The following is a 72,089-nucleotide window of genomic DNA, read 5'->3' as shown; positions in this document are numbered from 1 at the left end:
CAAAGGAAAGGTTGGAAGGTCAAGTTCCCATGCTATCGATAATGTATTTTTAGTCGAGAATTTGAAACATAACTTACTTAGCATTTCTCAATTTTGCGATAAAGGTAACTCTTGTGAACTTTACTTCTGAAAGATGTATTATTTCCAGGAATGACACAGGAGACACAGTTCTTGAAGGGTTCAGAAAAGGGAACACTTATGTAGTGGACCTGGACACTGTTCCCAAAACCAGTCTAACATGTCTAAGTGTTATAGAAGACGACCCACTTCTTTGGCATAAGCGTCTAGGTCATGCTAGTTATACATTGATTAATACATTAAGATCAAAAGACCTACTAAGAGGACTACTAGCTATAAAATTCCTTAAGGATAAAATTTGTGATCCTTGTGCCAAAAGAAAACAAGTAAGGTCATCTTTTAAATCAAAGAATGTTGTGACCACCTCTAAACCGCTTGAATTAATACATATGGATTTGTGTGGACCTATGAGAATACAAAGCCGAAGTGGCAAAAGATATGTGTTTGTTATTATTGATGATTATAGTAGATTTACATGGACTTTATTTTTAATTAGTAAAGATGAAGCTTTTAATGAATTTGTTTCTTTCGCTAACAAAATACAAAAATCTTCCAATAATCAAATTATTCACATAAGGTCAGATCATGGCAAAGAGTTCGAAAATTCAAGCTTTATGAATTATAGTAATGAGCATGGTATAAGTCATAATTTTTCTGCACCAAGAACACCACAACAAAATGGTGTGTTAGAAAGAAAAAATAGAACTTTAGAGGAAATGGCTAGAACCATGTTAATTGCTAGTGGTCTGCTTGAAAATTTTGGGCCGAGGCTGTTTATACTGCATGTTATATTTTGAATCGAGTATTAATTAGACCAATCACTTCAAAGACACCCTATGAATTGTTTAAAGGTGTAAAACCAAATATTTCCTATTTTCGTGTGTTTGGATGCAAATGTTTTGTTCATGTGAATGGAAAACGAAATATAGGAAAGTTTGATGAAAGAAGTGATGAAGCAGTATTTCTTGGCTATTCATCAAATAGTAAAGCCTACAAAATTTACAATAAAAAGACAATATGCGTAGAGGAAACCGTTCACATATTTTTTGATGAAACTAACTTTTTGACAAGTGAACAGGATATAAATAATTTTAAAATAGGTCTTGCAAATCTTGAGGACGATGATGAAGAAATAAAAGGGCAAGATCAAGGAACAGCAGGTGAACAACGAATTACAGAAGAAGTACAAAGGTCTAATCAGAATCAAGAACTGCCAGTACATCAGGACCAGCAGACTGTTCCCAATCCAACTGTTCCCACAGATGAGAAAGTTGATCCAGCAGGCTGAACAAAATGTCAATCAAGTTGATGAACCAGAACATGCTACTGTTCCCACAAGAGAATTTGTGCCCAAACCTTGAAAATATCAAATTTATCATCCTCTTGATTTGATTGTAAGTGATTTGAATAAAGGGATCACAAACTAGATCCCAAATGAGAAACTTTTATGCACATTTTGCGTTCCTATCATCACTTGAACCCAAAAATCACGAAGAAGCTCTAAAGGATTCCGAATGGATCGTAGCCATGCAAGATGAATTGAATGAATTTGAAAGAAAAAAAGTATGGCATTTAGAACCCAAACCAAAACACAAAAAGGTAATTGGTTTAAAATGGGTATTTCAGAACGATGAGCATGGAATAATTGTAAGAAACAAAGCAAGGCTCATGGTCAAAGGGTACAATCAACAAGAAGGTATTGATTATACCGAGACATTTGCTCCGGTAGCAAGGTTAGAGGCTATTAGAATTTTAATTTCTTTTGCTGCATTCATGAACTTTAAATTATATCAAATGGATGTGAAATGTGCATTCTTAAATGGTTTTCTTGATGAAGAAGTTTTTGTTGAACAACCCCTGGCTTTGAAAATGCCTCTTGTCTTGATCATGTTTACAAGCTTGATAAAGCTCTTTATGGCTTGAAGCAAGCTCCTAGGCAATGGTACGAAAGACTATCAAAGATCTTGATTCAAAATGACTTTGTTAGAGGTAAAATTGACAAAATATATGTTGATGATATTATTTTTGGAGCCACCAATGAATTGTTGTGTAAAGAATTTGCTAACTTGATGAGTGAAATGAGTATGATGGGAGAACTAAATTTCTTCCTTGGTTTGCAAATTAAACAGACAGCAAATGGTATCTTTATTCACCAACAAAAATACATAAAAGAACTTCTCAAGAAATATGGCTTGAATAATGCTAAAACCAACCATACACCTATGGTTACAAATGTTAGATTAGATAAAGACCCAAATGGAACAAATATTGATCAAACTATGTATAGAGGCATGATTGGCTCATTATTATATCTAATTGCTAGTAGACCCGATATTGCTTTCGGTGTTGGCTTATGTGCTAGATTTCAATCCAATCCTAAAGAATCACATCTCACTACTGTAAAACGAATTTTAAAATATTTGAAGGGAACAGATGACTTGTCCCTATTTTACCCTAAAAGTGATGTCTATGATTTGAAAGGTTTTAGTGATGCAGATTATGCAGTAGATCTTGTGAATAGAAAAAGTACATCAGGTATGGTACAATTTCTTGGCTCATGTTTAGTGTCATGGTGTTCCAAGAAACAAAACAATGTCGCATTATCCACTGCTGAAGCTGAATACGTAGCAGCAGCAGCTTGCTGTTCCCAAATGCTTTGGATAAAACAGCAGCTAAGAGATTTTGGTATTAAGTTTGAATGTGTTCCTATTTATTGTGATAATACCAGTGCCATCTGCATATCCAAAGATCTAGTGCATCATTCTAGGGTTAAACACATACATATAAGACATCATTTTCTTAAGGACAACGTTGAAAATAAAAATATAATAGTCAAGCATGCTAACACAAATGAGCAAGTTGCAGATATCATGACTAAACCACTTCCAATAGAAGGATATGAAAAGATGAGATTGGAACTTGGCATGATTAAGCTGCATTGAAGAAAGTGACAAGCATTATCCTTAAAGGCAAAATGAAGATTGAAAAGGCCAATCAACCACAAAAATCTTGATTAAAAAATCAATTATAGAAAGGATCAGGTACGCACTATTTAAAGTATATACTGTGAATGCTCTCATGTTTGCATGATTAATTTGATCAGACTATAGTAGCATAAAATTTCTATTTATTTCATTTTCATAAAATTATTTCATATTCTTCAATTTATATATTTTTTTCATATCCCAGCATTTTTTTGTTAATACAATTTAGGTAAAAAGTGGGAGTCGGATCATTTCTTCACTAAATCCGTCAATTTCCTTTTCATACACTGAAACAGCCCAAACCAGCGTAAACAATATAATAATATTGTCTACAAAGCACAGCGGAAGACTTATAGAAGTCTGCGCTGAATCCGACCTGTGGCTCGATAGCCACAGCAACCAATATCAGAGTATTTAAAAACTTTACAAAACTGTAATACAATTACTTACAACCCAGTTATAAACTAAATTAATACATTATAAAATATCTATTTTTTTATTTAAAAAGACATGATTTGTCAAAATGTCATTATAAGTTAACCTTCCGAAAACGATGTCCTCGCTATCGCAACACATGACACAATGAGCAGCACATCAGTCTGCACTAAAGATGGCAACCTGAAAGTGGATCTACCTCCTGTAAGAGATAGACCCTATAAAAAAAACTGTCAACAATTGCATTGTTGAGTAATCCAACAAACTACTACATTTATATACAAGTCATTAACAAACATTTCCAAATCAAATTCCTTGTTCACTTGGTAATCATTTATAAAAATTATTTTATCCAAATCAAAACTCTTTTAAAAGACCGTTTGGTATCGACATAAATACGGTTATGAACCTTTAGTTCATAACAAATCAGAACTCTTTTAAAAGATCGTTTGGTATCGACATAAATACAGCTATGAACCTTTAGTTCAAAACGAATCAAAACACGGCTATAACTTTACAAGTTAATAGCGTAAATCAAAATGCAGCTATTACTTTACCAGTCAATAGCGAAACAATACGGCAAATGACAAATATGATATCATTTGCAAAACAAACAAAACTTTATGTAACAAACGTATTTATTCAAAACTCTTATTAAATCAATAATTTAACAACACTTAAAACGTGGGAATATATGGACCGTCAGGAAGTAGGCTTGATCTAAATCCTGAGAACACGGGTGATCGTCATCACCGAAATACGGTTCTTGCAAGAACGAAACGGGATCGGGGGCTCGAGACCGATCCGAATAACCATTACCTATTATCAAGCTATAGGATTTCACAATAATCCGGATATAAATATCCGTTGCCAATTCCCAAAAACGGACATTTTTCAATGTCGAACATTTCAATATAAAACAAAACAATAATTCAATTGATTTTCTCTGAAATCAACAATCATACCTCATTTTCATAATACAATATTTCAAGACTCGTATTTTATAAGTTAGTAACATACAAAACATGCTTTTGTAATCTCTTTAAATGAATACAATATTTAAAAGCTCATATATAAAAACATATGCACATTCAAAACAATAATTTAATAAGGACCAGGAGCAAGGTCAAACAAGGTCAAAATCCACAGTTTCAAACACCAAACGATTTTGCTCAAATAACAATAGTAGTAATACCACACCTTATAAAACATAACTTGAACTTTGAAATACTTGAATTAAATTTAAAAGATAGGATAGTAGTTTGCTTGTAGATTACCTTTCTACGCCATGAATAACAATCAATAATTAAAATACCAATCAATTCAAATGTTCCCAAATTTATACTTGAACCAAACACTCATTATTCAATTAAGATCCATAACCCAACAATACCAATCCATAAAGGGAAAACAATAAACCTAAGTTAATCTCAATTACTCAATAAATAACCTTAAACCTCCAATTTATTTTATACTTCCTAATCCCACATAATAAATTCCATTTTAGTACCATAGCAGGACACTTGTTAGTAATTTGATCATAACTCTCTCATACTAACTCATATTGGGGCGATTCAAGTGCCTACGTAATCGCGACTTGAAGCTCTACAAATATCATGAAGACACCAGAACCCAAAAACAATCAAAACTATCCCAAAATAGCCAAAACAGAAGGTTCAGTATTGATTTTCATGACAGCCTGCGGGTATGCCATTGTTTTGAACATAACTCTCTCATACGAACTCATCTTGGGGCGATTCAAGTGCCAACGTGATCGCGACTCGAAGTTCTACAAATATCATGCAGACACCATAATCCAAAAACAATCAAAACTATCCTAAAATAGCCAAAACAGAAGGTTCAGTATTGATTTTCATGACAGCCTGCGGGTATGCCACTGTTTTGAACATAACTCTCTCATACGAACTCATCTTGGGGCGATTCAAGTGCCTACGTGATCGCGACTCGAAGCTCTACAAATATCATGCAGACACCAAAACCTAGAAACAATCACAACTAATCGAAAATGGGCAAAACAGAATGCTCAGTTTTTGAGCTAAAATCTCAATATCCAAATACCAAATTTCATACTAGAAACCAAATAACCCAAATAACTAATTCCAATCAACACTAAAAACAACTCAATCAATAATTGAATCCATATACTCCTCTTAAATTCAAGTTGATACCCAAATTGAATCCACGACCCAAATTGAATCCACAAATACCAAACTACTTTAAAACATTCAATTAATACTTAAAAGGAATAGTTTGTGGATTACCTCAATCACCATTAAAGGAAGAGGAAGGAGTTGGTATGGTGGTGTGGTGACACAGGAGCCCAAAATCGGTTGGAAGGAAGGCCAAAACCGGTTGTCCTTGTTGCTGTTTGCTGGCGGCTGCAAGGAGTCACCACCTGCTGTTGGTGGCTACTGTCGGCTGCGGGGGAGGAGGTATAGCTAGCAGTGCAGGCTGCTCGTGGAAGGGAAAAAACGTGGCCTGTGGTGGCACTGAGGCTGCTAAACCGTGAGGGAGAGGGGAGTGGGACGTGAGAGAAGAGGGTAGAGAGGGATTGGAAAAGTGGGTTTGTATGAAGGAGAAGAGGTTTGTCGGTTTATTTGGGGTAAAATGGGTTTTATTTTTATCTTTGACCCATTAAATTCTATTAAAGCCGTCTCATCGTAAAACAGTCTTATATAAGACGTGTTGTAAGGGTACAATAGCCGATTTATGAAATAAGTAATATTTCGTAATTGGTAGTATGAATAAGGATTGCATTTAGGAATTTATTTTTCAATACTTTATTTAAATTTATTTTTATAAAGATAAGATAGTAATCAATTAATAAAATATAATCAAAATACACTTTTATCGAAGTATTCTTTGTACGAATTTTATACATTAAATAAAATATACCTTTTTCTTGAAAATGTTAACAAATGAAATACTTTAGTCAATATTATCAAAATAATAATATTATTACTCGGATTAACTTACTTAATAATCCCAATCAGCTTAATAAACTTATGATTAAGCTTTGTTAAATGTAGTTTATTTCATACGCTGTGTCCACATGCATAAAATAAATGAAGCATAATGAAATACCTAAGTACACGTCCCCTCACATTCAATATAAACACTCTCTCACGTCAAACCCTAAATCACAAAATCAGAAAACCCAAATTGCAGTAACCAGAAAACCCTCTCATCTGCCACTGATTCTTCTTCATCAACTCACAAAATCACAATGACTACCACAAAATCATCATCTGGTAAAAGATCCAATCGGACACCCAAAATGAAATAGGCTAAACCACTAAAACTAGTTCATCCCTCACCTCAAATTACTGCATCAGAGTCATCTTCACGAGAACAGCAGAGAACCCCTGTTGCCTCTGGAATGCATGCAAGCAACAAGAGACAGAGAGACTTTACTTTGAACAAATCGTCTTCAACTTCCGCCAAAAAGGCAAACAATGCTGTTCCCATCAACGCTGAAGAATTATCCAAAGAAATGATAGTTGGATTTGGTCTAGACAAGCAATGGTATGAATCCACCTTTTTTCCTCAACTACATGCAATCTTTGATGGCAGAATACTGTTGCAATCCAATGTACCCAGAATTGATGCGCGAGTTCGTTTCAAACTTTTCTACTGAAAATGGTGTCTGTACGAGTATTGTTAAGGAGGTCAAAATTGAGTTTAATAGTTTGATGTTGGGAGAATGGCTAGGAGTGCCTGCCACTGGATTTGATGTATATTATGTTGGGTCAAAAATAGGTTTTTCTAGGATTGATGAGAAGAATGTCTGGAAGTTTTTGGGCATAAATGAAGAACGAGGAAAGGTTAGCCACAATGTACTGTCTCTTATGCACAAACTGTTATATAACATAGCACGCAGATTCATTTTACCGCGAAATTCCAAACGCAGTAAAGTTAATCTGCGAGATGCAACTCTAATTTACTGTATGGCTAATAACATCAAAATTAACTTTCCTTCATTAATGATTTCTCACTTGAGTGACTGTATTTCAAAAAGACGTGTGATAGGATATGGTGGTTTGTTGACTTGGGTCTTTAGGAAGCTAGTTGTTCCTCTTGAAGGTCAAAATTTTCCCATGGGTCCAAATAACAAAATAGGTGCTAAGTGTCCAAGTAACTTGCACCTTAAATTGAATGAAAATGGGACTCATGAGAATGTTTGTGAACAATCTGATGTGATTTCTGACAACAAGGAGGGCACCAATGAAGTAGAAAAGAAGAAAAAGTTGAGGAGGAGGTATTAAATAATAAGGAGGAACAAGAGCTTGTTCCCTCTGCCACTGAGAAGGCAGAAGAGCATTCTAATAGGAAACAGGAGGAAATTTCATGTAAGGGGGAAGCTGAGAAGGAAACAGTGAAGGAAGCTGTGGAGGAAGAAAAAGAGGAAAATGAGGAGGTTTTTGTGCCTAACAAGCAACAATCTGGTTCAACCCTTAGGAAGAGTCGCAGGCTAGCTTCCAAAGGCAAAAGGCCTGTTGTTATTCTTGACGATGACTCAACCTCATACACAACAGCTGAACCGAGCCATCCTTCCTCACCTAAGCCAACCACACCTTCATCCCATCACTTTCCTTCACCACCACAGTCACCTATACCACCTTCACCACCACCAGTACACACCTTCACCAAACCCGGACACTACAGTTCCTACAGCCCCTCTATTCTCCATTCTCTTGAAACTTAACGAATTGCAGTCCAACTTCCTTGATTTTAAAGATGAAATTCGTGTCTCTCTAGCGTTGCTCTCTGCTCAAATGGACCAGATGGAAGCACGTCTGGGGGCCAAACTTGACAGAGTAGAGGTGGAGACAAAATATGTGGATGATGAAGCTCCTGCATCTTAATTCCTCCTGTTGCTTTTTAATATCTTTTCATTTGTTGCAACCAACTCTTTTATCAAACAATCTTTATATGTTTTTCATTGTACTAGCTGGGGTACAGTTCTTGTAATTCATACTTTGTCGAACTACATTTCCTTTATGCTACTAACTGTTTGTGAAGTTTAATCCCTGCTCATCATGCTTGCATTTATTGGTACTTGCTTTTGATCATTGCAACTTAATTCAATCTCTGGTTATATGTTTAATGTTGTGGTTTGATTACCCTACTTCTTTTTGATTGATGTCAAAAGGGGAAATATTTGGCAAAAACTTAAATAATGCTTGAGTATGCTTGGTTTATATTTGGTCTATTCTGTTGTGCATTAGGATTGAGGTTATGATCTGAGGATCTGAGGCTAAGTGTTATGCTCTATCTGTGCTATGCTAAGTGCTATGCTCTATCTGTGCTATGCTCTACCTCTATTAATTTTATAAATTTTACATGCTCTAATGCTTGCTCTGATATAAAACAATTGAGTTGAATTGCTTTACACTCTGATCCATATGTTCTGATAAAATTGAGATAAGTTCAGCTTTGATTAATTATAATCAAACTGATTGTCTTTAACTGATTTTTTTTAAGCTCTGATCATCAAGACAGCAAATTAATTAACTAAATTATTTGTTATTTGCTCAGATATTACTGTTTGACATTATTCAGAATCTTGGTAAGTTTGTTATGATTAGTTTCTTATTATAAGAGTAATCTGCTTTAAAATATGCTTGGTAAATTATATTTACTAAGTTATGTAGAGTTGTTTTAATCTCTAACATGCTCTATAATATTGATTTTACTCTAATTTTATTCTAAGTTTGTTTAAAAGTTTGTCATCATCAAAAAGGGGGAATTTGTTGGACCTCTTGAGTTTTGATGATGACTACACTTTATTTAAGAAATATGTTTGTAGAGGTTGTGTGCAGGTCAATATCCGATCTTGACTATGATCGTTGATAGCACCTATGACTTAGTCTATGGAAATGTACATGTCAAAAAGATCTAAAAGATGTTAGGAGAGTATATCGCTTGGGATGTAAAATGGAGACAGGAGGTCTACTGTTCCCAAGTTTGATGTTCTAACAAAACTGGAGATTGGAGACAACACACTGTTCCTTTGTCGAAGTCAACTGAAAATACGTCTACTAAATTTCTGTTTTTAATTATATTTTTAGTTGATGTGTTAAATAAAGTTAATTTTTTGCAATTATAATTTATTAAAGTTAATTGGCAAAATATTTTCTAAAATATCTAACGTGTGATTTTCTAAATATAAGCCTTTATTTTAGGATCTATGTTTAGTAAATGACTAAATTTAGCTAAGAAGGAACAACAGCTGATTTTAGGGGATCCTTAGCTATTATTAGCTAAAGGTAACCGTCCCTAATATTAGTACTAGGTAACCGTCCCTATTATTAGCTAAAGGCAACCGTATCTAAATTTAGCTGAAGTAAACCGTGGTTATTATTGGAAAAAGGGAACTGCAGCTAATTTTAGTATATGGGAACTGCTGCTAAAGGGAACAATATCTATTATTAGTATCTGGGAACAGCGGTTATTATTAAATAACCGTGGGCTTGATTTTGTCAAGATTAATACCTAGTTTTTAGAGACTAACCGTAGGATGACTTGGATTTTAAGATCCAAATTACTCTCCTTATTATTTGGGATAAGGGAGTAGTGGTTGGTTTATTCCATTTTATTAGGAAATTTAATTCTATAAATAAGCAATCTTTTTAGCTGTTCCTAGATATCCCAACGTATGAGTTTAGTTATTTCATGCGATTATTTTTGGAATTTTACAAGAAAATTTTGTTTTAAAAACGCCAATTAATTTTATTATATTTTCTTGTACAACTTATTGATTTTATTTTTAGAGAATTTTTATCCTTTTGTAAGGGATTTTGAGTGATATTTGTAATTAGGCTTGGGTGAGTCTGAGGGGGAATTAGATAGCTTTTAGTGAAGCTAGTGTGGAGTTTAGTTTTTAGTGAAGCTAAGTTTGTTGCTTTGAGTGAAGCAATTTGAGAGAGAAGTTGGCCTAGTTGATGCGCTTCGAGTGAAGCAAGGTATTTAATGTAATTGTAATTAGTTGCCTTAAACATAATGGAGAATTTAGAAATCCCGTGGGGTCGTGGTTTTTCCTTCTATTTAGGCCTAGAAGGTTTCCACGTAAAAATCATGTTGTCTCTTTCATTATTTCGCTCTAAGTTTAAGCTTTATTCATTTTATTTAATTCCGCAAAAACAGGGGGAAAACGCTTAAACTTGTAACAACAACAATTCACCCCCCCTCTTGTTGCTGTTCCCGTTTCTGTCTAAGTTTACACTAATGAAAGCTAAGAATAATAAAAATTAAAAGAAATTGATTTACAAATTTAACAAAAAGAATCAGTACTATCCAGATAAATTACATAGTTATCAAAAAGAATCAGTACTACTAAGACAAATGAACATTAAAATTCAATAATTTGGTTAATTGCCTAACAAATTCTGTCAATTTGGGGTTTAACATGATCAACTAACCAATAAACTTCAAACTTTACATTCATCTCATAAACTATTGTATTTTTGTAAATACAATCCATATTGTAATCAGTACTACCAAGTTGAAACCATTATGTAATTCAATTACATTAAGTAAAGACCGCTTCTAAAAAAGTTAGGTCTAACATTTTAAGAAACAGTCTCAACTTATGTAAACGTGCTTAGACTAATACTCTCATTTTCCCAAAGATAAAAGCTGGAGCAGAACAGGTGAAAGTAAAGCATCTCTACCATAACCATAATAATCAACATGCAACAACTTGTGCAAATCAACAGTATGTTTATTTAACCAAATGCACACTCATCAATATTTCAGCCATATGTATGCACACTTTGAACATAAATTTTTGTTTTAAGATCAAAATAAATTATTGTTACACCGGCTTCTATCAAGTGAACCTGCCCACATGGCTAGGTTGTCGAAGGATAAAAAATCTACTCCCTTTGTCCCTCTCAATTTGCACAAGTTGTAAAATGAGTGAAATTAAGTGGAAAGAGGAATTAGGTTAAAAAATAAGACAAAAGAAATAGATGATAAAAATGAGTGGTTAAGAAAGCAAGTGCGACCATAATCAATAAATATACAAGTGCAAACTGAATGGGACAAACTAAAATAAAAAGTGGGGTAAATTAAGAGGACAAAGAGAGTATTATATTATTGTAGCTGAAAGATTTGTATGATATTTTTCCTTCAACGTCACCATTCTCATTGATGGACAATATATAATCAGAAGACCCTATAATTACGCCTAATACTAAGCAGAATATAAACAGTAGCCTATGACTAGCCTAAAGAATAGGAAACCAAGTTGACTATCCTAAAATAGTACAAGATACAAATAAAATCATTTACATATATTTAACACACCCTCGCAGTCGAAGCGGGAGGTTCTCGGACACTGAGACTATCTCGAAAATCTTGAAACAAAAGACGGGGTAAGCCTTTGGTGAAAATATCCGCGATTTGATATCGGGAAGGAACATGTAAAACACGAACTTGACCACGAGTAACCTTTTCACGTACAAAATGAATATCCATTTCAATATGCTTAGTACGTTGGTGTTGAACCGGATTACCTGATAAATATATGGCACTGATATTGTCACAATAAACAAGAGTTGCCTTTTTAATCGGACAATGCAATTCTAACAACAAATTCCGTAACCAACATGATTCGGATACTACATTTGCCACACCACGATACTCGGGTTCAGCACTTGATCGGGACAAAGTAGGTTGTCTCTTGGAAGACCATGACACCAAATTATCACCCAAAAATACACAATACCCCGAAGTAGAACGTCGTGTATCCGGACAACCACCCCAATCAGCATCAGTATAAGAAACTATTGAAGAAACAGAAGATGCATAAAGGTGGAGGCCATGATTAAGTGTACCTTGAATATACCGGATAATTCTCTTAAGAGCTTGCATATGATCTTGCCTTGGATCATGTATATGTAAACACACTTGTTGAACCGCATAAGAAATATCCGGACGGGTAAAAGTAAGATAAAGAAGAGCCCCGACAAGACTTCTATATAAAGTAGGATCCTTAAAAGGAGCACTAGAATTAGCACTAACCTTTTCTTTTGTGTCTACCGGGGTAGGAGATGACTTGCAAGAAGACATTCCGGCCCTCTCAATGATTTGCTCGGCATACTTACGTTGAGAAAGGAACATACCACCCTTATTCCGAGAAACAGCAATGCCTAGAAAATAGTTCAAAGGACCAAGGTCTTTCAGAGCAAATTCCGTGCTAAGAAGACGCATAATAGACAAACGGAGAGCATTAGAAGAAGCAGTGAGAATGATATCATCAACATACAATAAGATATAAGCAACATCCAAACCCTTGCGATGTATGAATAATGAGTTATCACAAGTACTATTGGTGAAACCAAGAGAAATGACATAATCTGCAAATCGCTTACACCAAGTACGTGGAGCCTGCTTAAGTCCATATAAAGACTTACGCAAAAGACATACATAATCCGGATGACTTTTATCTCGATACCCCAATGGTTGATGCATATAAACTGTTTCTTGTAGCTCACCATGAAGAAAAGCATTTTTCACATCTAATTGTCGAATTGGCCATGCTTTTGAGAGAGAAAGACTAAGAACAGTACGAATTGTAGCCGGTTTAACTACCGGGCTAAACGTTTCTCCACAATCAATGCCTACCTGTTGAGTTTTTCCATCACCTACAAGACGGGCTTCATGCCTCTCAAACACACCGTTAGATTTGACTTTATGAGTAAAAATCCACATAGACCTAATTACATTAATATTAGGTGGACGGGGGTACCAACTCCCACGTCTTATTTTTAATAAGAACATCATATTCATCGTCCATGGCCATTTTCCAATTTGGATCACGTAGAGCTGCAATCGGATTTCGAGGTAATGGTGACCTCTCAACCGCAGTATGCATGGAATATTTTTTATTGGGCTTAAAAATTCCATGTTGACTATGAGTCACAACTCTAGGCTATTGGATAGAAATATTAGGAGAAGGAGTTTGTGTTTGAGCTGTTGGAATTTGAACAGATTGTGTTTGGATTGTAGGAAGAGTAGGAGAGTGTGTTTGGGCTGAATTTCAAGTGTCTGGGCCCGTACAAGAGTGTGGCCCAGCAGCGGAGGAGTGAGGGAAAAAATTGTTAGACTCTTGTGGAGAACCAAGCTGCTGTAGAGGAGATTGAGAGTGGGTCTGCGGAGTTGAGACCTGTGTAGGGATGGGCACATTTTCATGATTGGGTTGAGCAGAAGAGTTAGATTGAAGATGATGAATGACGTATGATGAAATACCATCATCAAGGAAATCATATGTGTGGGGTTTTGGTGTATGTGTTTTTGCAAAAGGAAAACTATGCTCATCAAAAATAACATTACGACAAATAATTAGTTTACTAGATGACATATCATAACACTTATATCCACGATGGTTAGTTGGATATCTAAGGAAAACACAAGGGGTGGACCTAGGTTGCAACTTATTAATAGTAGTGGATGGAAAGAGAGGGTAACATAAACACCCAAAAACCCGAAGATGATTAAAAGAAGGAACCCTTCGATACAGAATCTCAAGAGGTGACTTATTGTCTAACAATTTACTTGGGAGAATATTAAGAAGATATGTTGCCATTTGTAGTGAGTGATGCCAAAAAGAAGGTGGAAGAGAAGCATGGGCAAGAAGAGCTTAAAACGGGCTTTAAAGGATTATTATCATATTCTCGACCATTATCACTTTGCACATTCTTTATATTACGCTCAAATTGTGTTAAAATATGGGCTTTAAAGGACAAGAAAATATCATACACATCGGATTTATGACCTATAGGAAAAGTCCATAAATAATTTGAGAAGTCATCAAGAAATAAAACATAATATTTATGACCTGAAGAGCTTAAAACGGGAGAACTCCAAAGATCACTATGCAAAATATCAAATGGCATTGTAGTATTTGAAGATGAAGAAACAAAAGGCAGTTTAATATGTTTATCAAGTACACATGAGCCACAAACACTTGAACTAGAAAATTTATTACAATCAATGCTATTATTTTTCCTAAGCACATCTAAGATAGAAGACCCTGGATGACCCAAACGATCATGCCAAAGTTGAGGAGAGATGACTGCAAAAACTAAAGGGGTAGCTTGATTGTAGAAAGTTGATGAAAAAAGATAAAGGTCACCACGACTATTACACCTCATTATTGGTCTCCCCGTCCGATAATCCTTCATAAAAAAACCAAAAGGGATCAAACTCAACAGACACAGAATTATCTTTAGTAAATTTTCTAACAAATATGAGATTTTTGATGAGTTTAGGGGCATGAAGAACATTATTAAGGGAGAGGGAATGGCATGGAGATGAAACATTTGTGTGACCGTAACCAAGAATTGGAATACGATGACCATTACCAACAATGATATTATTATTAGAATGATTGCTCAAATTAAAATAAGACGAGAGATTACCCGAAGAAGAGGTCATGTGGGATGTAGCACCGGTATCCATGTACCATGACGGGTCGGGTTGTTGAAGAGACATAGTGTGCATAGCCGCAGCGATATCCGTAGGAGCATACGAACTGGGTTGAGATGGAGCTACTGCTTGTTGCATATAAGCTTGTAGAGGTCTTGGGCCCAACAAACCAGGTTGGTTTTGAGGAGGAGCATTGGGCCTGGCCCAACCTTGAGTTGGAAATGGACAAGGAGGAATGGGCCACCCTTGACCATACCAACCCCAAGGAAAAACGTATTGTTGTTGTTGCTTTGTAGAGGAATGCTGCCCTCCATACCCACCAGAGTTCTGTCCTCCTTTGCCACCGCTAGAGTCACGGCCACCACCATGGCCGCCGTAATAGTTGTTTTTCCGGTCATTGTTGCGGCGTCCACCACCAGATTTTTGGGTACCTTGTTTGCCCTTATTACGACCCGATTTATCAGTCGAACCCGCCACCATAGCTGATTCGATGGCTGTTTCTTTTGACAAACCGGCCTCTTCAAGAACTAGCATAGACCTAGCCTTATAGAAGGGGGGAAAAGGATTGCTTTGTCGGATTACCGTACCCACACCACGGTACGGCTTTGTGAGACCACCCACCAATTGCAAAACCATTCGATTGTCAGACACGGGTGCTCCAACGTTTTTCAATTGATCCGCAAGGGACTTGAGACGTTGACAATATGCAGATGCATTAGGAAAATGCTCCATAGAAACACTGGTGAAATCCTGTTCAAGAGCTACGGCACGGGAATGTTGATTATCTTGAAATATATCAGACAATCTATCCCAAGCCTCAATAGCTGTGGAATCAGGCTCGATGATGGTTTGCAATAAGTCATTAGAGATGGTGAAATATATCCACGATAGAACCGTGGCATCCAAGGTTAACCATAGTTCCTTTTCATCATCCGTAGAGGGAGGAGGGACCGTGTCCTTATCGGTTGTCGGAGGAGGAATAATATGATGAAGAACCTTGTGAGACCTTGAGTGAATCTTAAAGAGTTCCGCCCATGTAGAGTATTGGACGTTCTCCATTTCAAGCATAATGGGAACGTGATTTTTGATGTTTGAAACGGCAAGAGCCGGATGAAAAGAAGACTTGTTAGCGGCCATGGAGAATGGACAGAAGTTGAAGAAAGAAAGACAAGAAGAAGATGGGCAAGGAACAAAACTAGAGCAAGCGGAAGTCAGTGAAGGAACGCTCTAGGCCTGATACCATGTCAAGGAACCAACTCAACCAAAAGCTTAAGCTGATGGTTGAGGCCCCAGGATATGTTATATACTCTAACACGCCCCTTCACACGAGACCCCATTGGGGTAGAAGTGTGGATGCGCATAGGCGCTGAATATTCCACTTTAAATGAGGGGTGGTTGAGATTCGAACCCGTGACCTCTCACGTTGGCTTCTGATACCATGAAAGATTTGTATGATATTTTTCCTTCAACGTCACCATTCTCATTGATGGACAATATATAATCAGAAGACCCTATAATTACGCCTAATACTAAGCAGAATATAAACAGTAGCCTATGACTAGCCTAAAGAATAGGAAACCAAGTTGACTATCCTAAAATAGTACAAGATACAAATAAAATCATTTACATATATTTAACAGTAGCCTTACTCATGGGTAAGTAATTGAACAAAAATAAAGCTAGGCCAATAATCAATAATCAACAATATATTAAAAGCAGAACTTGTTGAATCACAATAACAATTAGTGAAACAAAGTTAATGAAGAGTACACTCCCAAATGTTGAATCCTAAATATACAAATGTTGAATTTTATAATCAAAAAGATATACATAAGGAATATAAAATATAAAGCAAAGGGAATGTGGCATTTGATAAACTTATTACTTATTGTAATGGAGCAAAACATAGTGTCAGGAAGCAGTTCCCATTTCCTAGTGTAAACGCACAACAAACGAATCTGAAAACCAGCAACAATGAAAAATGTAATGCCACAAATTCCCAAAGCTAAATGTATATTTTCCACTACACAGCGGAACAACAAATCGTTTCCGAACACAAAAGATCACTTCTGGATGCTTATGAGTTCTTCAATATAATCATAGAAAACTGAAGCACAACACATTTCTTTAATTGCCTAAATTTAAAGCAAAAAAAGCACTTAGCAACTAGTAACATAAAGATAATCATGATGCGAGTAAGCAAAGTGAATTACACATTTTTCCAAAGCTCATCAATCATAATCGAAATGTTGGTGAATCTTGACCCAAATTGTGGGTATAATTCCAATAAATCAAATCGATAAAGATTATATAAAAAGCAATAAAATGAAACAAACTTTTGTTGGTTCAGATTTCCCCCTCTAGACCCTACACCACTATGGATTGACCTTCCATATCTACTTATTCTTGTTGATTGAGATCCTCTTTCTTGTACATTCTCCGAGATTGTTTTTGTAGATGTTGATGCCTTTCTTGGTCTACCCCGCTTGCGTGGAGGTTGTGGTGGTTCATCCTTAGTTGACATCCTACCCTTGTTTGGACATCATCTGAACTGTCCTCAGAATCAGAGTTTACATTTCCTTCCCTAACATCATTTTCCAGATCTGTTTGTTGAGCTCCATGCGTACTCTGAGCAGCCTCTCTTCGCACTCTTTATAAAGAATTGACAAGTTTGAAAATTTCCCCTCTAAACTTGTGTCTAGCAGCTACAAACTCTTCATCATTGGATCCTTCAACATCTACTAACTCGTCCACTAAATCAACATCCTCTAACTCATCCTCACTACTCACACTATCATCAAGGCCTACATCATAATCCACATCTTCTAAACTACTATTACCAGATGCATTCCCATCTATGGATTTATCTACAAAATCAGAATGAATTTCAGGTTCAAAAGGGTGGTCAACATTAGTGTCTAGCAATAATGCCCTTTTGGTAGTAGTGGCTACTGGTAAATTGCACCTATGACTTCTCCTCAATGGTATATTAGTACTCCTTCTAGGGGTTAACTTTTTAGGCTGGACCTTTGGTTGATCAAGTGGTCCTTTATCAAGATCAGTTGCAGGGAGTGCAGAAGTTGGATATTTAAGAAGCACATATACATTTACTGTCCTCGTCTGAATTACTCCATTATGTTACTCAACAACAACATTTTCCCCATCTATCTTCATTAAGTCATCCTTTAAAGTGTAACCTGGAAGCAAATAAAAAAGATCTTGTATACCTCTATCTCCATTGCACTTATTAGCTAAACTCATCAAGTAATCCATTGACAAATCATCTGGATCCATCTCCATTATTCTACCAAAACCTTCAACATAACTAATACTACCTTCAGCTTCCTTGAATTTACCCCATACCAAATTCTAATAAACACCTTTTCATTCATTATGTTCACAATTACACAAAAATCCTAATTTCTAATGTGTTTAACCAAATTCCACCTAAGAGAGTAAATTCCAACAATTACTAAGCAAATCAACAATTATCAATAATGAGACATCAATTGCAGAAATTTAGAGTTAGAAACTTACTTAGGTTGTGATATTTTAGTGGAAATCAACTTTGCCCTAAAATTGCATTTATGTCGTCATTGGAGAAGGATTAAAGGGACCGATTTTTTGGGTTGAAGAAGCAGCGTCTGGTTTGGCCGAGGGTTGAAGATGCAGCAATTGATTTTTTCTTGGGTTGAAGATGCGAAATTAAGGAGGAAGATGTAGCACTGTTTTCGTGTGTTTGCAAGGGAATTGGAAGATATTTTTGAATTTTGAAATAAAGTGGTGATGCTAGAGAAAGATATGTATGGGTAGGTATGCGAAATAAATGCTAATCGGTTACCAGTAAACTATCTCTTTAATTGCAAAAATGAGACAAAGGTTGTCTTTTTATTGAATAAATGAAACGTTGACCCTTTATTTGCAGATGGCCAAAAGGTTGGCTTTTTAGAAATAATTTTTCCTATTTTTTATAAGTAATAGATAATAGATAGATAAGCAATTTTAACAAAAAAATAAGCTTCAGGTAAACTTAATTTTAAAAATAAGCTTCAGGTAAACTTAATTTTAAAAATAAGCTTCTTTATGTTAGATCCTAAGGTCATGTATATTCGTAGTTATTAACTGCGAACATAAAGAAGACAATGTCATAACCTTAGAAGTACAAAAAAAAACAAAAAAGTTGTTTGTTTACAGTTAACTACGAACAAACAGAATTTTTATTTTTTGTCCCTTTTAACGTTATGACATTGTCTCCTTAATAATTTTGACTTTTTTTGACCAGATTATTTTTTTCGCTGTTAGTAATACCGAACGTATCTAGCCTTAGCCTCGGACTTAGAGACACTTATTTTTAGAATTAAATTTACCCAAAACTCTTTTTTTTTGTTATAATTGCTGATTTGTTTGAAAGATTTCCCATAATATCGCTAAAAAAAATAATTCCCACTTTGCATTATGTGGGAAAGTATTTCCCACAATACTGTCCACGTGGAATTTTTATTTTTTTTAAAATTTTTCAGATAAAACCGCCACTTGAGATGGCGGTTTGCCTTAAGCACTAAACCGCCACATGAAGTGGCGGTTTGGTCAAGGCAAACCGCCATCTCAAGTGGCGGTTTGGTCCCTGGTAAACCGCCACTTCATGTGGCGGTTTGCTTGTGGCCTGCAACTTTTTTTTTCCTTTCATTTCCCTTAAATAGTGAACGCAACCTGCATTAAACTAGTTTAATACCATCTATTCCATAATAATCAATTACGAACCAGCTTGATTTGAAAAAATTAATTATGAAAATAATGCGAAAATATATTAAAATCATGCAAAGTCATACAAGAAGTTCAAATCATATAAGAATATACAAAGTTCGTTAAACCACAACTCCCGACCCCTTTTGTTTTGCGCACCAGTGGATGATGATGGTGTGAAATCGTCAACCTCCGCAATGACATTAAGAGCAGGAGCTCGTCGTTGACTAGCACGCTGATATGTGATGATCCTTTGCGGAGGAGTGGTGATAGAAGCTGGAGGAACGAATGGTGACATAGTACCGAATATCGATGGCGATCTGGAAGACCGACCTCGAGTAGATGAACGCTGGCGAGCTCTTGTGGACCGAGAATTGGATCCTCCGGAAGAGCTACCTCGGTGGGCTGAACTCCGTGGAGAAGAAGTGTGGAATGTGTCATCTACCTCGCCAATGACGGGTGGATTCGGTATAAGGTACTCATAACCCGCCTGACTCAATGCATCGGTCAACGACGCGTTAATGGAGCCTATGGTCTGAGAACATAGCCGATACCCCACATCAACTGGCGTTGTAGCGGCCCCTTGAATCGTGTCATTGCATTGTATGAGCACCGATCGGATGCGCTCAGCCTGTTTGTTATCATTATATTGTTAAAAGAGTCACATAAAACTATTACTATGTCTTATGAGTGTTGAAAGAAGACGTAATAGTAACGTAGATGTCGGATGGTAATGTGATCCTGGCTGCGCAAATGTGGTGTTCCTTAGGCGTAATATGGAGATACGCCTGTACCAACTCATGTACATATCAGAGCTATAACCTGTGAAGTTATCTCCTCGAACCAATCTAGATGCTCGGTCATTCCACGCATCTACATGCGATCTATGTCGTACGAGGTAGTTCTTGTCCCCAGTCCTCCGATCGATCGCATGTAGTTGAGGTTGGGTGTCACAGGCTTGCAGAATAACCTGCTCCAAACCGAATTGACGCATGACATGATCCGGCAGATGTAGCTCGACGATGTCAAAGCAAATAAGTGGACAATGTGATCTCTAAATCTCGTGGCCCGATGTACATATGTGCGGCAGAGCATCCATCTTAGCCGCTGTGTAAGGTTGCTATGTCATTTGTAATAGAAATCAATATGCTCGGTAATATATACAATTTATTCATAACTAATACAAATACTAAATGTTAATAACCTGCTCGTCCCGTTGTCGATCAAGTGCGTCTCTGTAGTAGATGAAAGTATGGGGGGAGTGGGATCTCGAAAGATATACGCGAAGCCAGCTGCAAACAAACAAACATTGTTTAACATTTCATGTATCATAAAATAGTGAAATTATGAATTTGAATAGTGAATTGAGTGTTGCTACCTTACTGCTAAAGGATCCATCTCGCGACGATGTTGTGAACCTAACATCGGTTCAAAATCATCCGTGTCATCTTCCTGATCATGTTGCCCATCGGGTCAAATCGTCCGAATTATGAGCCTCCCTTTATGAATATGCTCCCATGACCATATCTGTAACAACATCAAGCAACCACCAATGTTCTTGGCACCCTTACGAGATACTCGACATAAGTTACGATTACAGATACGCTAGGGTAGCACTTCCCCAACTGTACTCATCTACGCGCTCCAAGTCTCCCAGTAGAGGGAGATAGATCAACTGCACCGAGTCACTGCTCTTGTCTGGAAACAAGATGCATCCAAACAGGTACAAGATGTATGCTCGCGCATGTCTATCAACCGTAACATCATCCGCGTCATCCTCTAGCACGCTAAAATGCTCTCGGAGCCAAGTCAGCTTCATTGACGATCCAACGATGATCTTCGGCTGTGTGGGGTCTTGAGGGTTTTCAGGCCAAACCCCTAGTAGCTCATAAACTAATGTTGGCCAGTTTCCCTCTCCATGACCTATCACTGCTTGTCCCTCAATAGGCAGTCCCATTATAATTGCCACATCTTGCAACGTGATCGTTGCCTCGCCAACTGTGAGGTGGAAGGTATGAGTCTCCGGCCTCCACCTCTCCACCAATGCAGTGATAAGAGCTCGATCAAGCTCTAAGTCCCCCCCCCAACAACCTGTGAATGTATCTGAAACCAGCTAGTTCGACTACCTCTAATACCCTGTCATCTACCTCCCAATGTAATGTACTCGCCTGGTAGTGCTGACGAGTAACCAATTAGGCAGTGGAGCCCTCCCACGCAGCTATGCTCCTGTGTGTCACCTGAAGCGTAAGCACTGATGGATCAACTGGGCCCGGCATCGCCGTGATCGCTATTACATACATAAGTGTTATGAAAATCATATAAATATTATCAGACTCAACATGATATTACAAAATATTTAAAAAAACATACTTTGTTGACCTTCGAGGGCATGTTTTCTTATTATGACCACTAAATTCACAAAAGCTACACGTGTTACGAGGACGCGTCAAGGGTGCATCCATTTCGTTCCATATACGAGTTGATCGCGGACAACCCTTTCCACGCTTCGTTGAGGGATCTGGAACAACTGTAGGACCGTTCCAAGGATCGCTGGTGAACATATCTGGAACAGGCATGAAAGTCTTTTTATATGTGGATACGTATTTTGTAGTGCGAAACGAAGGGTCAACAAAAGCATCGAGCTCGACATACTGCAAGAACATGTGAGCACGGTAACTTGAAGATGGTTTGTTTCTGACAGGAGCATGATGTTGCTGTGAGGTCAACCATGTAGGATTTTCCACCTTTTCCTGCTATCTTGTTGCCACAACCAGTGGTGACCTCAAATATCCCACGTGACGATTAGATATAACACATAAGTCGTCCCTCTTAGTGACATAATGCCTTATACAATCCAAGAACCAACTCTATGTGTCGTTGCTCTCTCCCTCCACAACGGCAAAGGCAAGTGGAAACAATTGAGAATTTGCATCTATTGCCATAGCAACCATAAGTGTGCCTCTGTACTTTCCGTACAAATGTGTACCATCTATAGAAATAAGGGGGCGACAGTGGGGAAAACCCTTAACGGATGGTTTGAAAGCCCAAAAAATTCGCTTAAACATCACTCTGGTAGGATCCATTGTCGGTTGGACTTCCCATTGCACCACTGTTTCTGGATTAGATTGCATTAACGCCTGCAGGTACCTTGGAAGCTCCTCAAAGGACTTATCCCAATCCCCAAATACTTTTGTTATAGCCTTATTTTTGGCCAACCTAGCTCTCTTATATGTTATAACAAATCTGTATTTATTTTTTACAAAATTAACGATTGACTTCACCTTAAACGCTGGATCAACTGTGATCATATCCATGATAAGATCAGCAACAAATTTAGAAGTAAGGAGGGGATGGTCGTCACTGTAATGTACTGAGCAATCTTAATTATGACTCTTATATCGCACAATCTTAAACGATCCCATTGCGGTCATAACAGCTCGCATCCTCCATTCACAACATATATCCTCCGCATTAGTGCATTGGATAACGTACTTTGAAGGCTCCGACTCAATTACACGAAAATTTCTATTGTTAGAAATCGCCCATGCTTTAACATTCTTCTTAAGGTGGTCTAAGGAGCTAAACTCTTGCCCTATCCTAAAGTCTCCATTTTCATTCATGGAGTTGTCATCGTTCCAGGTCATCCATGCATCAATCAATCTTTGATCAACATCATCAATTCTAAGCCAGTCTTGAGATGGAGCACCATCTCTAATCGCTGCATCTAGAGCTTCTCTTCTTTCATCATCCTCCTCTGAATCAGAATCAATATGCTCATCCTCCTGATCTAAAGAATCAACCTCATTCGCATTACGCCTACCCAAGTGACTCGTGGAGAAGGTGTTCATTACACCACCACCAATGCCACGTGAATGAGTTGGAGAGGTAAGCTCATCCAAGTGCTCATTAGCGTAATTTAGGTTACTTAACATTTCTGTGAATGTATCATGGCGTGCACTAGGACCTGATTCTGGAAGTTCCATGCTAGTCATGACTTCCCTCGCATTATCCAAATTTGCAACCAATTCAACATAAACCTCCATTGCCGTTCCAGGGGCTTGTGATGCCGCATAAGCAAGAGCACTTATGCTTTCATCATTCTTAATCAGGACTAACACATTTTTCCCAGTCACCGAATATTTCATCTCCATTTTTAACATAAAAGAGTTGCGATCACAACCAATTACATCACAGATTTTGCTATGAAACACCTCAAAATTAGTATTCTGACGATGGATAAACATCACTGTATTTAATCCTCCATTATACCCAACATCGGATCTAGTATAACTTACTTCCCCACCCCAATACACTATAACGGGAAAATGATCCATATTCTGCAAACACAAACATGTTTTTCATGTGATTTCACATACACTTAATTGTTGATTGTGAGTAAAGGAAGTGTAAATTTGAATACAAGAATTTGTGATATTAAGGTATAAGAACACTTATTACAAGGTACATTTCAAATATAAAGCTAAAAATACAATGAATATATACTAAAACCATTAAACTAACCCTACAAAGTAATAAACTTTCATTCAAGCATTTCATCAAACACTTTATATGCATACAAACCAAATCAATAAATTCAACTACAAATGTGTAAAATGTAAGCTTAAATCATGAAATCAAGAGAAAGTAACAAACAATCAATGTATTTACAACTTCAAATGACAACAATAATGAACAAAAAAACAATTTGCAAATTGAAATAATATTAGAGTTATATTCATACCTTAAATGAGGATGAAAATAAATAAGTAGACAAGGAGAAGATGGAAATGTAGTTGATTAGTTTAGTTGAATGAGAGGAATTGTAAATATGAAGAAAATGGGAGTGAAGAATTTTTTTTTTAGAGAGCACCGGCAACATTCGAAAAATGAGAAGAAGTGAACAACATATGAAGGTGCTGCTGTTTTGTACTGCTACAAAACCGCCACTTGATGTGGCGGTTTGCTTAGTAGTATTTTATTTTTTTAAAAAAAAAAAAATTAAAATTCACAAAACCGCCATTTCATTCAGGGGTTTACTTCAGATTCCTAAACAAAACCACCATTTCATGTAGCGGTTATATTAAAAATAAAAAATAAAAAAAATTTTCTCACACCTATCCTACGTGGACGGTAATGTGGGAAATAATTTCCCATTTCAAACAAAGTGAGAATTAATTTTTTTATTTGCAATATTATGGGAAAACTTTCTATTTGTTTCAATCTTTCATTAAGATACAGCCGGTTGTCATTCCTAGCTTGAACCACCGTGGAACGCACACGACCATTTTCCGACGCTTGAATATTATGATTAATTTAAATTTATATGATATAATTAAGCAAGCAGCCAAATTTAAAAAGGTCAAACCCTTACCTCAGTTTGTTCGATCATCATTATGAACAATGAAGACTATTCAACCCACATTCTTCTCTTCCCATTAGTCTGATTCACACATACAGCTACACTTTTTATTTCTTATATACTTGTACTCTTTTTGCCTTTTTTCAACCAAATTCCTTCATTTTCCCTTCTTTTTCTACAAAGAAGAAGAAATTCTTGAATTGAGATCTCCTGCTGTTGGGTCCAACTCCAATTTGTGCAATTGAAGCAAAACATCCAGTTTTGTTCTTGCAAATCTAGTTGTTGCTGAATCTAGTAGCCTTCTTCTTTGTAAGTCTAATTGGATTCATTCATTTTCAATTGACTTCCTAATTTTACTGTTGTTTGAATTGACACTATTTTATTCAAGTTGAATGCTTCTTTGCTAAATTTTTCATTGTGGATGTTTTTGTTCTCTATTTTTTGGTACGTATTGAAGCAAAGTTCTTGTCTTGAGTGTTCTGCCCTATCATCTCTCTTAACTGCTGATGTTATGTAAAGTTTAACATGATGATATAATGATAGGCCTTGCTCAAGGCTTAATAGGCAAGATTACCATAAATTGAGACATGTGTCTGGGAGAAACAATATTTTGTTTGATGGATATCACTCTGGTTCTTTTTCTTTAACATGATACTTAGATACACTCTTCAATTGCTTGAGATACATTCAATATTACTTTGTTCTCGCATATCTTCACCCTAGTTGACTACATCACTAATAAATGCAATTTACTTAAGTTCAATATAGGTTAGCACTAACGGCTTGTTTGGTTGATGGTAATAAACGGTGGTAATGGAAATGAAAACTAGTATAATTTTGGTTGAAAAATCTCTTAGCTACCTTGGCCATGCTTGTCCAACTTCAACCATCTCATTTTCTTTATAAAATTCATTCCAATGTATTACCATTGAGAGAGGTGATATTAGTTGGCAATAAAAATTTGTAAACAAAAAATTTTTTTTTGTTCAAAGTTTCATCACCATGGGAATGACATGGAACTTTTGATGAAAGTTTAAATTTTTAAGTTCGTTTAAGTTTAGCTCTTATTCATCTCAAAAAATTAAAGTTTAAATTGTTCACTTAAGTTGGAGAGACCACATGTTGTTTTACCCTTTCAACATTTTTGTTGAAATTCCATGTTGAGTCTTTAAAAGAATCATTTATTTATTATGGACTTATGAATGAATTAGTATTATAAAAAATCGATAAGATCTCATTAATGTGAGAGTTAAGCGGCCTCAAAATGAACTTTTGAGACCTCTAGTCTCTCAAAGGGAAAATTGTTCTTACTTCGTTTTGGTTGAGTAAAGTAAAATAATAAATTCAAAGAATGGCTTAAAATGAATGCTACATGATGGAACTTTCATAATCCTTCCTTTATTTTGAGAATTGCTACGTTGCTATTTTCTATGAGTCTTTTTGGAAGAAAGTTGTTCTTTAACAACATAGATAAGTGTACAGATATTAGAGAAGATCAATTGAAAATAAATGACTTATATTTTATTGATTTCCCTTTTTAAAACAACGATTTTATTATCTTGCATTATATAGACGAAATACACTTACATCTAAGACCCACCATGGGAAGGGTCTATTCAGTATGGTTGTTTGTTGCCTCTTTGTCTATGATATGCATAATTTTCTCAATTTTCTTTCTGCATTTTCAAGTTGTTCTCTCTTATTTCCATTAGCTTGCTAGAGTAATTGAACAATGTGTTTACGATTAGGGTATCTTAACATAACTAATAATTTTCAATTAAGATTTAGAACTAATAACATAACTGTTATGGAATCTATATCAATTTAGGTAAAAGATCGTTCTTTGCAATGATGTTGTAAGCTGAAGTACTCTAAATCCAATGTCATTTTCTTCGATAGTAATTTACTCTTGAAGAATTGACAATTGTTGATATTGAATAAGCTATTAGCAATTTTAGCCTATAGAGTAAAATGGATGCTAAAAAAAATAATCAACTATAATGACGCTTTTAGGGAGTAATCTATGTCACTCAGACTCTTTGTTATCCCCGATTCACTGGTGTTCGGTGCGGCCGGTACGGATACCAGTATTGGATATATATCTGGTATGCCAATCTGCAATGGGTTTGGCAAAGTCGATGAAATCAACAATCCAAATGGATTAAAGACAGACAACGGAGAAATAAAGGAGAAAAGAAGAGAATATGAAAGAGAAAATAAGAGAACATATAAGGAAAAAGGAGAAGAAGATGGAAATTTACCTTGTGGTATTTCAAATCGCCGTTGTAGGAGCAAGTGTGAAGTTTAACAAGAGACAAAAGGTAAGCAAGACATAGATAAACAAAACGTTAGGACTAGTGTTTGAAAATAAAGAGCACAAGGTTTGGTTTAGGAACGTGAAGAAAGCGAAGGAAAAAGGAGAGGGATGGAGATCAGCCGCTGCTTTGCCCTCTTTGAAACTAAAATGCATTATTAGGTTTAGGCTTTGGGTTATTCATGTCTTCTGATACCTATTAGGTTTAGGCTTTGGGCTATTCATGTTTTAAGCCCAAAGTATTTTACTGTTTTTTTCTTTTGACATAATTACATAGCCGATTTCCAAAGTGAGTTTTTTGTATTTCGTGTTATTTTTTTCCGTTTCTTTTTTTGTTATTAGTACTATTTTTATTATCATTATTATTTAAATTTTAGGCATTTTAAATATATTTATTTCATATGAAAAATTTTAAAATTATTTTTCCATATTCCCGTATCGGTATCCGATGATAGAACGATGTTTGCATATCCTAGAATTCTAAAATTATCGTACCGGACAATAGCATCTACTCCCGCATCTGATACCCATACCCAAGCTCAAGTAACGTAGGTAGTAATATATGATGGTTTCGGCAAAGGATGTTGTGCTTTAGACTTTGCAAAGAAATTCTCATTAAACTTTTGCGAAATCCGCCAATTTAAATGTCAACAGTGTGATACAGATACATGAGATGATAGTTGATACCAAGAGTCGAAGTGATGTAACTTATTTTTTAGTACTATTTGCAGACGGTAATGATTGGCAAGTTTATGGGGGTTGAATTACTATGTGAATTGCTACGTTGCTCTTCTTTATGTGAGTCTTTTTGAAAGAAAGTTGTTCTAAAACAACAAGGATAAAGATTAAGTTGCTAGCGAAGATCAATTGTAAAGAAATGCCTTACATTTTTTATTGAATGCCCTTTTTTAAACAATGCTATTATTTTCTTTCATTATATAGGCGAAATACACTTACATCTTAGATCCCACCATTGGAACGGTCCATTCAGTATGGTTGTTTTTGCCTCTATGATATGCATTATTTCTCAATTGTCTTTATGCATTTTCAAGTTATTCTCTTTTATTTATTTTAGCTTGCAAGACTAATTGAAGAATGTGTTTACAATTAGGATTTCATAACACAAATAAATAATTTCTATTAAGGTTATGAACTTGTTGAAATTGGAGCCACAAGCTTTTGCAATTATAGAATATGTACCAATTTTGGCAAAACTCGATCTTGCAAAGATGTTGTAGGTTGAAGTACTCTAAATCCTATGTTATTTTCTTGAATAGTAATGCAGAATTGACAAATTATTGATATAGAATAAGCGACTAGCAATTTTAGCCTATAAAGTAAAAGGGATGCACAAAAATAATCGACGTTAATGACCCATTTAGGTAGTAATATATGATGGTTTTAGCAAGGATTTTGTGCTTTAAACTTTGTAAAGAAATTCTTATTAAATTTTTGCGAAAATCGCCTATTTAAGTGTCAACGAGTTGATATAGGTTGATGAGGTGATAGCCAATACCAAGAGTCCAAGTGATGTTTATTTTTCAATACTAATTTTTAAACAGTAATGATTGGCAAGTTTATGGGGGTTGGATTACTATGTGAATTGGCATGCGACTTTTCATATAAAGTACACAACTTAATTGATATTACTGTGGTAGCACCATTTATTACGGTCGAAATGTCTATTAAAAGATGCATTAATATTGTCAATTTGATGATACTAATGAGGCTTCTACTAAATTACTAACATGTTTCAAGTTTGTTTCTAAATTTACTACCAATCAACAAATTTTGTAGAAATTTTTGCTTTACTTTGGTGGAATCACCTTAGTATAAATTCAAGAGCTTTTCATTTTGAAGGCCTTTTGAATACATTAATAGTTCTATTTCATTTTCAACACTACTACTACTACTACTATTTGCTTCTCTCTATTTGTACTCTCAATTATTCTAGTCTAAAGGGTGTTAGAAAATGATAATATATTTGTTAATATTTGCCTAAATCTATTTTAAAATAATTAGATTTCTTATCCTAAGCAATCAATGAGCTGCGACTTTCTTTGTAACCGTATACACTGAACATTGTGCAATACTATGTTAACGAACTTACATTTCTTCATGGTATCAGATATATTTGGGATGCTAACTTAGTCATACCTCTCTTCATCTCCAACCTTCTCTTCAATGTGTTCTCTATGTCATACTCACTCAAGTTTCACTCCGTTCTCATCTTAACTAATGTGATATCTCATGACCGTATCATATTAGATAGTGAGCTCATTTTATATCACTCTTAGGCTACCTTTTTCATCAATCTTGCTAAGGTACATGCAAGATAATCATTTGGCTCCACCAACACAAGAAAAGGTTACAAATGCCTATGAGATGGCCAAGTCGGCCGACCCGACCCTTTGGGGGCGTTTAGATGCAATAGTTTTTCACGCTATTCTCAAGCGTAATGAAAATTATTGTTTATGAAGATTGTAACTCCATTGACAATTATTGTAAGCATCTCCAATCTTTGGCGGACAAGTTGATTGATGTTGATGCTCCTGTAATCAATAAACGTCTAATTTTATGTTTTTTATCGGAGGCATACTATGGCACAATGGACATTATTCAAAACCATAACCTCTTACCCTCTTTTGAAAGCTTTCTTTCGAGGTTGAAAATTGTAGAGCTTACTATTAAGGATCATCTTGCTCGTGAAAATGGAGGTACCGAATGTGCTAGTTATTGGTTTGGGGCTACGGCCATGGTTATCGCTCTTTCTCCCAGATCTTTTATTTTCCCCCCACATATTCTAACTACTGTATAAACAATGAAAGAAACAAAACTTATAAAGGGAGGGGAATTCAATTTTTAATGGGAAGAAGGCCCACTCTCATAGGGCCTAATCTAGTCAACAAACAATCCAGTCAGCTACAAGTGGAGTCACTTTATCAAAGTCCCTCGCCACAATGTTAGCACACGTGGCAACTTGATTGGGATGGATGGACAATTTCGTCTTGCTCATTTTTAGCATACCCTTGGTAGCCCATGGTAACTCAAGCGACTCAACGTTCTTCATTACTTTGGCCCTGACATCTAGCCTTTAACGCTGTCGCTCCTCATGTTCTTGGCTATATGTTACTGCATTGAGGCCTTTATGTATGCATTGTTCTTCTCCAAAAACTGGCATGTTTACTGGTGCTACATCTCACATACAAACGAATGCAAGTATTCACCCTTTCTATTTCAATTCAAGCAATACACATCATAATGTTGTTGTTGGTAGTGGTCATTTAATTCCTATTGTTGGTCAAGGTTACACTACATTGCTTCCTCTTTATCCACCTTTTACTTTAAACAATGTCCTTAATGCTCTCTAACTCATTATAAATCTAGTATCTCTGTTTGTAAATCTATCATCAATAATAAGGTGTCTATCTCTTTTGACCCTTTGGTTTCTCTGTTAATGACTTGTTCTCTTGGAAAGCATTGAAACTTTCTTTTTATGATTTGATTACATATACTTATCTAGCATTTGATGTTATTCATAGTGATCTTTGGACATCACTAATTAGTATTTTTGGCCATCATTATTATGTTTTGTTACTTGATGACTATAAAATTTTTTATGGACATTTCCTATTACTAAGCAATCTCAAGTCAAACAAGTGCTCTTATCTGTTCATGCTAGTCTAAACTCAATTTAAATGAAATATGAAAACTTTTTGATGTAACATTGGAAATGAATACATAAATAGAGCTTTTTAGAATTTCTTTGAGCAAAAGGCATGCTTTTCTGTTGTTATTTCAAATAGATGTTGGATCCAAAATTTACTTTTGGAGTTGAACTGTCCTATCAATGCATTAAACACATTGAGATGAATATTCATTTTGTTCGTGAGAAAGTGGCTCATGGCGACGTTCGTGTGCTTCATGCATTGCTAACATTTTATACAAAAAGGCTTTCACGCGTTTTATCTAATGATTTCAAAGACATTTTGTGCATACGAGCACTTCTATGTTCGGCTGAGGGGGTGAGTTAGAGTATGAAACATATTTTGTTAATATTTCTTTTTTTCTATTTTAGTAATTAAATAATTAGGTTCTTATTTTAGCTAGTAAATAATTGGATTCTTTGTTCTAAGAAATCAATGAGCTTTCTTTGTAACCATATATACCGAACATTGGGCAATACTATGCTCACTTAATTACATTCCTTCGAAGCGCCAAGGTGGTTTCATTGGTGTTCAACTAGAACTGATTAACCTTTGTTTGATATTTACTTGTCTTAATTGGTGGGGTATCAAGTAATGGTTATTTGTTTACTGCTCTTAGTAGTACATCGTGAATGTTTTCAAACCATTGAAGCACTTCATGCCTTTTTGTTTATGGAAAATATAAGTTTACCTTGTGATGTTTTATAAATCATGGGGTTACCTTGTGAAAGATCCTTTTGGTTTTGTAAATTCGATCTGGTTTTAATCCTTTGAGAGATAGGGTAAATTTTCATGTTTAGTTTTTCAAATTTTTGAGGCCTCCATAAGAGAAAAAGTAGTACAGATAAACAACATGCAGATGGAAGCTAACAATTAGTGAATTACATGTTAGATTTTATAATATTATACAATTGTTTTAGATATGAGTGTTGAACGTACTAATTGTTAAAGAATAGTTTTATCTTTAGCCTTAAAAATATAAGGACATAAGAGGAGAGCACCACCACAAACAACAAACTTGCTTGCCTTGTGTACAAAGGTGAGGTCCAAGTGTGACTCCAGGATTAGGAATAAAAGAAATGGAGCATTTTTCTTTATGTCTCATTCTATTTGTTGGAGTAAGGTTCTTATATTGACCTATGTAAAATAGGATATATTTGTTTTTTGAGTATTGGGGTAATTGTGTTTATGATAATGTGCAAACTAGTATGCTTGGGGTCTTGTACCCTTGTACATATTGAATGATACTTAAGCTTCCTTTTTCTTCTAAATTTGTTTATAATTGTGGATCATTTAAGATATAAATTTCAGTTAATCTGTGAAGAATCAAGTCGTATGTACTAATCAATTTATGTGCAATTTTGTTTTATATTTACAGAGAAGTATTACATATGAGTGGGGGCTCAGGTGGAAGTACTGACCTTGATAGTCAGTCAGATGACAGCTCTCTAGTCGAGAAGCTGCATGTAGAGCCTATATTCAGCCCATTTGTTTGCCCTTTAACAAACCAGCTGATGCGAGACCCAGTAACCATAGAAAACGGGAATACTTTTGAACGGGAGGCAATTGAGAAATGGTTTAGAGAGTGTAAAGAAAGTGGAAAGAAGCCTACTTGTCCATTAACTTCAAAAGACCTAAAAAGTACATATTTGAATCCTAGTATAGCGCTGAGGAACACAATTGAAGAATGGATTGCCAGGAATGAAGCCGCACAGCTTGATATGGCACGGAGGTCATTGTCGGCGGACGCTTCTCCTAAGGACATTCTTAAAGCTTTGAGACATGTTGAATGTATTTCTAAAGAAAGCAGATCAAAATCAAACAAGAATGCCGTTCATAATTCACAGGTAGTGAATTCAATTGTGGAAATGCTTAGAAACAGTAGTAGGAAAGTTCGATGTAAAGCCTTGGAAACTCTTCGGGTCATAGCAGAACAGGACTCGGATATGAAGGTTTATCTCTTGTCTTGATTAATACTTTTGAGTACAGATAATATGAACTATTCGTTGTATCTGAATCTTAAATTTTTATTATGCTAATGTTCCTTTCAATAAGTAATAGAAGTTTCAGTTACAAGTTTTATGTTGTGTTTTGCAGGAAGCAATGGGTGAGGGAGGCACTGTACGTACCATTGTCAAACTTTTGTCCCCTCGGTCATCAGAGAAAGAAAAAGAAGAAGCTATTTCTTTGCTTTATGAGCTTTCCAAATCTCAGAATCTTTCTGAGAAAATAGGCTCAATAAATGGCGCAGTTATTTTCTTAGTGGGGATGACCGGCAGTAATTCTGAAAATGTTTTAACTGTTGAGAAAGTTAATAAAACACTAGATAATCTAGCTCAGAGTGAAAGCAATGTGCGACTGATGGCTGAAAATGGTAGACTTCAGCCCCTTCTAACACTCCTTCTTGAAGGTATATTCCCTTTCACCTTCGTATTTGATTTTTGTTTCTTTGATTTGTGTGGTTGAAACAGAGATTTAAGAAACAGAGTACTCTCTCCAGACTCCGCTCCTAGGAAAATCTCAGTAGAGCTATAGGCTACTGATGCATGTTGCTTAACTTCTACGGTTCTACCATAGTTACTTGGACTCAGGGATGGGTATTGGATACGGGTGCAGATCCTAGTGTTCGTGATATAGGTTGGCTATGTATTAAACAAGAACCAAACTATAAACACCCGTTTATATTTTGAAGTTTCGAATTCAATAAATAAGGCTGAAAAGTTCCTATTGTAATAGAATTGTTTTGTGATTTTTGAGGTTTTGAAACAAGGAAAATTAAGAATAGATATGTTGGCTGAACAACTTAAAAATGGCTGAACCAAAGGTTTAAGTTCGATACAGAATTCACCACGAAATTAAAGCTATAGGATCCTAAAAACACATTCAATCTTTAGCCAAAAGAATGAAAAGCAAAGAAACTTCAACTTACTTTCAACTAATCCAAGTTAAAATTAAATTGCAAAGAAGGAACAAGAAATGCTCAAAGGTTGTTTGTATTAAAATGTAATGGAGGTGAGTGAATTACAAGAGAGCAAGTAGCCTATTTATGCTAAAGAATTCAGCTACTAAAGATTACAACTTGCAAGAAAAAAATCTGAATATTACACAAAAGCAAGCTCCCAATAGCTATATTTTGAAATCTAGAGGATAAAAGCAAGTTTCCAACAGCTAAATTTTGAAATCTAGAGGATATTTAGAAATAAAGTGATTGGCTTGATTTGACTTGATTTGCAAATGTCCTTCAATAATCTTCATATATCCTTGATGATTTTCAGCCATTTTGCTGATTTTATGACTGAATGTTTTTCTTCGATTCTTGCTTCACACACTTTGTAAATTTCGAACCCATTTGAGCCAAAAAATAAATACTAGACTTAAAAGAAAATTACAACTCAACTAACTAAACATGAGACATGATTAAGCTTGATCCTAAACCTGGCTTAATCATTTCTAAAGGACTCAAATATTTGAAATGAAATAAAAGACTCAAATTAATGAAGACTTAGTTCATGACTACGAAATTAAAGGGCTTAACATTTGGACTTTGAATTTGGGCGTCTTCCGTTTGATGTATTATTGTATTGATCTTAGCTAACTTATGAGAATTAGATGTAGGTGATCTTACATCATCCTCCCCTTCTTTAGAAAAGCTTGACCTCAAGCTTGGTAACATGTCCTCATGAAAAGGAATCAAATTTGCAACATTGAAAGTAGAAGACACAACATACCTACTAGGTAGCTCTAGTTTGTAAGCATTGTCATTTACTTTTTTCAAAATTTCGAATGGTCCATCAATTCTAGCACTTAACTTTGATTTCCTTTGTGTGGGAAACCTATCCTTTCTCAAGTAAATTCATACCAAGTTGCCTTCTTTAAAAATCATTTCTTTTCTCTTTTGATCCACTCTTTCCTTAACCTTCTCATTCATTTTCTCAATCTTTTCCACAACTTGCTTATGCTCCTTTTGAATCTCATTGGCTCTAGACTCGGCATCATGACTAAACTTCAAAGGTGTAGGAAAAGGCGTAAGATCGATAGGGGTTAATGGGTTAAGGCCATAAACCACAAAGAAAGTAGAAAACCCAGTGGTCTTGCTAGGAACGCGATTACAAGCAAATTCAACATGTGGTAGCAATTGTTCCTATTGTTTAGGATTCTTAGTAATGAGGGCACGCAACAAGGTTCCTAAGGTCCTATTGGTTACTTCGGTTTGACCATCAGTTTGGGGGTGGCTAGAACTACTAAAGTTAAGCTTGGTTCCCATCTTTTTCCACAAAGTAAGCCAAAAATGACTAAGAAACTTTGAATCTCTATCACTCACCATACTTCTTGTTATCCCATGTAGTCTTACTATCTCCTTAAAGTAAAGATTAGCAATATGAATGGCATCATGAGTAGTATGACAAGCAACGAAATGGGACATCTTAAAAAACCTATCAACAACAACCATGATAGAATCCTTATGGTTTGAGGTTCTAGGAAGTCCGGTGATGAAATCTAAGCTCACATCCTCCCATGGGTTTTGTGGTGTAGGAAGAGGTTGGTAAAGGCCTTGAGATGTTTTGTGGGCTTTGGCTTTTAGATATTGGACACACCTCTTGATAACATGAATGACATCCTTAGCAAGTTTGGGCCAATAGAAGGTCTCACTCACTAAAACTATGGTCTTTTCTTCCCCAAAATGTCCTCCAACTCCACCTTCATGAAACTCCTTAATCAAAGTTCTCAAAAGCAAGTATTCAAAGTATTCAAAGTACTCAAAAGCAATATCATCAATATAGCAATCGAAAACTTCTCCAAAATCAACATCATCAATATAGCAATCCTTTAATAATTCCATTCCTACAACCTTAGTATTCAAAGTACTCAAAAGCAAGTATCTCCTAGATAAAGCATCAGCTTCGGTGTTTAGTTTACCCGCTTTGTGTTTAATGGTGAAATGAAAGCTTTGTAGGAACTCGACCCACTTAGCATGTCTAGATTGAAGTTTGTGTTGGCTTTGAAAACTTTAGGGCTTCATGGTCTGAATGTAACACAAATTCTTTGGCAATCAAATAATGTCTTCAATGTTCCAAACATCTAATGATAGCATAAAACTCCCTATCATATGTAGAGTATTTCCTTTTGGCATCATTGAGTTTCTCACTAAAGTAAGCAAGGGGCTTGTTGTTTTGAGTAAGGACATCTCCAAAACCTACCCTAGATGCATCACACTCAAACATCATCAAAATTAGGCAAAGCTAGAACATGTGCTTTTGTAAGTTTGTTTTTGATGGTTTCAAAGGCTACTCGTGCGTTGGAGTTCCATCCAAAAGTCTTAAGTTTTGTGAGTTCGGTGATAGGGGCCATGATAGAACTAAAGTTAGGGACAAATATCCTACAAAAAGAAGCTAAACCATGGAATGATCTAACTTGGTGAATTGTGGTAGGAATAGGCCAATCCTTTATTGCCTCAACTTTCTTCTCATCAGCTTTTATCCCCTCAATCGACACAATAAACCCAAGAAACTTAACTGACTATGAAAAGAATTGATATTTCTCCAAATTACCATACAACTTTTCCTTAGCTAGCACACTAAATACTTGACGAAAATGATCAACATGTTCATCTTCACTTTGACTATACACCAAAATATCATCAAAATAAACCACTACAAAATGACCCAAGAAAGGCTTTAAGGTTTAGTTCATAAGTCTCATAAAGGTAGAAGGAGCATTAGACAAACCAAAGGGCATAACTAACATTCATAAAGTCCTTCGTTAGTCTTAAATGCGGTTTTCCACTCATCCCCCTCATGGATCCGAACTTGGTGATATCCACTCCTAAGGTCAATCTTAGAGAAAACTTTTGAACCATATAAATCATCTAACAAATCATTAAGTCTAAGTATGGGAAATTTATATTTGATAGTGATTCTATTAATGGCACTACTATCCACACATATCCTCATTTCTCCATTCTTCTTAGGCACAAGTAAGGTAGGAACGACACAAGGACTTATGGATTCTCTAATCAATCCTTTAGCCAGCAATTCATCAACTTGTCTCCTAATCTCTTCGGTTTCCTTAGGATTAGTTCTATAGGCTGGTTTGTTAGGCAATGTGGAACCAGGAATGAAATCAATCTTATGTTGTATGTCCGTTTTTGGTGGAAGTCCATTAGGTATCTCAATAGGAAAAACATGAGCAAATTCATCAAGCAAAGGTTCAATCAAAGGGTGATCATGCAAAACAGTTTCGGCCTCTTCAAATAACAATTTCAATTCTTTTCTTTCCATAAATTCATGTTGTTCACCTTTTAGTATAGGAATTAAAGAATGAAAATTAGTTAGAGTGGCTTGCAATTTAGAATCAGCGGTAGGTGCATATGGTGCTAAAGTTATCTTTTTGTTATTTAAAACAAAAGTATGTGTGTTTTTAAAACCATTATGCATAACTTTTCTATCATATTGTCATGGTCTACCTAATAAAACATGACAAGCATCCATAGGTATAACATCACATAAAAGACTCTCCTTATAACTATTGCCAATTGAAAACGATAGTAAAACTTGAGAGTTTACAGGAATACCTTTGTTTTAATTCAACCATTGAATCATGTATGGTTCGAGGTGTGGAGTAGTGGTGAGATTAAGCTTGTCCACCATAGTCTTTGAAGCGACATTAGTGCAACTTCCTCCATCAATGATAAGCGAACAAATCTTACGTTTAACCGTGCATTTTGTGTGGAATATTGCTTCCCTTTGTTGGTTGGGATCTTTGGCTTTGACCCCACTAAGAGCTCTTCGCATGACCAGTAGTTCTCCTTCATACGGATATACCATTTCCTCATTAAGTACGTCATTTTCAACGAATTCCTCCTCGTTTTCTTCTTGATAATCTTCAAACTCAACCAAGTTCACCATTTTTTGGTTCGGGCATTCGGAAGAAATATGTCCTAGGCCTTGACACTTAAAACATCTTCTAGGTGTGAATGAGTTAGTGATTGGTTTGGCTGTATTCGGCACGCTAAGGGGCTGCTTTGAAGGATTGTTTTGCAAAGCTTTTGAATCTTGCGAATGGGCTTAAGAATAGGTGGTGTTCTTTTGGTTGGAATTGAAGTTGTTAGTTCTTGATGAAGTGAAACGTGAGATTTCCTTCATTTTAGTTTTTTGTTGTTCATCCACTTTATGTGGCAAGGTTAATTAAATCATCAAGGCAAGTATAAGGTTGTAATTCAACAATGTTTCTGATTTTTGAATCTAAACCATTTAAAAATCTTTCCAAGGTTTGATGATCATCCTCCTTAAGGTCGCATCTCATGATCATGGTTTCAAATTCTCGACCATATTCTTCTACACTCCTGCCATCTTGTTGTAGATGTTGAAGTTTGGTGAAATTCTCTTGCATGTAGTATGAAGGCGGAAATTTTTCCTTCATTTGCTTCTTCATCTTTTCCCATAATTTAATCTTATCTTTCCCTTCTCTTTCTCGTTTTGCACATTTGCTAGCCCACCAAGTAGAAGCATATTTGCGCAATTTTAATGCTACTATCTTTACCTTCTTTTCTTCATCTGTATTCTTGTAATCAAATACTCTTTTAATGGTTCTTACCCATTCAAGGAACTCATCTCCATCTAATCTTCCTTCAACTTCTGGAATGTCGACTTTATGATCACTTCCACGGCTTGTTTTTCTATTAGTTTTAGAACTTTCGGACTCTTCATCCCCACTTCCCTCATTGTGCGTTTGAGGTGTAGGAATTCTTTGAGTTGGGCTTGAAGATACTTGATTGTCGCGTTTTGTTCTTCAATAATTTTGCTTAAATCTCTCGGTTCATCTTCACCACTTTGAGACATAGCGTTTTCTGAATGAAAATTAAGGCTCGGAGCATAGCCTTGGATCTGATACCAAGATGATATAGGATGGCTATGTATTAAATAAGAACCAAACTATAAACACACGTTTGTATTTTGAAGTTTCGAATTCAATAAATAAGGCTAATAAGTTTCTATTGTAATGGAATTGTTTTGTGATTTTTGAGGTTTTGAAACAAGGAAAATTAAGAATAGATATGTTGACTGAACAACTTAAAAATGGCTGAACCAAATGTTTAATTTCGATACAGAATTCACCACGAAATTAAAGCTATAGGCTCCTAAGAACACATTCAATCTTTAGCCAAAAGAATGAAAAGCAAAGGAACTTCAACTTACTTTCAACTAATCCAAGTTAAAATTAAATTGCAAAGAAGGAATAAGAAATGCTCAAAGGTTATTTGTATTAAAATGTAATGGAAGTGAGTGAATTGCAAGAGAGCAAGCAGCCTATTTATGCTAAAGAATTCAGCTACCAAAGATTACAACTTGCAAGAAAAAAATCTGAATATTACACAAAAGCAAGCTCCCAATAGCTATATTTTGAAATCTAGAGGATAAAAGCAAGTTTCCAACTGCTATATTTTGAAATCTAGAGGATATTTGGAAATAAAGTGATTGGCTTGATTTGAAAATGTTTTTCAATAATCTTCATATATCCTTGATGATTTTCAGCCATTTTGCTGATTTTATGGCTGAATGTTTTGCTTTGATTCTTGCTTCACACACTTTGTACATTTCAAACCCATTTGAGTCAAAAAATAAATACTAGACTTAAAAGAAAATTACAACTCAACTAACTGAACATGAGACATGATTAAGCTTGATCCTAAACCTGGCTTAATCATTTCTAAAGGACTCAAATATTTGAAATAAAATAAAAGACTCAAATTAATGAAGACTTAGTTCATGACTACGAAATTAAAGGGCTTGACATTTGGACTTTGAATTTGAGCGTCTTCCATTTGATGTACCATTGTATTGATCTTAGCTAGCTCATGAGAGTTAGATGTAGGTGATGCTACATCAGTTCGGTACGGTATTTGTAGAATTTTAGGATATAGGGACATCGTCCTACTGTTGAACACGAGTACAAGAATTCAAATTTAAAAAAAATCATATATATAATATAAAGAATTTAAAATTTAAGGATTAAAAGAAAAAAATAAATGAGAGGAGTTTAATGAATTAAGAAGAGAATAAAAGAAAAAGAAAATAAAAAAAATGAAATATTGTCTTGAATAATCCCACCTATTGTCCATTAGTTGTGAATAATCCCTACTATTGATCATTTCTAAATAATCCAATCTTTTATATTTTTTTGCTAACAACACTCCTTTCTATATTTTAATTGGCTACTATGGATACCTATCACCAAAGAGGAGTAAGAGTAGACCAACAAAATGCATAAGGAGAAAGAAAAAGTGAGTGTAATGGCTAGTAGCTACCTGTAGTAGCAGGTTAAAATGCGGGAAAGGTGCTGCAGATGCGCAATAGGTGAAATTATCCAGGACTATTTTTCCAAAAAAGGGGAAAACAAAAACAAATAGGAAAAGTAAAACAAAAAAGAAAAAGTAGGAAGTACTACTTCAGCGGGACGTGCATACTAAGACAATAAAAGTTTAGAAAAGACAGTTTTTATATGGGTTAAGGTGTCTAGTTCCAACGAAAACCCTAGCATATACAGAGAAAAATTTAAAAAGTAAAAAGGTTAAAGATGAGAGAGAAGGCAGAGAACAATGAGTGATAAGTTCAGTCTGAGCATTTATCTTCTTTCATCTTAATTTTCGCTTTTTTTCTTCTTATAGTGGTAGTAGTGGTGGTAGTAGTAGTAGTTCAATTTCAAAAAAATGTTTGGGTTTGATGTTTGAAATGTGTTCAATTTGAGTTGTATGGATTAATTCTATCAGATAATTTTTTTTGTGTGAGGGGTGTGGAGGGAAACTAAAATTTGGCCTAGGTAATGATCTGGAATTAGAAGGTGCTTTTCTGGGTAAGCAAGAGGGAGGAGGGCTGAAAGATGTCATTGTGGTGACGCATAACTGTGGGGATATTCATGGTTTTTTGGCTCCTTATTGGATGATGGTGAGGATTCAGGGTAATTTAGCGGGCAGAAAGATGTTTGTCTAGATGTTGATGTTTACCAGATAACCAAGAGCAAAATGGGGTATGAATTTCTCTACTCAAGCCTAATTGCAAAGTTGAAAAGATTGTATTTTTGGTCGAAATAAATGGTATATCCTCCGCCAACTATAACACTACTATGTTTTTGTAGGAATATTTTCACCTAACACTCAAATGTCAAAATCAATCCAAGTCACTTTAAAAGATTTCTGTTTAGCACTTGATCACACACACGCAATCACAAGTATACTTGAACAACAGCAAAGACCACATGACATCCAAACTCCTTCTATGCGTGAACTGCATGACTAGCATGCCCATGTAAATGGTGTTGGAGGTGCTCAGTTCGATGACCTCGCGTATGGCTGCTGCATCTTGAAGACTCCCATGCATGTGGATACACCTTTCAATTCCCCTTGCAAACTCTCGTCATCCTTGCACTTGCACAAGCTAACCATCAAGCACAAGAAGATAGTGATAAAAGACGTCTAAAAATAATCATATTTGAACTCCCATAGCTGTGCTGTCGAATTTGATCAGCTTTTCATATTGTAAGGTTACCTGAGGAAGAGGTGAATATACAAAACCATTAATAAACAGGGTTACTTTTATCGGGATAATTTACTTTTGGATTTGAAGATTTAGTTTGCTGCTCAATATTTTTTTTCTACTCTTATAAACTTGAGATTTTGTTATCTAATTTTTTCCTTACGTAGTATTTCTTTTACTTGGAGCCCTAGATGTTGTACACTTGTACACCTATCTCATTTTCTTCTGTTTTTTCATAAGTTTTAATTACTATCTTTCAATAACCATGGACATTGGCATGGGGTGTCTTTGCTAAATACAATGACTTTATCTCATCAATGTCAGGAAACTCGATCACTCAAACTTGCTTGCTGCTGATATTAGTCACTTTGTTTAGAGCATTTGAACAAACTTGTCGCTTGTCTGCCACTTTTTCTGAACTAATACATGTTATCCATTCTCTTAGAGTGAAGAATATGATGAATTTTCACTAGGTTCCCTGAACCTTATACAAATTCACTTCGTACCTATCAGATAAATTAATACATCAAGCAGAAAGGAAAGATAGCCTAGATTTAAATTAATAGTTTAAAGGAAAGCTCAGGGATACCTTAAGGAATACCATGTCAAACCTTAAAGTAAGATATTTGGAATTTTATGATCATTAAGAATGTCTACATGAAAATTCCTGATGCATACATATCTTCACAGGAAATCCTGATACTAAATTATCGATGGCTTCATTTCTTGGTGAGCTGAGTCTTAACAATGACGTCAAAGTGCAGGTAGCTAAAACAGTGGGTTCATCACTTGTAAATCTCATGAAACGTGATGACATACAGTCTAGAGAAACCTCCTTGAAAGCATTAAATCAGATTTCATCGTATGATGCAAGTGCTAAGGTATTGATTGAAGCCGGGATTCTTCCTCCTTTAGTGAAGGACCTATTCGGTTTTGGTGTGAAACAACTCCCCATGCGATTGAAAGAGATTTCAGCTACTATTCTCTCAAATGTTGTGAATTCAGGTTATGAAATTGATTCAGTTATAATAGGGCCTGAAAACCAGACCTTAGTTTCTGAAGAGACGATACACAGTTTCCTTCACCTTATCAGCAATACAGGTCCTTCAATTGAGCGCAAACTCCTCCAGATTCTTGTTGGACTAACCAGTCCCAAGACTGTTGAAAAAGTGGTTGCTGCCATCAAAAGTTCTGGTGCCACGATCAGTTTGATCCAGTTCATCGAGGAGCGAGATTTGCAGTTAGCTGCTGTGAAACTTCTGCATAATCTCTCACCTTTAATGGGCCAAGAATTATCTGATGCTTTACTTACTGCCGGCCAGCTTGGGGCCCTTATTAGAATTATATCAGAGAACAATGGAATCACTGAGGAGAAGGCTGTGGCAGTTGGCCTATTGGCTAAACTTCCTGAGATCAATACTTCACTTACTCGGAGAATGTTTGAAGAAGATACTTTCAGACTTATCATATCTAGAATCAAGAGAATCTGGCATGGAGAGGCAAGGGGTGGCCGTTTTATGACTCCTTACCTAGAAGGGCTAGTTCGTTCTCTTGCTAGGGTTACATATGTGCTAGCTGTAGATCCTGAATCAATGGCTTTCTGCCGTGATCAAAATCTTGGAGGGATATTTACTGAGTTGCTTCAGGCAAATGGGATTGAAGATGTTCAAAAAGCTTCTGCTTCGGCATTAAGGAACATTTCTTCACAATCAAAAAACTTGACAAAAAGGCCGGAGTTCCCTCCACCCACTATGTGTGCTTCAATCTTCTCCTGTCTTAGAAAACCTCCCCAAATATCGGGATTATGTCCCGTTCATGGAGGCCTCTGTTCTTTGAAGGAGACGTTTTGCCTTGTTGAAGGTCATGCCGTTGAAAAGTTGGTAGCTCTTCTAGATCACACAAATGAGGGTGTTATTGAGGCATCCCTTGATGCTTTATCCACTTTGCTGGATGATGGACTTAATATTGAAGAAGGTGCTATGATATTGCATAAAGCCGACGGAACCAAACCCATCCTCGATGTTTTGGTGGAGAAACGAACAGAAAACCTAAGGAAGACGGCAGTTTGGGTGGTGGAGAGGCTTTTACGGATTGATAAAATAGCTTTAGATATATCGAATGATCAGAATGTTGGAACTGCACTTGTCGATGCTTTTCAACATGGAGATTATCGCACACGACAAATTGCTGAGCGTGCATTGAGGCATGTTGACAGGATCCCAAACTTCTCTGGGATATTCCCCAGCGATGGCTAGTATCAAGTATGTGCCACCTTTTGCCATTGTTTTGATTCCAGGGAATTTTTCATCTTGAGCATTGTAAGGGATTGGAAACGGTTGCATAAATAATTGTATTTGTTGTGATTGATGTAACCACACAATGAATGCATTGTCATGTGGATTTATCTATCCCTTGCAATAGTACTATATTTGTTCATTTTTCCTTTTCTTGTGCTATATATATGTGTAAGGTAGTGTAGTATTGAGTCACAACAGATAATGAAATACAAGAGAAAAAGATATAAGTTTATCTCTTATACTACTTTTCTCCTTATATTCTCTCTATCTTTTAACACGTTATCAGCACCATTTTTCGCTCTCAAAACCCAAGAAGGTAACTTTTTTTTAGTCAAAATATTATAACATTTTTAGCAACAATATGGACCAACAATCAAATTGTATCAATATTATTATCCAAGGTGTTACTAACACCGTTCTATACTTTATACTTGAAGAAAATTGTATATCTGTTACTACCAATCCAGCTAATAGTGATCCAAACCAATTGTGAAGACATAATCCAAATAATACCCATATAAATGAAAACTCAATGCCAAGTCCCAATAATACAGCTAATCCACCAGCACAACCACCTATTAATCAACCACCCCAATCTACTGATAACCCACCAGTCCAACCTACTAATGATCCTACAGTCCCACAAGAAAATAAAAAAAAGAAAAAATGACGACATCGAAGAAACTAGTAACAAACGTTTACAGACTATTAACCCATAAAATAATTTATTTTAATAATGTCATTTATTCTTTATGTTCGTTTTTACTTTTTCAGCCGCCTATATAGACTGGCTAATATTATTTTGTAATGACCGCCTTTATGGACTGGTTAATTTAGCATTGTTATCGCCTTTATGGACGATTTTATCTCTATTTATCTGATCATGTCATCATATTATGTGCATATGCATTTGGTTATTTTAGTCTATAAATTATATAATCACTTAATAAACTCATAAAATTTAATTTCACCTTCAAATAATAATAAATAACGATTTTATTTGATCCTATTTTATTTAACATTATAATAATAAATTGTCTTAATTTACCTATAACAAATATTATTAGCAGACATGACCACATTATTTCTACACAACATAAAATCATTTTCTAATTGTAAAAATATCACCCTGGGATGAATGCCAGAGTGGTCCGAAAATTATAATTTAAGTGAATCGTCAAGAGTTCGATTATGAAAAAAAATATATATATATATATATATATATATATATATATATATATATATATATATATATATATATATATATATATATATATATATATATATATATATATATATATATATATATATATATATACTTTGATATCTCTGATGATACACAAAATCAGGGGGAGATAAGACTAATATGCTTTGATATCTCTGATGATACACAAAATCATTAAATAACCTTGCCATTTTCTCAATTGTAGAAAATAATGGCTGATCTCGAAAAGAGAGAATTCAATGCCCTGGAATTAACAGGAAACAATTTTATACAATGGGCTTCAGAAATCAAATTATATCTAAAAGGAAAAAGTTTATTATGCACAATAATTGAACTTAATCCCACCGACAAAGGAAATGATATTGAAAGAGATCCCATAAAAATTGAGGAAGTTAAGGCAAAAGCTGCATCAATTTTGAGACATCATTTAACCGACAGTCTCAAACATGAATACACCAATTATGAGGACCCAAAATTACTTTGGGAAGAGCTAAATGAAAGATTTGGCCATAATAAAAGTGTACTTCTCCCAAAGGCCATCGATGAATGGTGAGAGTTAAGATTTCAAGATTTCAAATCAATCAGTGATTATAATTCAGCCCTTCATCTGATGAAATCAAAATTAGTCTATTGTGGACAAATAATAACAGAGGAAGAAATGATAGAAAAAATATTATCAACCTTTCACGTAAATAGCATTTTGTTACAACAACAATATCGTGAAAGGCATTTCAAGAAATATCATGAATTGCTGAAAGCACTTCTTGTTGCGGAGCAAAATAATGAACTATTATTGAAAAATCACAACAGGAGACCGGTTGGGACTATGTCCTTTAATGAAACAAATATGATTGAGAGGAATGTGCGTCATCGAGGTCGTGGGAACTATTTCATAAGAGGCAGAGGTCATGGAAAATATCACGAAAAGAGCGGCATGAATACTTTTGAACAAGGAAATTTCTATGGACGTGGTCGTGGTCGTGGTCGTGGTCATAGACTTAGTCGTGGGCGTAGCCACGTTTATGAAAGAAATATATTTCCCCCCCGAAATGATAATTTTAAACAAGTCCAGAAACACAAAAGCACATGTAATAGATGTGGCATGACTGGACATTGGGGGCGAACTTGTCGTACCGCCAAACATTTAGTGGATTTATATTAAGCTTCCCAGAAAAACAAAGGAAAAGGGGCAGAAGAAATTTTGTAAATGAAGCAAGTACATCTGGGCCCACCTTAGATGTCTCCGATTTCTTTACTGAGGATGTGAACCTCCACAAACTTGATCCCCAAGAAGAAGATAATTACATCTTTTGAGATGACTAGATGCATTTTCTGTTTATCTAACTTGTTTCTCATTTGATAAGTTGTAATTCTCTACTTATGTTTTTTTTGTATTGAGTATTCTAGCTTTATATTAATAATATAATTTTTTTTCTCTTCTTCTCTTGTCTTAGAAAAGGAAATGTCAGTAAATTGGATCAACATTTCATTGCCTCCTGGACAGTGGAGCAACGCATACGATATTGAAAAATCGAGAATATTTTTCAAACCTAACATTGCTTGAGGCAAATGTCAATACCATATCAGGAACAACAAAATTAATCGAAGGCACTGGAAAAGCATGCATCATACTCCCTATGGGGACAAAATTAAAAATAAATGATGCACTATACTCGAGTAAATCTCGAAGAAATCTTATCAGTTTCAAAGCAATACGACAAAATGGTTACCATATGGAAACCAAAACCATAAACGAAAAAGAATTCTTATGCCTTACAGCAGAAAGAAATGGAACAAAAATTATCCTTGAAAGGATGCCAGCATATTCATCGGGGTTGTATCTCACTCATATACGCCCAATTGAAGTAAATATGATAAGACTAGACAATAAAGAGCTATTCACTTTATGGCATGACCGCTTAGGTCATCCAGGCACTGGGATGATGTATAAAATAATAGAAAATTCAGTCGGGCACCCACTAAAAAATATTAAGATTCCCCAGTCAAATGAGCTCTTATGCACCTCTTGTTCTCTTGGAAAATTTATTACTAGACCATCAGTGAATAAGATTGTTACTGAATCTCCTATATTTCTTGAAAGAATTCAAGGAGATATATGTGGGCCAATTAATCCACCATGTGGACCTTTTAGGTACTTCATGGTCTTAATAGATGCTTCCACAAGATGGTCACATGTAAGCCTTCTATCAAGTAGAAACAATGCATTTGCAAAACTACTTGCACAAATCATCAAATTAAAAAATCATTTTCCTGATTATACAATAAAAAGTATTAGATTGGACAATGCCGGCGAATTCACATCTCAAACTTTTAATGATTATTGCATGTCAATTGGAATTAAAGTGGAACACCCTGTGCCACATGTTCACACACAAAATGGTCTTGCTGAATCTTTAATTAAGAGATTGCAATTAATTGCAAGACCACTGCTAATGAAATCAAAATTACCATCATCGGCCTGGGGCTATGCAATATTACATGCAGCATCACTGATTAGGCTAAGACCTACAGCTTATCATAAATATTCGCCAATGCAATTAGTAGCTGATCATGAACCAAATATTTTACATTTGAAAATCTTTGGATGCGCTGTATATGTGCCCATTGCTCCCACTCAACGTACAAAAATGGGTCCACAAAGAAGAATGGGATTATATGTCGGTTTTGAATCTCCATCAATCATTCGATATCTTGAACCATTAACTGATGATCAATTTCAAGCTAGATTTGCTGATTGCCACTTTAATGAGACAATATTCCCATCCTTAGGGGGAGAGAATGTGGACTTATTACAGAAAAGAAATATGGAACTTATTTGGAAAGCAACACATTTAGAATATTTAGACCTAAAAACAAAATCATGTGAACAAGAAGTACAACGAATTGTTCACCTTCAAAGTGTTGCTAACCAATTACCTGATGCATTCACAGATACTAAGAGAGTTACCAGCAGCAAATATTCCAGCTCGAATAGAAATTCCTGATGAAAAAGAAAAAAGTGATGAAATTGTTGTGCAAAGAAAGTGTGGAAGGTCACTTGGTTCAAAAGATTCAAAACCAAGAAAATTGAGAAAACTAGAAGGTGCACAAAATAATATTCAAAATGAAAATGAAAATAAAGGAGAAAATCAAGACAAATCTGATAATGAAAAGGATGAAAATTATGAAATCTCAATGAATTATATTTTCTACAAGAAAAAATGGAATCGAAAAGGGATCATTCTAAATGAATCATCTGCTTATTCCGTAGCTATTGAAATAATAAATGATGAAAATGATCTTGAGCCAATATCGATAAATGAATGCAGAAAAAGACATGATTGGCCAAGATGGAAAGAAGCAATTGAGACAGAATTAAAATCATTAGAAAAAAGGGAAGTTTTTGGGCAAATTTTACAAACTTCAAAAGGCATAAAACCTGTAGGCTTCAAATGGGTATTCGTAAGAAAAAGAAATGAGAAAAATGAAATTGTTAGATACAAGGCAAGACTTCTAGCTCAAGGTTTTTTTCAAATGCCAGGAGTTGATTATGAAGAAACATATTCCCCAGTAGTTGATGCAACCACACTCAAATTTTTGGTAAGTTTAACGGTTTCTCAATCCCTACACATGAGATTGATGGATGTCGTAACTGCGTATTTATATGGGTCACTCGACACAGACATCTATATGAAGGTCCCTGAAGGGCTAAACTTACCAATAAAAAATGTACCCAGAGAAATGTTTTCTATAAAATTAAAGAAATCACTGTATGGATTAAAGCAATCTGGGCGAATGTGGTATAATCGTTTGAGTGAATATCTTATGAAAGCAGGATTCAAAAACAACCAAATTAGCCCATGTGTATTCATCAAACGATCTCAAGTCGGTTTCGTAATAATTGTTGTGTATGTAGATGACTTAAATCTGATTGGAACCCCAAGAGAAATTGAGGTAACAACTAAATATTTGATGAGAGAATTTGAAATGAAGGATTTAGGAAAAACTAAATTCTGTCTTGGTCTACAAATTGAACATTTGAAAAGTGGAATATTTGTCCACCAGAGCAATTATACTGAGAAACTTTTGAAACGATTTAACATGGACAAGGCTCATCCACTAAGTTCCCCAATGGTAGTACGATCACTAAATATAAAAGATGACCCATTCCGCCCACAAGAAGAAGACGAAGAAATTTTAGGCCCAGAAGTGCCATACTTTAGTGTCATTGGTGCTTTAATGTACTTAGCAAATAATACAAGACCTGGTATAACATTTTCTGTAAATTTATTAGCTAGGTATAGCAATGCACCAACAGAAAGACATTGGAATGGGATAAAATATCTATTTCGATACCTAAAGGGAACTATAGACCTTGGATTATTTTTCCAATCAGGAAATAATGCCATACTCACTGGATATGTTGATGCAGGGTATCTATCTGATCCACATACGGCCAAGTCACAAACTGGATATGTATTTACATATGCAGGAACCGTAATATCTTGGAAATCAACAAAACAAACTCTAACGGCTACATCCTCAAATCATACAGAACTGATAGCTTTATATGAAGCCAGCCGAGAGTGTGTATGGTTGAGATCCATGATCGGCCAACTCCAAAAGGATTGTGGCTTAAACGATACAACTAGGGAACCAACTACAATTTATGAAGATAATGATGCATGTATCAACCAAGTCAGAGAAGGATACATCAGGGGAGACAGAACAAAACACTTGTCACCTAAATTATTCTTCGCACATGATCTACAGAGAGATAAAAAGGTGAAAGTCCAAGAAATTAAATCCTGTGAAAACCCCGCTGATTTATTCACAAAGTCACTTTCGTCAAAGCAATTCGAGTATTTGGTACGCAAGATTGGGATGTGCCGATTTCGAGACATATGTTAACTTCAGGGGGAGAAATATGCTCACTGTACTCTTTTTTCCTTTGATCAGTTTTTTTTATCCCACTGGGTTTTTCCTGATAAAGGTTTTTAATGAGACAGTTTTAGGATTATGAATGTCATAATAAAATTTCCACATATATGTAATGCATTCAAGGGGGAGTGTTGTGATTGATGTAACCACACAATGAATGCATTGTCATGTGGATTTATCTATCCCTTGCAATAGTACTACTTTTGTTCCTTTTTCCTTTCCTTGTGCTATATATATGTGTAAGGTAGTGTAGTATTGATCACAACAGATAATGAAATACAAGAGAAACTGATATAAGTTTATCTCTTATACTACTTTTCTCCTTATATTCTCCCTAAATTTTAACAGTATTAATTTATTTTTAATTTTTTTTTGTTGTAAAGTCCATTGATTTTTCTTTTTGAGAGATAGAGGGGTGTTGGGTTGTCAAGTCTATTGAATTTTGGTTTTCTACTTCTTCCTGTTTGGTTTTTCATGACAATAAATTAAGAACTTAGTCCCCCGATTTATGATTAATCAACAGTTAAATGCTTGTGGAAGCCTATCTTTGCTATCTTGCCAAGCTATGCAGTAAGATCACCTGAGAAAATAGTTGTCTGTAAAATGCAACAAGGGGTTAGCAGGGCTCGGAATGTTTTTCCAAGGACCCACTCCGACGCCAAGTCAGTATCAGTCTGAGACAATTTGACTAATAGGTCCTTCTAGGAGCACTGTGGCTGCCAGGTGAATTACTACTTAGGACTTATTTAGACGTGTGGTCTTTTTGATTAATGTCTGACAAATGCTCTTTTGAAGGTTAATTAGAACAATTGTAATTACTCTCTTAGACTTATGATTATGCTATTAATGGTCTATTGAAAATCAATATGGGTCCTTAAAGTTCAGTTGTAATAACTCTTTAAAAATAAATTACTTAGAGTTCTCTGTCTCTCTCTCAAATAGTAGATTTCTTTTTTTTGTTACCTCATTTATGTGCTACATGAAGTGTATTTATAGTCCATCAACGTTCATGTAAAACATTACCTCTATTATTCTATGATCATCATCATCCTACCCAGTGTATCCCGTTCATAGAAAAACTATAGATAGATTCTGGGGAGGGAAGGACGGCAACTCATACCCATAAAGGAGAGCGCCGGCAAAGGAATCCCCAAAATTCTCTTGCATGCCACTGTTATTGTCCTTGACGTGTCAAGTTCTCCTTTACTTTGGTTATTTTTCCCTTATTTTATATGTTGCTCTTTGCTTCTATTAACATGTGTCCCACTAACTTGTAATAATCTTCAACAATGGACAAGTGTCTTCCAATCGTATGTGACCTCCTCATGCACTAATACTCCTAATGCACGTTCAATGCTTCTTCAACCCTCCTAGATAAATGGTACCAGATCTCCTTCTAATCTTATTAATTTTTCCTAGATTTAACGTTAACATGTTCCTCCAAGATAACTTTCTGCCAGGATTATTTATGACTAATATTTTACATATATACTACTACTCCAGCTTCGTTTACACACTATAGGAAATGACACTCATTTAACAATAGTTAGCGAAAGAATTTCTCCAAGAATTCTAAGTAAATATACCATAGAATGGGATTTAAACTTTAATAGTTGCTGGATTCGGCAAAATGTCTTTCAGGAGTCTTGATGAGATTCTTTAGGTATCCATCAAATACTTCAATTCCTTAAAGAGCAAAGAAGATTTGAGAAGCAAACTCATGTTTTTGGGTGCAATCGATTGTATATGATGAAGCAGAGAAGAAACCTTAAATGAATAAACAACCAAGATAAGTAGATACAATTTAATACTGCTATAATGGTTATAAATAATAACAATGTTGTTAATAATCCACAAATAATTATCATTGCTTTCAAGATAGGGGTTGAAAACATTAAATTTTCTCCATCAACATACCGCAATTGTATTCTAGTCAAATTAGGAAGAAAGAAACATTAGCTTTGAGGAACTTATTTTCTTTTAAAGAATGAACACAAAAACCAGTTCTGCATTAAATGCAAGAATTTCTTACCTGCATGGCTGCATCTATTTGTGTAAGACTGAAAGAATAAAAATCTATTGAAGTGAATCTATGTTTATGCACTTCAATTGCCTGTCATATGTGTAGGCTTTACCAGATGATATTTGTACCATAACACTAGTATCCCTATAGTGTATTTTCTTGACAGAATTAGAGTTGTTTGTCCAAAGCCCAACTTCTCGTAATTCTCCTTCGCTCCAACAAATATTGACTGTCAAACCACCTCGAGCTTTCAGTCCTTTCACACAACCATTTGGCCATTTATCCTTTGGAAAAGCCGGTAGCAAGTACAGATCTTTTATAGTGCTTTGAACAAGCATCTCTGCTATTGCTGCAGAAAAGCCGAAGTTTGCATCTATCTGAAAAGGAGGATGTGCCGAGAACAGATTACTGTAAAGCCCTCCTTCGAAGCTTCCCTCACGATCAGGGTCCACCAAGTTGAATATATGCTTCACCATTCGATATGCATGCTCGCTGTTACGCAGGTTTGCCCACAGCGCAGCTTTCCACACAGTAGACCACCCAGGGCCATCTTCGGTTCGTTTATAAAGGCTATAATTTGCAGCATGACAAAGATCTGGATTTTCCTCAGGAGTAATTGTATGCCCGGGATATATCCCAAATAAGTGAGATACATGTCTATGATGTGGTTCAGGATCCTCAAAATCTCGAGCCCACTCCATAAGTGAGCCATCCCGAGCTATTTTGTATGATGGTAGTCTAGCCTGAGCCTTCTGAACTTTTCTGACTAGAACATCTTCAGTTTTTCCCAATACCTCAGCTGCAGAAACAATTATCGAAAATACTTCCTTAGTTATTGCCACATCCATGGTTGACGAATAGCTCACACTCGCAGGCTTTCCGTTCGGGGCTGTAAATGTATGCTCGGGAGAAGTTGAAGGGTTAGTTTCTAGGTACCCATCTTTTCCTTCGATCCACCAGTCTAATAAAAACGATGCTGTTCCTTCGAGTAATGGGTATGCTTTGGTTTGTAGGAAGTTCTTGTCCATTGTATAAGTGTAGTGTTCCCATAAGTGAGTAGAAAGCCAAGCTCCACCCATTGGCCACATGGCCCAAACTGCTTGGCCTCTATCAGGTGATGTCTTTGCCCATATATCCGATACTTGGTGCACCACCCAACCACCAGCTTTGTAGTTTACGTTTGCGGTTTTCATTCCATTGATGGCAAGGGATGCCATATAATTAAACAACGGTTCTTGCAACTCGTGAAGGTTACAAGGTAGAGAAGGCCAATAGTTCATTTGAAGGTTGACATTCGTATGAGGAGCACAATCCCAAGGTGGTTCAATATCCTTATTCCATATTCCTTGTAGATTTGCAGGCTGAGTACCTGACCGAGAACTTGAAATCAACAAGTATCGACCATACTGAAACAATAGCTCCACCAAAGACGGATCTTCATCTGTTTGGAATGAACGTATCCTCTCTGCTGTACTAACTATTTGATCGTTTTTACTATCAGTCTTGCTTGTTTTAGACAGCTCAAGTGAAACACGACGAAAGAGTTTCTGATAGTCATCCAAGTGACGGGAATAAAGAGTCGAGTATGAGAGACTACTAATTGAGTTCATCATAGTGAGAGCGTCTGAAGTTGGATTTTTTTCGGAATCTGAAGGCTTGGTGAATGGTCCATCAAATGATGATGAAGCCACCAAACGAACGATTGCAAAATCAGCATTTTGAACTTTCAATTTGTGGTCCTCAACATTATGCACAACCCCACTATCACCACTAATTTGTAGATTGAGAATCAAAGAGAACTGAATTCCCTTAGGATTGTCATCAACATCAAAAATTTTAGGCGGTATTCTTTCACCACGGCAGCTTCCTTCCATTATAATCTGGTTTTTGTCATCGATGTAGGAATGATGATGCATTTTGCTATCTAAATAGACTGTGAAAGAGAGTGATCCTTTTTGGGTGGATGAGATCTTTGTCACAATGACTTGATCTGGATTTGATGCAAAGTGTTCCCTTGTGAATGTTACATCACCAACAGAGTATTTTACATTAACAGTTGCAGTATCCAAATCCAGCATCCTATGGTAAGTTTGCTCTGTATGAGTGTCATTGTGGTCATCAAATTCCAGTATGAGATCACCTAAAAGCTGGTAAACCTGCAAATAGAACAAGAATATAGTTCATTTAGAAACTTTGTAGCTTGATATAATCCATTTTGGGTCCAAACATGCATGCTATATAATATTAAAAAAAATAACGAGGATGATGGATGTAGTTGGATATTTACAGCCCGTTTGGTTAGTAGTACTAAATGGTGGTAATAGGAATGATTTATAATGTAAAATTTCATCAAAAGTTCCATGTCATTCCCATGATGATGAAACTTATGATCACAAAAAAGTTTTTATTTTTTTTACAAATTTTCATTGCTACCTGATACTACCTCTCCCAATGGCAATGCATGGGAATAAAATTTATGACGAAAATGAGATAATTGAAGTTGCACAAGCATGGCCATTAAGGTAGCCAAGAGATTTTTCAATTAAAATTACACTAATTTCCATTCCCATTACCACCATTTATTATCAGCTACCAAACAGATCGTTAGAGTATTTTAAGTCAAATACATACTCTGAGTTGGGAATAGTTATGCAAAGTATTGCAAGATCGGCTATTACCATCATACATAATGCATAAGATGAGGGATGATAAAAATGAAAAACAAGAAAAAGTGAAATGGAGAAGCATACATCGGATGCTTCACCAGAAAGCTCCTTGTCTGCGACAACGGTTGCTTCAGAATAGTTTCCACTGTCAACGAGCTTTCTAACAGTTGCCAATGCCTCTGAAGCTTTTGGATCTGTATAGTTTCCGGGAATGCCCGTCCAAAGTGTGTCCTCTACAGTTCATAAGAAATTAAATCATTTGAGAATGTTTTGTACAACTTGAATTTAGTCAAACTATGCTACTTATAATAAAAGATAAAAAAATTTCCACTTCAACAAAAATAATTCAAGACAAAATTTATTACGTTATTATATTACTTTAAATATAAAAAAGGTTTACAAACAAATCACTTAAAAAGTGTTGCTTGAAACTGGACCTGAACAGCACTATTTAATAATTAAGACCCCTTATTTCAAGGGGCCCTAGGCAGTTGGCTACTCGGGATACCCAAGAACCGCCCATGCTACATAAGACTCTTCACACCCATTTCAAATCTTTGCCCAACCCCATAATCTAAGTAGATAGTAATCAACCAACCCTTACATGGGAAGTAGAATGGAGTCAAGCTAATTCTTTTTCCCTACAATCATGAGGTTCCAATTCAACTCCCATGCAACATGTTGGGGAGTTAGCTTCAATAGTCATCAATCGTTGCATGATACAAGTCAACATTCCATGTATTAGACCAAGGAGTAGGATGATTTACGTTTCCTTCTTGCTTGCATAGTATTGTTCTATAAATATGTCTCCATGTAGTTAATTTGTGGGTGTTGAATTACTATCAAAGACTAATATATGCATCAATTTTTGGATTGTAAAGGGGTGAATCAAATTGGATGAGTAAACTATAATGAATGGCCTCTTGGTTATCACAAGGATTTATGTCCATTTTTGATAGTGTGCCAAAGCTTTATAGTTATTTGATTGTGATTACAATGGACTATAGTAAAATACGTCATTAAATTATTTGTGTTTTTTATTTTTTTGAGGTTGAAGATGGTGTTTGCCATCAAGTATCATTCGAAAACAATCTCTTTGTTATTGTTGGTGCAAGTGTCAAATCTCCTTGTGTAGAAGGTGATTTTAATCATCTCATATCCCATTCCATGGCTTGCACTTTGGAGAAGGATGATGTGTGTGCAATAAGACATGAGAGATTAATATTTGGATCACTACATGTCATGATCAATGAGGTGCATGTAGGGTGCCATGAAAAGGCAAGAAAGTGCACATAAAGCCTTGGTTCTTGCCTTGAACGAGGCAAGGATGAGGCAGAAAGTTTTCTTAAACGAGGCATAATGGTCTGTAGTAGGCACTCGGCCAAGCAACCTATATAGGGCAAAAACAAAAATTATGTTTTAATGCTTGTTTGTCGGCAAGTTTTGGGGTTTTGGGCTAGGGTAATTTTAATTTATTTAGGGGCTATATAAAGACTCTAAATCAGATGAGATTAAATGTAAAGGAGACGAAAACACTAAGAACATTTAGGGTTTGAGAGAGCCAAAAAAATTGTCCTCTTGTATTAGAGTGTGTTTCCATTAAAGGTGAAAATTTAGTGCTTGACAGATTGCTCCAAGGTGTTTGAGGGTTAGGTCATCAATGTAATATTGATCAATTAAAGATATACAATTGCATTTAAGAGGAACGTATCCAAGATGCCTCATAAATCATCCTTGTATGTGTTTTGTTCTCCATAGTGTATAATCTATTTTCTTTGTGTTATTTTTTCTTGTTCTTCACTAAAGAGAGGTCCTTAGCCTTTCATTTTAATTATTACAAAATGCAAGATCAGTACATGTAACGCCAAATTCATTCCTATGCGGAAACCACTTGATATTGGAGTGATAACATATTGTTGTTGGTTATCACAAGTACATAACGTTTTGTATAATAATTCAATTTCCTAATCTTAAAAAAATGATGATCAATGTGCAAAGATAATTATTAGACTAATCCTATAATTTGATTTAGTTGTAATTGTAGAATGAACAATCAAGATTATTACTTGAAATGAAGGAGAAATTTAAGTTTGGGCCTACTTAAGTCATGATAAGAGTCATTTAACTAATAACTAATAATCATATTAATATTGAATTGTGTAACGCACATTATATAAGAATAATGGTCTAGTTGATTTGGCGCACGTGCAATGATAATATTATACTCATCTTAAAATTTACCGATACTTATAATGATACTACACATAAATATGTACAGAAAATCAAGCTTGGAGATGAGCAACTCTAGTTGTGAACATTCAAATTGAACCAATGATCTATTTATCACCAAATGCGATTACAATGGCATTTGCAATAAGGCAAAACAATTTTTAGAGTGATTGAGGATATTTTTTACGGTTAGCTTAAGCTTAAAAACTTGTAATATGTGAGATGCGATATGTAATACTTTATTTTTAAATATTTTACTGCTTTTGCTAAAATAGAAGCTTTAAATACTAAAATACAAATGATGTAAAAAATGTTTTATAGAAAAATAGAAAATTTATGTTAAATTAAATAAGAACATTAGTTAAATATATGAAAATGAGCGTTAAAAAGAATAAATCTTCATCGATTACATGGGCTTGGATTATAAATAAAATAGACAAATTAAATGTATATGCACTAAAAAGCAAAATCATGGGCTTGGATTACAATCCAATTATTCATACCTTGAAAAGAGTTAAGATTAAAAATAAAAAATAATAAATCTTCATCGATTACATGTCCAGAGACCAAATTATGGGTACACATGCAGAGATTTTTGCATGTTCCCTTTGGCTTGTTCTGAGACATCAAATTAATAATTAGTACTACTCAATTATTCAAGCAATTAGACACTAAATTAATAATTGTTTGATTAAAATATCAAATAATCCTCTGCATGAACCACCGGGTATCAGACTAACACATCTTCAGAAGAAAATAAAATCCAAATCTTTGCAACTGAATTACTATTACAAGTTCAACGAGTCTTCTACCCTCTCTCACTATAAGATATACTTATATAATTAATTTATTTTTTCAGTTAATCATTTTAAAATTATAATATCTTACTTTCTAATTTAAGATTATAATATTCCTCTTATTTACTTTTTACATAATTTTCAAAATAAATTTTTGAGCCTTAATATATCTAAATACACATCATAAAAAGTTATAAAAAATAGTTAATAGAAAAGTTATACATTAAGACTAATCTAAGAAGATCTCACATATATATATATTTTATCATTTATATATCTCTTAAAAATCCTAATTAAATTTATCTCTTCAAAATAAAATATTCTAAACAGAAAAAACATAAAAAACAGATAGAGTAATTAGTCATTTAAAAATTATAAATAATTATTTTAAAATTATAAATATATATTAAGTCAATCTAATAAAACTGATTTCATCACAATCATACCTCTAATGTAAGTATTTGTCCTACAAGTTAATCAAAGATATTTTTCACTCTCTTCATTCTCTTTTATTCTCTTTTGTTTTTCTCATATTCCTCCTTTGTAAATTTTAAAATATTCTTTCCATTTAGAATTATTTTATTTGAGTAATCAATAGAATTCAAGAAAATTATTCCACTTATACTTTAATCTATAGAAATTAACTATATTTTAATTTCTAATGTATTAATTTTTTTGACAACCAATGAAATTTAATGACATTAATACACTTACAATTTTAATCAATAGAATCTTTATTTTTATATTAGTTCACTCATCTTTCATAGCATCTAATGTGTATCTTGGTTTCTTTTCAAATTTCAAATGAGAAAATTAAAAAAAAGAAAAAAAAAGGTTTCTTTCCAAATTCCAAATCAGAAAATAAAAAAAAACGGTGGTAGTACTATTCAGATGAGCCATGCTTAAATGTCAATAATACCCTTAGGATTTTAACTAAACTTTTCACTCTTAAGATTAATATTTCAAATTAGTTGTAGTAGTTTAATTAACTTGCTTAACTTGGTTAATTCAATTAACTAAACCTTCTTTAAAAAAATATTCAAATTAGTTATAGTAGTTTAATTAACTTGCTTAATTTAAATTATAATTTTCCATTTATTTATTTCGAAAACAAATTTTATAGTTAACCGATATCAGAAACTTCTTTAAAAAAAAGATTTATTTAATATAAAAATAAATATAAAATAAATGTGATTTTGTTAAGTTGTAGTCTGCCCTCATAAATCCTTTTGTTTGGAGATACTATTTATTAATCACTCTAACTTTGTATTTTATTTTTAATTCATGTGTTAAAACATAATTAAATGAAAAATCTTATTTAATTCGTTTTAATATAAAATTTATTAATATTAAATTTTTATAATTTTTAAATTATACGCAATTACTAATATTAAGTATTAAATAATGTATTGATAATCGTGTAAAAAGCAAAAAACACATTTAAAATATTGACCGATGATTGTTTAATAAATATAATTTTATAATTTATTTTTTTAATAAATATAATTTAAATATTAAATATTATTTATTAATTAATCTTATTTTAGCATTATATTTGAATGTTAAAATAAAAATATTCTTGTAAACTCTTATTTTATTTGTTTGAATATATGTTTGTTATATATTAAAAATAATATATTTGATAGTGTGAAAATTAAAAGCATAGGAGCAAAAATACAGATGAAGGATAATTGAATTTTATGTACATTTACAAATTTTTAAATGAAATGATTTTACTTTCATAAATAATAATTTTAAAGTAGTTAATTAGAAAAATAAGTTATTTATATGTTTCGTTACATTTAAAAGCCGGTGTATTTCAATATATTTATATACATTAGGTAAAAAAGTAAAAAGAAAAATAAAGTATAGAAAAAATACCATTGAGATTAATAATCTCAGAAAGAATAGCACCATGAACCATAGCACCAAGACGGCCATTACCAATAGGAAGAGCATCAGTCCAATTTCTAGCTGGTTCTTTAAAAACAATATTAAGAGGCCTCTTTTCTGAATCTTGAACCATAAATCTTCTTGTTGGTTTCCATAATACATTATGTTTATGACTTTCAGATGATTCCGAATCGCCATTTTCCTCCAATGTGGCATAACATCCTGAAATCAGAGTACAAAGAAAGAGAGAAACAAGAAGAAGAAAGTAGTGGAAAAGAGGAGGGTCCATTTGGATTGGATAATGTGAAATTCAGAAAAAGGGAGAAGTGGGTCTTGGTTATTAAGTGAATTTATTGAATTTTAGTGTATTTATTGATGATAAGAAACCGACAGAGCATGGTCCTCTGCCTTTCTGGCCTCTACTTATTGCTACTGTAGCAATCTACTCCATCTAGTTGGTGCCTGTGTGCTGTGAGTGGTACACTTTCCAGTTTCCAATCACATTGGGTAATCTTATAACACTACTTCCTATGTCCTGTTTCTTTTATACCTCCTCTTATTGTATATTTTACTTTTAAGCAATTCAATTTTGCTTTAAGATAATTTATATTTTAAATTAAACATAATTAAAAATTATAAAAATTTGATACTAAAATATGTGATTAGATGATTTAAATACTGTAATTCTTTTTACACATTAGCCACAATATATAAAATACGGTTAATATAGCAAGTATTTTGAAACGGAAAATATACACAATAAGTAAAAAGCTCACATTTTAATACTCACAAGTACAAATATGAAAGAAAAAGACAAATTACTAATTAAATGTCTCCAGTAGGCTTATGTTGTAAAGCAGAATTACAAAAAACTACTTCCTTCGTTCCATTTTAGTCGCTACATTTGCATGGAAATGGGTATTAAGAAAAGTGATTAACCTGCACTCTAGCTGATTGTTTACTTTATAGAGTATAGTATTTTATTATTGTTAATTGAAAAAGAAAAAAGAAAAATAAGTTGTTAGGTTACTTTATAGGGTATAGTATAGTATTTTATTATAGAGTATAGAGTAAGATAAAAATAGGGGTATGTAGAATTTTAAATGATTGTTTTATTACTAAAAACGGAGATATAGCAAGTAATATGAAATTGCCAAAAATAGAAAATGTAGCAGGTATTATGGAACGAAGGAAGTATTTCTTAACATCTAAACACAATATCATGCATATTATGATACTTGCCTCAGTACAATTGATTTTTTACGCAATTTAATGTGTTATTTTGTTCATTTATATACTCCCTTCAATTCATCACTAACGTCTCATTTACTTTATCAATCCTTAATATCTCTAATTGTGCATTATTAAAAATTATGGAAAGTTGATATGAATAATCCTTGCATTAAGACGAATCAAACAAGATCCCACATAACTATGTTTTAACTTGTAGATTAATAATAAAATACAAATTACGAGTAAGAGATAAATAGTGTCCAAAAAGCAAATGAGACATTAGTGCTGAATTGGAGGGATATTAAATTATACACATTTAAAAATGATAAAAAAAATTAATATTATGGAAGTATGCGATTAGACAATTAAAACAAGCTAATACTTGACTATAATTTTTCTTACACATCAGTTGCAATGTATAAAATAAGCTTGAACGATAAATAGTATCAATAATCATTATGTAGCGAGTATTTAAGAACGGAGAAAGTATGAATTATCAAATATAGTAGAATATCATACCTTAGTGCATGAATTCCAAGTAACATAATCGAATATGAAATATATCAAAAAAGACATAACTAGTATACAAATGCATAATGCACGAAGTTTGTTGGTATGAAAATACTTATAAATATAAATTTTAAAAGAAAAATGCAATTGTATATTATAGTTATCAAATTATAATATTAATAAAATTATGTACAAATTGAGATAAGTTTTAATAACAATATAATTATTGCTTGATTTAATTAATAATTATTCCCTCCATACCATTAAATTTGCATTATTTTTCATTTTAGTCTGTCCCACTTAATTTGCATCATTTTTATTTTTTGACAATACCCCACAACTTTCTTTATATTTCACCAATGCATTTTAACTCTTTTTTAATTTCGTCTACATAATTCATTCTCTCTCTTCATTTTATTACCATTTTCTTAATAATTACCTATTTTCTCTTTGATGCAAATTAAAGAAGACATATGAGTATTGATTATCTATTTTGTCCAAAAGTAGCTATTTTTGTGAAATAAACAATTTTGCAAAAAAAAAATTGTGTCGAAATTGACATGTTTGCAAAATTAAAGAAGACATATGAGTATTGATTAAATAATTCACTTATTCTCAATAAAATTAAAATACATGATAGAGCTTTTAGAACATTTTATTTGTCATTTTCCAACAAAATTAATAATGGGTACCCTGTTCCTTTTTGTTTGTCCACATTACTAAAACGGATAGTTTCATAAATTGTCCACTTTAAAATCATTTTCTTTTTTGGACATAAATTGTTCCAAACTATCTTCATACTGATTGTATTCTATGTTTAACTAATATATGTTAGCATTCAATTAACCAATAGAAAGTGAGATTAAAACATGGATTACCATATTTATTATGAGTAATGATTAGTACTCCCTCCAATTCTTTTCAATTGTCCCATTTAGATTGGGCACAAATATTAAGAAAGTGGAGGGACCACCTTGAATAGTACACCCATGTGATGCAGTGGGTATTGTTAATAAAGTTTATTAAACTCTAATTATTCCCTCCAATTTTTGTTGAATGGCATGGATAAGTTTAAAATTGGAGGGAAAATTACAAATTGTTCAATTACATAATTAAAAATACAAAGTTTTCATTGCCATTAATTAAATTACATAATTAAAAATTACATCCCGAAAAATTAAATTTACATTTCATACAGGGGGTTTGTATTTATACTTCCGCTTTCTCCTCGATTTCTTCAACACTTTATTCACGGCTACAAATAACGAATACTTTTCTCGGGCCATGTGAATACGAATATCATTTCGTTCATTGACTTTAGAAAAGAGGTCGAACAAATCGAATATGCATTTAGTGTATACGTTAGTTACTTTTAAAAAATGCATCAAAAAACAAAAATCATTAATGCCATCAAAAATTTAAATTCTTTTCCAAAAAACTGAAGTCATGAGAAACAACACAAAATCCACACATAGCTATCATCACTATGGGTCACAAGAAGAGGCAAATTGTCAACCAACAAGCATACACCAATAGGGGGTATTTATTGCAAACCAAATTAAGACTCGAAGTCATTTATTGCAAAAACAAAATTGTGAAGCAAAAAGAATTAGATACTTATGATAACAAGGCTTCTAGCACGTCGTTAATACTAAAAGCCTAGTCATATAAACAATATTTATAATCACCCTGATACTACTACAACGAGTGTAATGGTAAGTCGGGGGTTGAACCACAAGGACAAGGGATGCTAGACTAATGATTTGGTGTGGGAAGGTTATATGGAAGGTTGGTTGGTGGGTGAACTTAACTAATAACAGGAATAAAAAGCGAAATACAACAATGAAAGACAAGCGGGGAGTAGACTATGTCCACCCTAGGATGGTCTATTGAAAATAAAGATAAGCTAGGTTAAGGGAGTTCAAACGATAATCAATCAAGACACTTTAGGTATTGAGAGGAAGTTGGTGACCGTATAAGCCACACGAACGACCTATAATCACCTATGTCTCTCTAGAAGTGGCAGGACAAGATTCGGATCGAATATCTATCAACAACCATCATCAACCTCAACCCTAATCCTAAACATTAAAGACAAGACCAAACCTAGGATTTCTCTAATCTAAAACCCCTAAGGAAACTACTCTAACATATTAGAGATAAAAACAATAGACAAGGAAAGCATTAGAGAAATTGAAGAACATGAAAGCATTAAATCTAAACTACGAAAGCATTAAATGAAAGCATTAAAGGAAAGCAATAGAAGAAAGCAATAGAGAAAAGCAATAAAGACATCAAAGCATTAAAGAAATGAACTTACATGAATGAAGTGACATGAAAGTAGATAGAAGCATAAATGAAGAACAATAAATCTACACTAGGGCAAATACTAAAGAAAGCATTAAAGGGTTTGATATTCTAGAATGAGGCATTAAGGCACTCAAACTAGGCATCCCTCTCTTACAGAAATGAGGGGTATTTATAAGCTAAGAAACAAAAGGGGTAAAATGCCCTAAAAGCCCTCGGAGTTTGGTTTGCGAAGAAACAAAATTGCGCAGTCTGGGGCTTTCATTCGACCGAATTGAAGGTGCATTCGCCCGAATAGGGCTTCATTCGGGGTTTCCATCAAGTCTAGGCACATTTCCTTGAGTTCCAAAAGCCATTCGCCTGAATAGTATCTTGGTTCGCCCGAAGCTTCAGCCATTCGCCCGAATGGAGTAGTGGCTTGGCCGAATGGGTTCTTTCGCATAATTGTATCTTTGAAGCTCTAGATGGCTTACGGGCTTTGTGAGGACCTTGCGGAAGACTTTGAATGCTTTGGAAAGCTTCAATACTCGTGTCTAATCTTTGATCAAAGCATCTAAGTCTCGTACGCAACGTAAAATACCTTGAATTCTCCGAAAATACCTAAAATTACCTCTAAACACAATGGAGACAAGAACAAGGTAAAATCATGCGTAAAGTGTGTAAAAACTATTCTGAAACACGAGACTCGATACTACAATGAGGAGATAAATGTGCTCTAAAAACGAGCACATCAACTTACACTAGGAATGAAATAATGCATGAGTTACTAATTGGTGTTAACAAAAAAGTGAAGCCAACACATGGATTAATGGGGAAAATTGCCAAAAAGTACGATGTTCACTGGAAGACCGTAAATAGAATTTAGGCTAAAGTTAAAACTCAGCAAAAGGAGGGGGCCACATTAGATGCACATAGCAAAAAGTTTGGTAGAAACAACAGGACAATAATACCATTTGATGAAAGCAGATTCCAAGCCTTAGAAAAGGCCAAAAAGACAAGTCAACAAGCAGTTGCAAATGCCATGGGTGTTAGCCAATCAACTGTATGGAGATGGAAGAAAACAAAACTCATACGCAAGCATACAAATGCAAGCAAGCCACTGTTAACCGACACTAACAAGAATGACAGATTATTCTTTTGTATTTCTAGTTGCAGTTATGATGAACAAACAGATGCTTTCAAATTCAGTGACATGTCTAACATAGTTCACATAGATGAAAAATTGTTCTACCTCACTAGAACACAACAAACGTAATATCTTACCCCAGGAGAACCTGTGGCATAAGGAATTACAGTAAAAAAGATTCGTTCTCAAAATTATGTTCATGTGCGCGATTACTAAACCGATGTATTCTAGTAAAGGTCAACTAATTTTTGATGGAAAGATAGGTATCTTTCCTTTTACAGCTCAAATGCTAGCACAAAGAAGTTCCAAAAACAGGAAGAGAAGGGAACCAGAAACCAAAGTCATTCAATCCATAACAAAGATACACATAAGGTCAATGCTAATTGACAATATCTTACCAGGTATTAGAGAAAAATGGCCAGAAAGTGCAAGCAAAATAATTTACATACAACAGGATAATGCAAAACCACACATTCTTGACAATGATCCAATATTCAAGGAAGTTGCAAATCAAGATGGATTCAATATCCATTTAGTTCAACAGCCTCTAAATTCCCAAGATATAAACGTGTTAGACTTAGGTTTTTTTAGGTCTATTCAATCGTTCCAACACCAGAATGCAACATACAACTACACACAATTGGTTAAGGCAGTAGCAGGTACTTTTGAAGCTTTAGAACACCACGCATTAAGGTTTTTTTTTGATAACCTTACATGCATGTAAGGTTGAGGTACTGAAAAAACTTTGTGGTATTGACTACCATATTCCACACATGAACAAAACCAAACTAACTAGGGAAGGGAGACTACTAGATTATTTAACAGTTGAGAAATAAATCATTTTGTGAGTCACTCCGTTATTTGGATGCAAATCATTTAGGGGTTGCTTTACTGTACATGGGAATTGAAGACTAAGATATTTTTCATCAAGCAACACAACTAACAACAACAGTTATTGTGAGCCGGCAGGAAAACCAGAAGCAACAAGAAACAACAGAACCAATAATAACAATTATTGTGAGCCAGCAGGAAAACCAGAGATTTTATGACATGTGGGTAACAATATACACTAGTTTAAGTCTTTTCATAAGGTTGAAGAGATAATTTTCTTTTAATAGAAGACAACAAAACCATTAAAATTTTGGGAAAGGACAAGTAGAACATATTTTTACTTTGGGAAATATGATTACTTTCAAAGAAGTGATGTATGCTCTTAAGATTTTAAAAACCTTTTTATGATTCCTTCCTTTAGTCCCTTACGATATATGCTAGTACTTGAATCTTACATATGTATTATACGTATGGGACGATATTATCTATCAAGTACACTATTTGGGTTATCTCTCTAACTTTAAAATATAATACTATTTTAAATTAATGTTTGTGTGAAATATAATATACATTTATTGCATGACTTTGGCATGAGAATATTACTAGACTAAGGGGGTGTTTGGTATGGGAATAAAAAATATAATGGAAAGGGAATTGATAAAGAAAGGTAAGGGTAAGGGGTAAGAGTTGTAGTTATTTGTTGTTTGGTATAAGTAACTACTATAACATTGTAAGGGAAACACTTTTTACGTTATTCTTACCCTTGAGAAATGGATTGGGTTATCTTGGATTTCCAACCAAACACTTAGTAACGGTAATGTATTATTCATTCCGTTTCTTGGATATAAATTTTACATACCAAACACCCCCTAAGTAGTATGTCTAAATAACATTTACTTTCCCCATGTGATTATATGAAAAATAGATGTCAAACTTGCATGTTAAATAATATTACTAGAATTCTAATTGAAAGAGTTGAAAGATGTTCTACTGTTCTTTAATTAATTTATAGTGATTGATGTGATTTTCATCTACTCCATATTTAGGAAATAAAAATTAGGTGATAAGATTTATTGATGATTAGTGTAGATTTTGTTATGTGCATCTTTGACATTACAAAGCTGCATCAATGTTTATATATAACAACTTTAAGAAAGAAGTATAATTCAAAGTTGGTTCTTTTGTTAAAAGATTTAGAAATGATAAGGGAGGTGAGTAAATATCAGTAAATTAGATTATAAAGTCAAAGGGATGATAAAACTTGTTTTTCCTCAATTAGCTATCAGACCCAAAGACTTATAACTAATAACCAATGTTAGTTGGTGATATTATTCAATATGATTAATACGAGTCACAATAATGCCTCAAGATAATGAATACAATGATGATGTCCATACTTATCATTTAGAGCAAGTAAAAGGTCTCAATAAGAAAAGTCATTTGGTTCAGATTATGTAGTTTATTTGGTAGAAATTACAAGGGATTCTATATGTACATATATATCATTTTACCATTAAAGCTAAGATGAGTTCCATAATAGGAAATAACATAGAGGTGTTGGTTGATCTTTCATAAGGTTACTAACATTTTGTCTGCAAAATTCCCACAAGGTTACTAACATTATCTCTTTCTTTTGATGGTTCTTGATTTTTAACAAGAAAAGGATTCAATGGTATGCTCTTGGCTTGAGTATCAACATGCTTTGCAATATTCTGAAATTTCAATTTTTCTTGATGAAAAAAGATGTTCCTTCTAAGTGTCTTTGTTGGCATCAAATCTCTTCTAGTTGTTCAGTACAAGGCTTGTCTGGAATCCAAACCATATCAAATACACTAGAATTAACAACCTTTTGATTTTTGCTTCCACATTCTCCAATGATTTCAGACTAGATTTTTCAACTGCGTAAGCTAGCTCCTCCAATGCGAATTCTAGTTTGTCTATTCTTTTATGCGTGTTCATGTTTACTCTTAATGATTTCATCTTCTAAGAATCAATAAGGGTGAAATAAAGAAAGAAAAGAAAAAGAAAAGAAAATAAGTTTGAAAAAAACGTGCACAAAAAACAAAATACCAAACTGCACAGTTTTAGAAATCACTATGTAATCTTTACTACAGCGAACCCAACTAAACCACCTTTACTTTTGGTGAAACTTGGTGACAATAAACCCTAACATGTCCACAAACACCCCCAATTGAAGTTACTCAATATAATGTGTGTTCTAATCACAATTAAAAATTTACTACACACATGCACACTGAACTGTTTCTGTGACCTTTGGTCAAAAACACATGCACATTTGTTTTTCCACAATTCCAATGACAAGAAAACACAACCCAAAAAAGACTAGACTCAAACATGACCAAAGTGAAAAAAGAAACAATGAAAGAGAAGGAGAAAGAAAGGTAATACAGAAGACAAACTAAAATGGGACTCTCCTGTATTATGCAAACAATTATTGCAATGGGTCATTCAAGAAAGCTACAAAATGTATAAAAGAGTGCACAAATGATATGGTTTTATAATTATAGGATAGGTATTGATAATATGATGGAAGATGAAGGCCAAGAAAGGAATCTTGATAGGTTTTCGAAGACAACTTACCAAGGTATCTAGAATTTTGATCAATTTTGGACAGGCTGTAAAGAAACTTGCATATCTCCTTCACTACTCCCCTAAATCCAATAATTACAAAGCTAAAGTTTGCTAACTCTATGTGGAATACTGTGTAAAAACAGTTTGAAAATGCGCCACAATACTCTCGAGAACACTTTTGAACCTGCCCATAGATCTGGTCCGATGTTGCTGCTGCTGACACACTGATTTGCACATCTGCACACTGATCAAGGTTGTTGCTTGTTGTTGCCGCTCTGATTTGTATGCATACACACTGTTGTGGCTTGCAGCACAGAACTGTTCAACCCATTCTGGTGCTGATCTACTATACTAAACTGTTGCTGGACTTGCTGCTGACACTGTTCTGCAAACAACCACTAATCTGCTGTTGCTTGGCTTTGTCATATGGGTATCTTGTGTGACTGAGCAGATTCTTCTCATAAATGGTTGCTAACAACTGGATTGACTCAAAATCTATTTATTCAAATCTGAACCAAGCATATTTGGTTCACCTTAAGACTTGCACCATATCAAACGTAGTGTAAGTTCATAATCTATAAGTGCATCAAATGGATGTTAAAACAACTTTTTTGAATGGTGAATTAAAAGAAGAGATTTACATGGATCAACCAAAAAGTTTTGTTATACAAGGGCACAAGGTGTGTAAATTGGATAAATCTCTCTATAGTCCTAAAACATGCTACTAAATAGTGGCATGAGAAATTTGATAACATGATCATTTCACATGTGTTGAAAATAAATAGCGGTCACAAATGCATATATTTTAAGCTTGATTACAACATTTGCACTATGCTTGAAGCGAATGTGATCCTCTGAGTTAAGATTACTATGATAGAAAATGGAATTTCTTTGGATCAACCTCATTACATAATGAAAGTTCTTAAGAAATATGAATACTATATTGACTTTCATGCACACCTTATGATCGTAGTGTAAAGTTTTTTCTAAACATAAGTGATAGTTTAAGATAGTCTGATTATGTGAGCATCAATGGCAGCCTTAGGTATTCCACTTATTGTTCCAAATACAACATTGTCTATGTTGTGGGATTGTTTGATAGATTCACTACTTGTCCGGATATGGAGTATTGGTACACTAATGAAAAAGTTCTAGGATTACATTATTAGAGGTTTCTAGCTGTATTAGATGTATATGGAGATGCAAACTGGAAAACTCTTTCAGATGATTCTAAAGATGATAGCTGGTGGAGTTATATCTTAGAGTCAGAGATAATAGCACCAGCTACGACTAGTGAAGAGCCATGTTGGTTAAGAGGTATGTTAACTGTTATTTCTTTATAGAAAGCAGATACCCGTCCTTTATATTGATCCATTGTGATAGTACTACATTTCTTGCAAAAGTTTTGGATTAATAGTTATTACAATGGTTGAAGCCACAAGTACGTCATAAGCACAACCTTGTGAAAGATTATATCAAAATTGAAGTTGTTAGAGTGGATCATGTGTAATGATAATTTAACAGATCCTTCGAAGCTGCTTCAAGCCAGAAGAAAGTTCAGTTTATGTTCAATCTATATATATATATCATTTATAGATATTGCTTAACAAATAATTTGATAAAATTAAGTAGAGAATTTTGGAAATTTATGAATTTAGTCAAATAAAAGAATAATTTGCGAATTACAGTCTTAATATTTAACTTTTTTGCAAATTATAGTCTTAATGTTTATTTATTGCGAATTACAGCCACGAAACTATCAAAGTTTACATGCTCAGGCCAAAACTACAGAACTCCGAACACTTAACCTAAATTTCGGACCACCAAAATGGTAGAAATTTTGTGTTTTGGCCTGAACTTGTAAACTTTGATACTTAAGTGGCTGTAATTCGCAATAAATAAACATTGAAACTGTAGTTCGCAAAAGTGCTAAATTTTAAGGCTGTAATTCGCAAAGCATACTAAATAAAATAAAGTGGACAATTAGAGTATTTTGATAGTTTGATATAGGAATTAAAATTCCACGTGGTAACCCTGAACCTGAAGTATTGGGTTTTCCATGTGGTAACCAAAGTTTTTAAAAATCCACGCGGTAACTCTGAGGTATACTGTAACACCCTAGAATTTTTGACCCTGTATACGAAACCAAAACCGCTAGGAAACGAAGGAGATTCGGGTGTTACATTAAAATAAGATATAAAATAAATAATGAAAAGGAAGAGGTTGAGATGGATGATTTAATTAAAGAAGTAGAAAAACTTCCGAACAAGATCATGCGTAAATTTCAGCAGCATTTGCCCTTAAGTTGGACGTACTAGAAGAAAACAAATGATCAATAAAACATAACAAAGAAGAGGCATCATCGGCAGCGGAACCGAGGAAATTCGGGTGTTATATTTACCCAATTCATTCTTCGTGACCTTTTTACACAGACAACATTTGAAAACATTAGTTTAGGGAGCTTAAAGCATCTTGTACACCTTTCTAAAGCATTCATCAAATCACATTGCATCAGTAACATGAATATCCCGCAAAACATAAACCCTAACTTTTTCGTCTTTCCCCTAAATCATATGTTTTCCTAAAATTCAAATCCTAATTTTTTTCAATTCTCCTTCTACTATCAAATTAGAATTCCTTCTTCAAACCATTGTGCTTAAAATGAATTTGTGTTGCTATATAAGATGCTTAAAGCTCCCTAAAGTAACATTTTAAAATGTTTTCTATGTAAAAAGGTTATGAATAATGAATTGGGTAAACCTTAGGTTACCGCATGAATTTAAAAAAAAAAACTTTAATTATCACATTGAAAAATTAATACTTTTGAGTTATCCCGTAAAATTTCTCTTTAATATAAAAATTGGTCACTCCCACGTGAGAGTAAATTTGATGGATTTTCATGATTAAATTCCCTTAAGTTGAGGGATATTAAGAGCATCGTATTGTAACGTTTCACTAATTGAATGCAAACATTATTTCAATGCGTAACGATTTTGTACTAAGTTTGTTGTTGTCATTTTGTCATCAGTACCACTGTTTATAAACTTGTAATGACTAAATCATTTGCCAATAAAAACTCACCTCATCCTTCTGAAACAGTGCAAAAGAAAACATATAACACTCAACACACAAGATTATTCTCTTCTATCTTCATTTTCTTTTTAGAAATTTGGATTACTTAAATATTATGGTGTTTTTTGCCTTCTAGTATTATGCAAACTACTACTATTATACTCCCTTATATTTGCTTTACTTGTTCTATTTGTTTTTTCAACACTGTTTATCAATCACTCATATTACGTGATTTGTTTTTAATTTATAAGTTACTACATATATAGTTATGTAGAATCTTATTTAATTCGTCTTATTGTAAATTTTGTTAATATTAATTTTTTTAAAAATTTTTACTCAAGGACAATTAGAGATATTTAAAATAAAAAACGTACATTAACAAATAAATCAAAACCAAATAAGACAAGTAAAGAAAATAAGAGGAATTATATGAAAGCTTGTTTTATTATAGAGACATCCTATTGTAAAGATCAGCTAGCACAAGAGAGTGGCATAATCCATGACTCGATCAAATTAAAGTCTAATTTTTTTAAACGAAAATATTTTTATTGGAAAGTTGTTTAGATGTCGACAAGTATTCTGAGAGTGTTGTAGGACAAAAAAAAATCTACTTAAACTTTAATTGATTTTCTTATATTAATCTAGGCTACTGAGCCTAACTTTCATAAGTGTTTATTCGAGTTATTGATATCAAGTCGTATATTTCTTGTCGGTTCAAAATTGAGCTTTGTATCAACATTGATT

At 34.3% G+C, this 72,089-nt stretch overlaps 2 protein-coding genes across 2 annotated transcripts; one reads left to right on the top strand and one right to left on the bottom strand.

Annotated features, from left to right (window-relative positions):
* The first annotated feature begins 25,054 nt into the window (after positions 1 to 25,054).
* On the top strand, positions 25,055 to 44,139 carry LOC130805211 (U-box domain-containing protein 44-like). Its single transcript, XM_057669885.1, has 4 exons — positions 25,055 to 25,362; positions 32,453 to 33,026; positions 33,172 to 33,484; positions 42,294 to 44,139. Exons 2-4 carry the CDS (start codon positions 32,466 to 32,468, stop codon positions 43,856 to 43,858), a joined length of 2,439 nt encoding a protein of 812 aa, XP_057525868.1. The 5' UTR covers positions 25,055 to 25,362; positions 32,453 to 32,465; the 3' UTR covers positions 43,859 to 44,139.
* A 7,765-nt stretch (positions 44,140 to 51,904) lies between these two features.
* Positions 51,905 to 60,151, bottom strand: LOC130805209 (alpha-L-fucosidase 2). The gene is made up of 3 exons (XM_057669883.1): positions 59,663 to 60,151; positions 54,840 to 54,988; positions 51,905 to 54,245 (listed from the first exon to the last, which is right to left on the bottom strand). Exons 1-3 carry the CDS (start codon positions 59,961 to 59,963, stop codon positions 52,143 to 52,145), a joined length of 2,553 nt encoding a protein of 850 aa, XP_057525866.1. The 5' UTR covers positions 59,964 to 60,151; the 3' UTR covers positions 51,905 to 52,142.
* Positions 60,152 to 72,089: the final 11,938 nt, after the last annotated feature.

The sequence above is a fragment of the Amaranthus tricolor genome, chromosome 2, assembly GCF_026212465.1.
Source record: "Amaranthus tricolor cultivar Red isolate AtriRed21 chromosome 2, ASM2621246v1, whole genome shotgun sequence".
Classification (NCBI taxonomy): Eukaryota; Viridiplantae; Streptophyta; class Magnoliopsida; order Caryophyllales; family Amaranthaceae; genus Amaranthus; species Amaranthus tricolor.
This window is presented reverse-complemented; position numbering and strand designations above follow the sequence as displayed.

What these genes read in the sequence shown, in the direction of transcription:
- LOC130805211 (XM_057669885.1), top strand. Translation starts at nt 32,466, where the DNA reads ATGAGTGGGGGCTCAGGTGGAAGTACTGACCTTGATAGTCAGTCAGAT. An exon ending in AACAGGACTCGGATATGAAG is followed by an intron (nt 33,027 to 33,171) that starts GTTTATCTCTTG and finishes TGTGTTTTGCAG; the next exon opens with GAAGCAATGGGTGAGGGAGG. An exon ending in TCTAACACTCCTTCTTGAAG is followed by an intron (nt 33,485 to 42,293) that starts GTATATTCCCTT and finishes ATATCTTCACAG; the next exon opens with GAAATCCTGATACTAAATTA.
- LOC130805209 (XM_057669883.1), bottom strand. Translation starts at nt 59,963, where the DNA reads ATGGACCCTCCTCTTTTCCACTACTTTCTTCTTCTTGTTTCTCTCTTT. An exon ending in TGAGATTATTAATCTCAATG is followed by an intron (nt 54,989 to 59,662) that starts GTATTTTTTCTA and finishes TATGAACTGTAG; the next exon opens with AGGACACACTTTGGACGGGC. An exon ending in TTTCTGGTGAAGCATCCGAT is followed by an intron (nt 54,246 to 54,839) that starts GTATGCTTCTCC and finishes TTCTATTTGCAG; the next exon opens with GTTTACCAGCTTTTAGGTGA.